Source organism: Xiphophorus hellerii, chromosome 19 (genome assembly GCF_003331165.1).
Source record: "Xiphophorus hellerii strain 12219 chromosome 19, Xiphophorus_hellerii-4.1, whole genome shotgun sequence".
Lineage (NCBI taxonomy): Eukaryota > Metazoa > Chordata > Actinopteri > Cyprinodontiformes > Poeciliidae > Xiphophorus > Xiphophorus hellerii.
In genome coordinates this window covers 2,899,796-2,971,884 of record NC_045690.1, presented here as the reverse complement: position 1 = coordinate 2,971,884, position 72,089 = coordinate 2,899,796, and positions in this window count along the sequence as shown.

The window sequence follows — 72,089 nt, the reverse complement described above, 5'->3', positions numbered from 1 at the left end:
AGCAACAAATGACCTCCTTTCTTTTCGTGAGTATGTGAGATATCCGTGGTTTGGAGAAAGGTAATTCACTTTGTCCCTCCAAGTGAAGCATTTCGAAGTTAATGTTAATAGTTCTGCACTGCACATTCAATAAAAACAGAGATTAAGTCATTGTGCATCTTTATACACATGTAAATGCATCTTCCACAGCAAATTTACATGATAAATAGTTCAAAGAATCTCTGAAAGACTTATGATCCCTGTTGTTGCACTATGTAATGGGACTTTAATGGCTCTGATAGCCTAAACACATGTTGCAGCTTCGCAGCAGTGTGCTGCTGCAGGCTTGGTCAGCAGAACCGATGCACACATGTTATCCATCGTCTGTATTCAGAGTCAAAAACCTTCTTTCTTTCTCATCTATTGTCCAATCACTGTCTCTCTCTGATGAAGTTCTGCATCATTTTCACTCTGTTTCCTTTAGTCTCTGCCATTTTCTGATAGAAATAGACTGATGCACTGTTTTTGTTGCTAGTTTTGATAGTAAAAAGACGAGACCATCCGAGCCTTTGGGGACTCCACAGCCACAAGTGTCTGCAGGGCTGTCTACGCTGAAGTCTGTTTTCTTAACGTCTGAGAGAGAGAAAGACCTCATGGTTTTTGGAATCCTTTGAAATGATGTTTTTCTGATCGATTCGCAGACCGATTCTGTAAACCCAGAGGAGCAGAGCCCGGCCCACATGCTCCAGGGAAGACCAGGGTTTTTGAAGCTGATGGTATTTGTGTTTTATGCAGGCAAACTGTGAAACAGTTTGATTTGTCCAGGGTATCAATCGCTCCACAGGCTTTGCGATGAAAATGTTTACCCACTGTGAACTCCTTGCCAGCTTTTCCCACTGAGGAACAATCTCCTTTTTTTTACTTTAGTCTCTCCTTTGCTCCTCCCATCTACTTTCCATTATTTTCCCACTTTCTTCATAGTTCTTGAACACACCAAGAGAAGTGGATCTTACATATATTCATCAGAGCTGACACTAAGAAGAAACTTCTTCTTTTCTCTGAATGCTTCATGCTTTTTGCTGCCTTATCGGTGCAGATGGCTGTCAGATCCTGCAGTCCCCTCTCCAGTTTCAATGGGGATGTATCTTTGAACTCTTCTGACATACAGTAATGGCTTGTTTTTGTCTGCAGAGATCTTGGTTAGCGATGTCAAACACGGATTACTCAAGGGCATGTGCCGTTTCTGCATAACTTTGAGTTTAAGTACTGAAGGAAAGAACAGAGACCTGGTGTTATCAAGCATTTGATGATTCAGATAGAAATAAGCATGGTTATTCACATCTGGGATTAAATCCAATCTGAGTGATGAAATCATAGTGAGGCATTAAAATCACTCATATAGTTTAACTTGATTATATGTTATCATCTGAAAACATTTAATTACATTTGATTTTACATTTAATTTAGTTTTCATTCCTGTTTGACACAGTTCCCTCTAATGCAATATGACAAAAAGTTTCACTCCTATTAGTAGATAATATCCATTGATGTCAAAAAACTGTCGCAAGATTAGCAAAGAGTCTAGCAAGGAGCAACCGACAATGAGGAGCTTAAGAGCTGAGGCCGGGGTGGGAAATGGATAAACTACAGAACAGATGTGGTGCAGCTGTGGCAGGAGGAAAGCAGGGAAACTGAGGAAAACACTAATTAACACAGAGAGAGTTGAACTATAACTCAAAAAGGAAGTACAAACCAAGGGAAAAGACTAACACAGATAGAAAAAAATAAAATCGATCCAAATGTACAAAGAACTGAACACAAAAACCAACTAAAATAAGAAACTAAGCATGAAGGAATGAACTAATAATGGGTTGATGAAGGGCATTGTAACAATAATGAACACAGAAAACGTAACAGAAAAAATTTAGACTGTATCAAATATCAGGAAGAAAATGATCAAAATACAAAAGAAAACCCAAACACCAAAGGATAATGACAAAAATAGAAAAATACAAGATACAATCAAAATACAATCAAAGTGGGAATGAAACTGTTTCATAGTGGGTTCAGTTTAACTCATGGTCATGATTGATGGCAAACAACCAGAACTACAAAAGCTCAAATCAATGTCTCCTTACACCTTCATTATCCTGCTTACTGCTGCCTTGTAGTGATTGGTCGTTTCCCATGAAGAGAGACTTTCTGTGATTTACATGAGTCACTGCACAAAGCACTGACCTGAGGACACAACCAGGTTCAAAACAGATCAACATAAACTGCCTACTGCAGAGAAAACTCGCTCACACACTGGGCTCTGATATCTACTGATCAATCATCCCAACGTCAAACAAGGAGTTTATTTTTAACCAGGAGACATGAAGGTAGCTCTGCTGCGTGAGGGGAGTCAGGTCAGGTCAGTGGGTGGTCCTATCATGTACAGACCACCAAACTAAAGCAGATAAACGTGTTTCAGACCACCTGCACTGGAGCGCTGAACACACCTCTGTCTGGAAACAATGGCCTGCTTGTATCGCTGAACCCTACTTCCATTTTGAACCCATAAACAAACCATTTCTTGACCATGTAGAACCAAGAAAATTTAGACAGATTTAGATTTAAAATTTAGTCAAGGAGTTTCCCATTAGAGCTTTGGCATGTTTCTTTTTGCATTTTGATGATTTATTATCTTAAAGACTGGAAAGCCTCCTGGCCATCACCCTAATCTTTAACCACGTTAGTCTTAAACTATGGAAATGATAAAGAAATGTTGAAACTTCACAGAAGTATAGTTCTTTTAGTTGCTTTTGTGGGTGAAGTTCACAAAATGTTGACTCATCATCTTAAGTAAATACCCACAGTATGTTCTTACAAAAAAAACAAAGTTCATATTTTTCAAAAAATATGCTATTTCAATATGTAAATGTCAAATACCCATGTAGTTTTTTCAACAAGTGTTGTTTGTATTAATAATATCTTATTTCCAATATGACTAAGATATTAGTCATATTACTAATATACCTTTCCACAAACACAAAATGAAAGGAAAAAGTAAAACTGTAGAGGAAAAAAGTAGAGTTGCTTGAGTTGCTTTGGCAGAAACAAAGATTTTCTTCTGCACAATTAAATATAACAGCTAAGTCAACGCAGTAACGGTAAACAACACTAAACTATAAACATTAACCAAAGAGCAACAACATGTAGAAATCAGGGAACGCATCGCGACGCGTGACAAAAACAAACGGTGAGCGATGAGAATGCACTCTGTGCTCAAACATTCAGCCCTTCCTTCTACTTTATTTATTCGCCAATTAAATAAATGTATTTTTTAATTAAATAGAATAATAAGAGCTACTGCAGTGTGTGCAGAGCATTAGAAGCAAGCGGAGTTGTAAAAAACAAAGAACGGTTCCAGAGTACAGAGCCATTCAAAAGGAGCAGATTGTTCGTGAGCCTCACATCACTGGTTGTATTGATCCCAATCAGTTCTCAATATTGATAAAGAGAAAGTCAAGGAAAGTGTGGCATTTTGTCCCTATCCTCCGATCATCATACTTCTTTCTTATAATCATCTCAGAGGAGGGTTAGCTGGTAGACCTTACAGGCTGAAAGAGGTCGCAGAGGTCATCCTCTTGCCCCCCCTCCTCCGGCCTTCCCCCCTCCTCAGCACCAATATGAGCTGATCCTGCTGGGTGTGGTGAAAATAACAAATAACTCATGTTCAGTTATTTTTCCATGAAGGGAGCACAGAGACAGCTGACAGGGACATGTTTAGACAGTTGCACACAGGCAGGGCATTCCTCGCTCTCAAATAATGCACACACACACAAACACAAACACACACTCTTATCCAAGTGCTGTGCTCTGGATGCCATCACAAATGTAGGCAAATAAACATGCAGAAAACACTGGGCAGGGCTTTGACTCATCCCCCTGCCTCTAACAAACATGTGCACACACATACTGAGAAACATTCCACTTCCTCTGCCAACATGCCAAGGCTATCAGGCTCAGGCACATGTGCGTGTATTCTCCATCACGCTAAAAGTAACACGCAAACACATGCGAGCTTGATTAGAAAGCTGCGGCTGCTTGACAAATGGCACGGTGTTCATATTATGCCTGCGGTGTGGCGGCAGTAATGATTCCATAATTGTCCTGAGCGCTCAACACTCACTTCCAATCAGCATCCCAAACAGCGCTACAGCTGGCTGCTCACGCCTCTGGAAGCCATGAAGGCTCCGTTCCTCTGCACTGGCCGGCCTCAGATGCTGAGGTGCTGCTGCAGCGGCGATGAAGAGGAACCGGGAGGGGAACGCAGCTCCGCCGAGTTTACACCGGTCCTCTCCGGCCGGGGCATCTGCTGTGTGATCCTGGTAACAGCCAGAAAATTACTGCTTGAGCTTGTTGATCTCTATGAGATGCACTAAAAAAAAAAAACCCAGCTGTGTCACATTTCAATCTGTTGACTTAAAAAAACAAGAAGATTTCCATCTAAGTAATTGCAAACAAAGTCTTGGTTCCAAAACAGCAAAATTGTGAAAAGATGTTTGGATTTTCCACGACGCTGAAGCGTTACGACTGTTTTCCATTTGCATGTGTGCAAACATTGTAATCATTCCATTTTTTCTAGAAATTTGCTTTTAATGCATATTTTCTTCAGGGCCATTTATCAAATTGATCAAATGTTTACATTAAGTCAGAGACTCTTATGATATTGTTCTTGTGCCTAAATAAGTAAGACCTTCTCTGAAAAAAATCCTTGGTTAAATGGAAACACATGCTCCCTGTAAAAATCTTTATAACCAATTAGCAGTAATTGGGCTGTCATTAGAGAAGTTTCTCCTTTGAACTAATCACACATATCCAGTCAGCCATTCCTCGTCTTATTCTAACAGAGATAGTAAAAATAAGATATTTTTGTCAATCAGAGCTTTCTGCATTTAACTTCTTGTTGGGATTTTTCTTTTCCAAACTCAATTTGGAGATTCAAATTTAAATAATTAGTTTTTATTACATTGGATAACTGTACTACCTCATAAGGTTTTAACCAACAAAATCATTGTTCTTCCTCTGGGCTCAGCTAAGGTTTACATCTATCGACTTTGTACACATCTTTATAAGCTAACCTTAGCTTTAAGCATTCATGTATCAACCAATCAGAAGAGCCTAATGAAGCTATAGCAGCTGTAGCACAGTGCAGCCTGACGGCCCATTTATTCCCACTGTCTGGATATTTGAATATAAAGATTTTCTGGGATCTTTTTCTGATCATGAACTGGAGATGAAATCCATATCTTCTCTGTTTTAAGTTGATAAATTTGTTAAACTACTTGCATAAACTTTTACATCTTCACCTCTAGTTTTTTTAAGCCATTTCATGATGATAACCTGTTGATAACTAACATATTAAATTAATAATAAAATGATCCAGTACAAGTCTTTCACATTCACTTCCTAACACACTGTTGGGATCAAATAAGCTCATTTAGAGATAACTGCATATAAATTCTGCTTGCTGTTTTCTATTTTTGCAGAACTACAGCCTCTGAGAACCAGAAGTATAAAACTTTTTCATATCTGCTGCTTATGTTCACCATTTATGACACATATAAATTCACATATCTGGGTCACAGTGTGAGAACTTGAGCAGAATAGCTCTGACTTCTCTTCCATATCACTTAGAAGAAACAAAATATTCAACAAAGTGCTCCCCTTGCCTTCATATCACCCACTGCCTTACATGGAAAATATCTTGTCCAAATCAGAGGACTGTTAGTTAGGATACTTGAGTCTGAGACTCACTGAGAAAGATTTATCCTTGTACCGCATGTAGACTTTAATTAGTGATGAATTAAGCCTCTGCTCTCAGCTTGCTAGAACACGGTCTCTCTTGAAGGTTAGCTCTGCTCGAATATTTTACCACTGACCTCTCAGAGAGGCTGCCAAGAATGTCAGATATCCAAGCTGCGTGGGAGTGCCTGTGTGAGCTCCTCCTGGGCCTGCTGGCTGCCTCCTTCGCTCTGCGTTTCATCTGTTCGCAGTGCCCTCTGCAGGATGCCGGGACAGCATGTGATGATGTAAGCACATTTCTCCTGTGCTGTGCAACTGCCTGTGGCTATGAAGCGATGCGGGGCAGACTCTCTTCTTCTTCTTCAGTTTGCTGCAAATTTCAGATTTTGCATTTTATCAAATTCCATGAGAAACGTTTTGTTGTTCTCTATTGGATGCTGTGAAACATGCAACATATGCTGTTTGGTAAACAACGTCACAGACTGTAAATACATCCACTATCTTTGTGTGATTGTGAATCGAGCGATCCAAACCCCTCCAGCTCACTGAATTCATCCTAAATGAACAGATTTATGCTTGTGAGATCCGTGAACTCTGAGTGTGTCTCTCACACTGACAGAGACGGAGATGCTAAGCTAGTCTATTGGTTTGCTTGGGATAGCCTTCAAGGTCCGCTTGTTCTGGAGAAGGTCTATATTAGACGTCAGCTGCAGGCCTTTAGGGGCCTTGTTGTTAATGAACTAATTACTTTGGTAATTTGACAGTTTGATGTGCCTCCCTGCCCCATGGCTGCTTCTTCTTCATCTACTTTAGAGCCTTAGCAGCCCAATATGGAAGAAATGTAGATTCATACAACTTCTTTTACACAATGGATACTTATCCTGTGCAATTATGTATGATTTTTTTATTTTATATTTGCCAGCAAAAATTTTACCTACAAAAATTCATATTCAACAATTTCATTACAGAAATTCGCCTGGAACAATTCACCAACAAATACGGTGACCTTGTTAAGCCAAAGTAATCGGCACTAGATCAAGTTCAGCAGCTTTTAGCCAATCAAAATGTTTTCCTCTGATCACATGACACCAGTGTGCTGAGTCTCTTAAAGGGGAAGTATTACCGTATTTTGCAGGCACATGGTGTCATTATATGTACTACAATCAAGTATCTATCAGTTGATTTGAAAACGCTGTAAATATCAAAAACAATCATTGTAGCCATATCTGTCACCTTGAATTAGGCTCCCGTCTCTTTAAGAACCTCCCTCTCCAACACGCCCCGTCAGCACGTCTTCAGATGAGTTTTTCTTCATGGCGTCCATTGATGTCGATAACAAGCGTTCTTATGAGCGTTGGACTGAGAAGTAGTTTTTGCAGCAGATGCAGTTCCACCAGGTGTTTGCTAGTTCCTGCTACAATACTAATAAACTACATTATTATGAGACAAAGGCATTTTCAAGGTGTTACATTGCAAGTTATTGCATGTTGTGTTTGATATATACAGCATTTTATAACTGAAGGTAGCATTGTTACTTGACTGTATTATTAGATGATGAAGATGAGTTTTTGAGTCATTCATTTGCCAATATAAACAAGGTGACTTAAAGGGACACTTGTATGTCTCATTTTGTTGTTTTCATTTTGAGTTTTAAGTTTTTTGTTCCATATTTCAGTATATTCCTGTAATGTGTTTCTTGTTTAGTTTTGTGCTTCTTCTTAGTTATTGTTTCCCTGTTTCTTGTTTCTCCTGCTGTGTTTATTCAGCTCTTAGCCCCCAGTTGTCTCTAGTTTCCTGCCTTCCAGTTGATTTCATTCTGTTAAACAGTCTGACCTGTAATCATCCTCCCATCATCTCATCAGATCCTCCGGCTAAACATTTCATTTCTTGCTGCCTTTTCCCTTCACACCATCTCCAGTTTGTAAGTTCATTCCTTTTTTAAATCTTTAAATATTTGTCCCAACTCATATAGTTATAGTATTTAGTTATGTTTATGTTTATCCATTTGTGAGACACTTTTATCCGAAGGGAAGGAGATGCTCTCCAGAGCTTCTTGAAGATTGACAGACATTCCTCTTCTAGTATCAAATGGACAGACTTTGGATTTTAGGTTCTGTTAGTTGACAATCATCTGACCACCAGAATCATGACATAAGCCTCTGTGAGTCATTCATGAAGTTCTTTGTAGGTTTATATGAGTGTCTTGAACTGCAATTTTGTTTCTGCTGATGATGTTTTCATGCAAAACATCAGGCTAGCACTAGCATGTTTGCTCTCTGTTTTGGTATGACCCGCTGATTTGGCTGAGAAAATATGCCCATGTGGTAAATCTGGTAAATCATTAAAATAGTTAATCTCCTGCTTTAGAAATGTAACATTTACCAACATATTTGATGTGTTTTTATGACTTTAACAAAATGCAATGTCTGTTTTCACAACTGTTGACTGTATGACATGTTTAAGATGTTATGTAAAGCACTTTGAACTGCCTTGTTGCTGAAATGTCCTATACAAATAAACTTGATAGCTTCATTATAAACTGAGTAATTTGCTTTAACATTATAACATTTAATGACAGCTGTTTCAGCTGCTTTCTATGCTGTGTTGTTCTACATGAACAGCAATCAGAGCAGGTCAGAGTGAAAACCACAGCAACCAATTATTGTTTAATAAATGTATTTAGCATCAAAACTTCAGTTCAAAATGTTTTTACCTCTAATTCAAGAGTTTTTATTGGTAACAGGTGTAGATTGGAGTGGAAGCTGATTATCTGTGTGTGTATTGCTTTAAATCTTCCTCCACTTGAACCTCAATTTATTTCCATTACCTTCTTCCTCCTCATCTCTTCCTCACATCCTCTGTTTATTTATTCAGCTTTCTCTCCTTCCCGTATTCTAAACCTCTTCCCACTTTTCCGTCTTTCTCACTTTCCCCTCCTTTTTATTTTCAGTTTTTTCTTCTCCTCCCACCGTCCTGTGGATCGGGGAGCTGCACGTTGGGTGACAGCAGCAGCTGCAGAAGGAGCAGCTGCTCTATGTGTGTTTCTGGATATGCACAGAGTGCGTGTGGGCGTGTGTGTGTGTGGGGGGGTGCGCGTGTGTGTGTATACATGCCACAGCTTGTCCCCTCCACCAGGCTGCTTGGGCAGGGTTGGTCCCAGCAGGGTATCACAACCTTGCCAACAACTCGTCACCCAACCAGGGGCTTGTGTTGGGACACAAAAACACACACTTGCATAAACACTTCTCTTTGACTTAACAGCAACATGCAAAGCATAATTTCACACAAATCTTCCCGTTCAAATACACTCGTAGTCACAGAGAAAGCCAGTGAATCATTCAGTTATGAGCGAAAATATATGGAAATAAACCCTCAGAACTTCCATGATTCATCCATCTCCTTATGGAGTTTGTGACAGACAGAATGCAATTTTAAAATGTTGCGAGTACAATGTAAGGAGATGAAGAATGAGGCAGGTGTTTTATACGTCAAAAAGAGAGAGAGGAAGAGAGAGAGGCACGCCTGATTATGAGCACACACTCTGAAGTCTTCACACAGCAGAATCCAAGGTTTAGTGCCCAGGGCAATGTTAAGCTGAACTCTCCCAGTGTCAGAGGGTGAAGCAGGATCATCACATTTCATAGTCAATGGATCGTCCTCCGAGGCTTTCATCCTGTACAGAGGCGATTTCCATCCACTCTCCCTGCACGAGTGCACAAAGCCCCACCTCACACCCTCCCACACACACCAACACACACCCCATCATCAAATTAGAAGCATTTTCGAACCATTCTCAAGTTGCCATTGTCCTTCTTTGGCTACTCTAATGAGAAAAGGGCCTGGAGCCGTGATTTATCACAGGTATACAAAACAAACCTTTAGCTTCTATGCACCACAAATCTGCAATAAACTTCCAGAAACATTGAGGTCCTTTAAATCAAGTCTAAAAGCTCACCTGTTTGGATCTGCCTCTATCAGCATTAATCAGAACTGCTCAACATATTTGATGTATTTGCTTGATAATTTTGATGACATCTGACAAAATGTAATGTTTGTTTAATGATGTTTTTTAATGATGATGTTTTTATGATGTGAAACACTTTGAACTGCCTTGTTGTTGAAATGTGAAATACATATAAACTTGTCTTGGAAGCTTCCCAGGCTGATGTTGGTTCAGTTTCTTATGAAAATAATTCAGAACACTTGAAATCAGACAAAACTGACTTGCAAGGAACATCTCAGCAAAATGTAGATGTTTGTTTTAGGTTAATAATTCCTTCATAAATTTTAGTTCCACTGCAGATTATTTCACTTATTACAAGACATTTTTCCCATGCTATAAGTCAAATAATCTGCCAATGGAACTAAAACTTTTTATCAATATTAAGGAATTATTAACCTAAAACAAACTTGTATATCTTACTGAAAAGTTACTTGGAAAGTAGTACTGTCTTATTATATTTGCTGCAGAAACTAGATTTTGTGTTTTTAGAGTGTACGCTGTCGCCTCATGAAACCACCAGAAAGAAAAAAAAAGCAGCATAGTGGGAAGGAAAGAGAGAAAATAAATGATAGCAGGACAGATTCAGGCTGGAGGAACGGAGCGATTGGAGCTATCATCCAGTTAGCGGCGGGAGCTGAGGGAATTCTGTCCTGTCATCGGCGCCAGCCACACAGAAGGCGAAGCTCTTCTGTTCCACCTTCATGTCTGTCTGGTTCGGTGCAACATCGCCGTGACAACGCTCTCATCATCTGACTGTACACCTGCACCTCTTTTCATTTCACCCTCATTTATCTCTCTTCACCGACTCTTCATCTACAGATGCACCAAGCCGATATATTAATATCTGTATCGGTCCCAATATTGAAAAATATTCTAGATCGGTTATTGGTAAAAATGTGCCTGAATGTGCCTGATCCATAAGAGCAGATCTATTCAGTCTATTTCTATGCTTGGTGCTCTGAACCATTTGAAAGAAGATTTGTTTACATGTTTGACCAACATGTCAGCGTATTTCTGTATTATTTATTTTAAGTTAAGTTTAGGTTTATATCAAACCTTCACAAGAACAAAACAATCAGATGGAAAGACAATGAAGCAGAATTGGCTAAATCAATAACATAAATGAATAAATCTTTGAGATATCCCTTCTGCCTGTTTTTCATCAGTTCCTTTTTTGAAAAGGATAATAAAAATAATCACTAATAAAATCTCACTTCTTTTCCATTTTAGCTTTTTTCCTTTACTTAAACAAAATGCCAGTTAAAACGATAACAATAGCCAACCAATGAATCAAATTGCAAATTAAATAACTGTACACAATTTTTCTATTTAATATTTAAATCTTGTCCTCATTCTTATTTTGATTAAAACCATAACTTTAAACTGCATAACTTTAAACTGTTTTAATTCTGCACATTTACTGTTCTACTCCTAATTGCACCGACTGAACATTTTAAAGTGTTTTTTTATATATATATTTGACCAATCTTGTGAAGCTATTTGTGTAATAAAGTGTGCTGTATTTGTAATCCAGAACATTTATGTTTGGGTTTCAAAGAAATAAACATTTTAAGTCAATTCAGCTGTTTTTCTGTATCGGATCGGTGTCAGCCGATACTAAACCTCAGATATCTGTATCATATCGGAAGTGTAAACGTGAATCGGTGTATCTTCATCTTCATTTATATTTCCTTCTCCTCTAACGCCTCACGCAGCCTGACATGAGTTCATCTGGCCGGCCCTTCCTTCTCCCTCCTTCTTGTCATGCTCCAGCGCTCATGTGGGAACTCCGGCTCTATGCCTGCCGCGTTGCAGCTTTGCCCCGCGGGGGTCAATTCTCCTGCCCAGAGGGGCGCTGGTCGCCCTGCCTCTGCGAACCAGAGGTTGTGGACAATGCTGCGGACTGGAAGGACGAACAGCTGGAGGGTTGGAGGCCACAGGGGCCACGGAGGTCACCGCTATTGAAAACCTTGGCTCCTGGCTGAAAGGTATCAGGGTGAAAGAGGATCATGCTTGTGGAGAAGAAAAGCAGCTCTTGTGTCTGTATGGCGCACAAAGGAGCCAGCTATGCAGCGAGCCGAGCCGGCTAGCCCAACAACACCCTGGCTGCTCTCTTGTCATGTGATTATGTTTCTCTATTTCTATTCACAGCAACAGGAATTATTACATTTGTGCTGCAGCACAGAGATAATATATGTTGTTTATTTTTAATAAACCAGCTGTGTCTTGTACACATATCTGGAACTGTGCAAGTGATATATAATACTTGGCTGTAGCGTGTTCATCTTTTACATTTATGATGCTCATATTGGAAGGGGAAAGAAGTCAATAACTTCAAGGCCCGACTGCAGAGCCACTAAGCCCTTCCCTCTTCTTATGGTATTGAAAAAGCAACTTTTTTTGATTAGCAAACAGCAAAGCATGCCCTTCAGGGGACTTCTCAGGACCAGCAGGGATCTAAAGGTTAATCTTCAGTTTATTGCCAGCAGCAGTCAGACAGATAGCATGTTTTAAAATTCCTTGTCAGGAGTCATTGATCCGCTGACGTCAGATGTCCCTGAACATGACATTTCTGTTTCCGATGGGAGACCATCAAATTATTGGCCTTGTTCAGGAAGACGCCTTCATCAACTTTGTTAAAGATATCACGGTTTTTTCTTTTTTCTGTCCCAAATTCACAGAAACAATAAACACACAGCTGGGTAATGAATTACTGTTTCCCACTGCAAGTTTTTAAAGATGCAACAACTCTGAAGAAATAAACAGCTGCTTCTCCTGTGAGTTCGGGTTGATGACATCACAAGAGGCACATGAACTTCCCTGATAGGACTAGTTGCTGTCTGGACCTTTACTACTTTAGCCAAACAGAATTTCTCTATGAAAATGCAGAGCAGCTGAAATGACGCTGCCACAGGCTGCACTGTGGAGTCTGCCTCCAGAACATTTTCTGTGGAAGTCACGCAGCAGTTGTGCAGAAAACATTGTCACAATATTAAAGAAACCAAATAGTGAAATTATTGTCAAAGTTTCTTGAAATCCATATAATGTACTCAAATGTTTCATAAAGTAAACTCTTTAAATGAGGAATTGGAAACAAAAGGAAAAATACATGGATGTACTTAAAAGAACAATGATCTTATGCCTCATGTGATGTCAGAGAAGTAATGCACACTTGGAAGATGTTTCCTAAGAGGGAACATTTTGTCTTGATAAAATTCAGATTTGCAATAAAATAACAAAATAAACCACATTGTTTATAGGTTGCTTACTATATCTGAAGTGGGTTTGATTGATTTTCCTGTAACGTCTGCCTGGCAGCTTTAAATCTGCCTGGCCTCTAATCCACCCAGTTTGGGTTTTCAGCTCCAGCGATGTCAGCTTAATTTGTTGGTTTACAAATAATTTGACTTGGAATAATTCTCCCTGTTAGAAAGCAAGAGTTGGCAGCTGAGAAAATGGAATGATGAGCTTCTCCTTCCCTCTCCACAATGAGCCATCGCAGTGCGTTATTGGGCCTATTAATCTGAGTATGTATTTTATTTGAGGAGGACAATGGGGCGAGCGATCCGACCGGGGAATGAGCCGCTGCTCCACTTCCCTCCTCTCCTCCCTGTGTCTTCTTTAGATGCTGGCCCGTGATGGGAAATCTATATGGTGCGAGAGGCCAATTTAAGTTGCTCCAACAGTGTGGGCTTGAAAAGCGAGCAGGCAGAGTAAATAACGGTAAATAACGGCCGCCGCACCCTAAATGAATTTCAACAGCAGGAGATGTGAGGGGATGGGGTTTTTTCCAGCCTGGCTGATGGAGAGAAGAGGACAGCTCTGGGCAGTTTTCCTCCGGTGCTTAGAGTTGCTTGTTTTCCTTAAGCTATTCAGCTAACCATGCACTCTCACCTGCATGTCAGAGAGTGTCAGCGCCTGAATGTATATCCCAGTCGTTGCTTCTCCAGAGTCTGTCTGGTGAACAAAAAGATTCTTAATGTGGTGGACAGAAGCATTTTGTATTTGACCTTTTTATCCCACAACAACTGTTGTTTCAGACTTTAGATCGACTCAACATAAACTGAAGTGGTCGCAATAAAAGTCTGCATCAGGTTTTACATTATCTTTATCTTCTTCATTACAATGTTTGACAGATTCCAGTTTTTTAGGAGTGTAATGATACTTGATTCAGGACGTTTTCAGAAAAAGCGTACTGTATTTTTATGTATTTTCTACTGTTTGTGATTTTTTTGTGTTGCATTTGTTGCTGCTTCTTGGCCAGGACTCCCTTAAAAAATCTGTTTTTATCATTTATTGGTATAAATGAATGTTTGGGAAGCTTTTTTGTGTCTCTAAAGTGAGAATCCACTCACTAACCCAGTAACTGGACCAGAACTGGCAGCCATCTTGCTTTTCATGTCAGTAATTCCTTACTCAGTTAATTTGAGAGACAGAACAACACACCTGTACTGGGTAAGGTCCTCTCTCCTTCCTGCTGTGTAGCTTCTGCTGCTGAAAGCTGATATTTCCTGGTGGTCCAGAGACTTTGAATGCCATTTATTTTCTTCTTTTGGGTTAAAGTAAGTCAGAATTAGGTTATAAGTCTATTTTCCTCAGACTTCTGGGCGCTAAAAAATGATGCTTTTAACTCAGCTGAAAATGGCTTCACCAGTGTTTGTTTTATGATAGGATACTTTTTAAATACAACTTGTTTCAGATTTTCCTCCTGTCTATCCTGAAACACGTCTGACCCAACACCTCATTGCTGTTAAGATATGGTGTGTTAGGCCTAGTGGGTTGCAATTAATTCGCTGCCTCCAGGGCCTCTCTGGCTTTGTATGCGGGGGTCAGACTGGGTCAGGCATGATTTTTCTCTAAGAGTAAGCAGCACAGGGTTTGTGTTGGATCAGATGAGACTTGGCTAATTCTCTCCAGCAGCTGGTCCTTTTCACTCTCTGTTTACCCTGTGATGCAAAATCTGCCGCTTTGCCCTGCCTGCCTATAAAGAAATCTCTTTACACTTCAACTGACCAAATTTAACAATCCTCTTAATTAAAAGCGGAGCCAAATCTGCCCTTTTTTCAGGGTGTATTGATTTAGTCGGGGCATTCAGTCTGCAGTAAGCAAAAGCTCCAGATTGGACTGTGCTGAATCTAAACTGAGCCATGTCATGTATCCTCAAGCCAACCACTTCTTTGGTTTCTAAGCCCGTCATTATCTCTGGTGTCCCTTGTTTTGCCTCCCCTTTGCTGCCAGATTTAGCAGAAGCTGAGGAGCTTCTCTGGTTATTTGGTTACATGCTCAGTGGGTCACCCAGTTCCCTGTGGCCTCCACCTCTGCAATTGGGAGTTGTTTGCTGAATGCTGTGTCATCGGAGATTTGCTTTCTTGCCCCAAAGCAAGCTGGGTCTAAACACTGCACTTTGTGGCTGAAAGGCCATCTGTCACAGGAGGGAATCCGGCCTATCCTCCAAAAAGCATAAACAGGGGCGGGCTTAAAGCCGCGCCGCAGCTCTCTGTCATGGAAATGCTCCATCTGAGCAAAGCTAAGGCCCTAATCCCACACACTCCCACTCCTGCAGCTGCTTTTTAGGGCTCTGCGGCGGCCCTGCACTCTGAGAAAAGGGTCATCTGAGTGATATTCAATCAGAGATGAATGTGATGTCAGCTTGATAGGTAGCTGGTTTTTACAGCATGTCACTGCACATGCCCTGAGATGACTTATCCACAAAAAGATAATAATGCATCTAAATGTTTCTATGTATGTTTGGGGATTTATTTGGTTATATTCCCAGACAGGATCATTATTATGTTTTTGTTGTTGTTTTTACACGTATGGCCACCAAATTTAAAGCCCTCTATGTTGGGTGCTACATGTAAACATCTTTCATTTTTTTACATTTTACAAGAACTACAAGAAATGGAATCATTAGCAATTCAAAAATATACTAAGTTTTATCAAAGCTGCAGTATGAAGATCTTATAAAAAATGTTTTTACATATTTGTTGCCACTATGTTCTGACATTATGCTATGAGACAGATAATCTGTGAAAAAAATGAGATCATCTGCCTTCTCCTAGAACCAACCAATCAGATCCAGGAGGCGGGTCTTAGCGCTGTCAATCATGCCTATTTGCATGCCACTCATCCCCCGTTGGGTTCCGCGTTTCTCCCCGTTAGCAAAGCCTGTTGTGAATGTTAAGGCTAGCTAGACGTATAAGTGGTTTTAATGTAACAGTGAGTCATTTCCCCAATTTAGCAACACGTTCACAAGGATGATTGGCAGCGCTAAGACCCTACTCCTGGCTCTGATTTTGGTTGGGAGCAGAATGAGGTGGAGAAGCTCAATCTTTTCACAGATTATCTGTCTCATATTATGTTGTTACAATATGGTGACAGTGTGAACAAACATGTAAAAAACATAATGTTTTTAGGAAACATTCATATTGAAGCTGTAAGGGAAAAGTTTTACAGCTTCATGGCATCTTCAGCTTGTTACAGATATCTGACAAGCAACGTGTCTATGAACACAAGCTGGGCAATCAGCCGCCAAAAAGGAGACATCTGTGATAAACAAACAACATTAATATGCAACATTCTATAAAATTTAAGCACATATGAATGCATAAAATCACAAAAGTCAAACAAAATAGTTCAACACCAATTCTTCATGAAGTCCTTTAGGGCTTACTTTTTTTAAAGAATGGATGCGAAATGCTTCCCTCTGTATCAGGCACCACAGAAATCAACTTCTTTACATTTAAAACTGAATCTTTGTGAACGCCCTGAAGCTCCAGATGAAGAGGCAGAAGATACACATATTTTATATGCGATTGCAAAGATTTATGTGAGGTAATTATCGGGGCTGCTCTCTGCCAACCCAGAGAGGATCAATTCTTCCAATCAATTCCACTTTTAAGAGGATAGGCCGTCTTACCAGAGCCGAGGGCCGGTGAGGACCAGGGGCCCATAATGCTCTTAATAGGTCACTGAAATGTGTGCTAAAACCTCTGGTTGTGGCCAACGGTGGATTCCTCTGAGATCAGACATTTTGCCCTCCATTTCTAGCCTGCAGTGGTTTTGACCTTCTTTTCTGCTTTTCCCACCAAAATGAATGATTTTCTGAAGCTGTTTGGGAACTTCTAAGAGAAATATTTGTTTTCAGTCCATTTACCAGCACCTTCTAAACACTACTGGGTTGGAAAAAGCTCAATGTAGTTCATTTTGCTAACCCAGCCGGAGTTAAAACATGGACCGGCTTGAGCCTGGTGTGTTTTAACACAACAGAAATGAGACATTTACTGTAAAAAGTCATAACCTGGATGACAAAATAGAAGATATTTAGATTTAGTTCAATTTTGCACTAAAATGATCAGAGAAAATAAAACCTTCAACATTCAACTGTAGCAGTTGATAAGCCATAAAACATTATTTTAATATTTGCCGGACGTTAAGTGTTTAGTTATATAATAAATAGCAGAAGTTGCTGAACACCGGCAAAAGGTCAACAACAGGGGGCAGCGTAGCGTAAACACAGGTCCAGATGTAAAGATGGCATCCATATTGCTTCATTTGAAAGGCAGCATGAAGAAAATATTAATACTGATGTCAGGAAACATGAGGCTGTGCAGCCATTAATGTATGAGCCACAACAACAACAACGAGTTCAAGCTGTGGCAGCTGAGATTTATAGTTTGTGATGCATTTTTAATAATTGGGGTTATTATGTTTGACTCTTTTTGAGTTGTTGAACAGATAAATATATTATCTGTCATTGCTTTATGTTTTAACACTTAAATTTGATTCCTTATTGATCATTTATGTTCCTGTAAACAAAAGGCATGGAGTGGCCCATAGGGGGCGTCACAGTGGTGGCATGAAGGCAAATCAAAAAAGGACAGAGAATATTTATTGCCCTTAAATGTTTACTGGACAAAATTTCTGTAGACAAATTTACTGTATGGCAAATTAGTCACTTCATCACTTAATACATAATTTTTTAATTTTCACTTCAAGGAAATCAGAAAATTTAATATCTGATAAATGTTTTTCTCTTACTCTCCTCAAATTTCTCCTTGGCACTGATTGGCTGTCACCCCAAAAGCAGAGTGGACGTTAGTGTTTACGGTAGTGCCAAAACTGTTTCCACCGTACATATTAGTATATACTGTATATAGGTAAATTAATGTATATTTGGTGTTTGAACTATTAAAATAGGCAGTTCTGAGCTTTTCTCAGAGGGTTTCAAGTATTCATGGACTTTAGCTGTTTGCAGGTAGCTGTGGTCGCTAACCAAATAAACGAGTTCACGACTTTGACCCAGTGTTCAGCTGAGATATCTAACAGATGTCCCAAAAGGTGAAACCCAGCAATAAGGTTAAAGATATAATGGATCAGGTGTTTTTTTCTCTGAGCATGAATATTTCAAGCACTCTATGAATCTTTTAAAGTTTATCTTAAATAATTCACAGTCCAAATAAATTGATGGCCAAAGCCTGACAGTAAAGCGAAGCATAATAAATGAAAGAGAAAACATTTCCTTACTGAAAGTTACTGTAGGCTCTATCAGTAAATGAAAATAACACCAGCTTTCCTCAGATATGGTTTGCACCAAAGATGTTCCAAAATGATTAGAGTAAATGAATATTTCTGGGGTTTTGTGGAGCCATTTAACAAGAAGGGATGTGTGTAAATGGTGGGGATTCCTTACATAGGCCAGCCTGTGTGGTTAACATCAGATAAGCTGTGGAATCAGTGACAAGATAGATGAGAGAGCCAACTTTAGCTTAGCCACTGTTTATTTAGACATAGCACAGGGCTGGAGAGTCAACAGTCTGAGGAACAACAAATGCACAGCAACTCTGAAGAAACTTGAGCTCCATAGTGGTGTCAGACGTCTCAGGGAAGCACTTCTGGCAAGACATTTGTTTTCCATGTCACTGGGCTGCAAGTTAAAGTGCAAGAAATCTATAAAACAACGGGCCGGTTTGAGACCCGCAGCTTTTCCTCTGCGCGCGCTGGAGATGTGATAAACACAGACCCGGACTGAGGAAGCCTGCTTTGTGTTACTTGAATAGTTCTGTCGAGAGTGGAAACAATAATTCAGCTCAAGCCCTGAAGAAGCCGGAGAATGAAAACAAAATCCCACAATTTAACAGATGAACACTATCTTCTACCATCAAGCAGATCTTAACATGTCTGTATTCATGCAGGCTTTTAACAGATGAGCCGCTGCCATCAACAACGTCTATATCGGTATAATCATACAGGCTTTAGTCGCCTTGGGAATACGCTGGTTAACCTCTTTAAGTGTCGAGCTCAGACTAAACTGTATTTGTGCAGCTTTCTTTGATATTCTGGGTGTTGTAGGTATTTACTGTTAAAATCAGTATTAGTGTCTGAACTCATTAGCTCATAGTGCTTTGGATGCACAAAACAAGGAGCCATAATTATGTGTGGGAACTCTGTGTAAACGCAAAATGAGCATTTCATTCATCTCACTGAAGCATTTAGTGCCTGCAGGCCTTTACAGTTCCACCATACAATTAACTGGTCCAGGATTTAGTGTCGGGCCGAGATGCTGGCCAGAGCACTTCCTTTAACAGTGATTATACTTTCAGACATGTTAATCACGGATCCTGATGACTCTGCCATACATTTCTTAAGGGACTTCTGTCTGGATTTTGCATTGAATGGCCATAAATAACTTGTGATTTTTGTGGAAAGTTCCTGTGATCATGGAGGCGCTGCCTGTCACTTATTCTGCCCAGAGGGAACCACCTTAAAGTCGGCACCTCATGTGTATTTTAGTATCTATAAGGTTGGCAGCAGTGCATTGCAAAAGCATCCCAAAACAGCCACAATCTTCACTGAACAGGATTTTAAATTATATGAAGTAGTGTAAATAAAATATGTTTCCCAAACATTTTCTGAAATAAAATCTGTACTTGTTTCTCATTTTTCTTTGCAGAAAAGCTCCACCAAACTCAGATTTGAGTACGTGGGGACATCAGTTGTCAAGCTTTGCAACAGAATCTTTTGTTGTATTAAGGTTTGGCCTTTGACTAGGCCCGTTTAACACATAAATATGATTTTAACTAAACCAGGAGTGTCCAAAGTGCGGCCATTTTGCCCTAAAGGTTTTTTGTACAGGCACTTCCAGTGGTCACATTTTTAAAACATTTAACAAGCCTTTAACAAAACATGCAGACAAATTAAAATTCCCTCCTCTGATAAATACTTTTCTTGTGTGGCTTTTCAGTACAGCTAGACCTCCATGTCTTTGCCATGTCTTTGTTTTAAGTTTGACTTAAACGCAGGTAAAATGGCTGCAGTCTCATTTTAAGGTGATTAATAACAAAAAGTAACAAACCTGGAGGAGAAAACTCAGAGTGGACATCACAACTGGCAGAGGACACATAAGGACAACACAACGATCTGACAAAGAGTAACTACAAATTGGAAGATGCCACAAAGGTGATTATTACATTTCTTTTTATTTTTTTCTATTTTTAGTTTATTTAAAACAGGGACAATGTGCAAACAACATGAACAAAAGTCTCTTTGCACCAGATTTAGCTTAAGCTAGTTTCTATCTGCAGCGCCTGAGCAGGTGAGTTAATAAAACTGTCAAATATTATAAAACATATGTTGAAAGTCTCCACATACCCTATATACACTTACTGTAAAGGTCATAAAATTACAACAATATAAATAGTACTAAATGCCAATCTTCTGCTCTATAATCACTAACGCCAAGATTACAGTTATTACTGGCATAAGTCGAGTTAATTGAATATACAGGACAAACAATAAGGACAGAATAAGACAACACCGCAAGAAAAGAGCAAAGAAAAATAACTTTACAGGAAAATGTTGCACAAAAAACAACAGGTGATAAATGAGTTAAATATAGAAAACTAAATATGAATTTAATGTCTTAGGATGTAACCCTGCACAACTTCCTTCTCGCTGGGTTCGTTGGTCCTTTAAGAGAAACTGAAAATAACTTTTCAGATTGTCATTTGGAAAACAAAACCATGTTAGTTATGAACTAATTTGAGTTGATCTGTCCCATAAAATCCCAATAAAATATACTTTTTTACACAAAATGTGAAATATTCAAAGAGCCATGAATATTCGTCCAACACACTGTATTTAAGGAGGGATTTTTCCACAGTAATAGTTGAATATGAATGATGTTAGTCACCCATACATGAGCATTTTATTCATTGCTTATTCCTTATTTTTAATTTTCACCTCTTCCCTGCTACTCTGCTCTCTCTGGCACATACCTCTGAGACATCTGCAGAAAGGTTGGCATTAGCATGTGAAAGGGTTCATTCAGACAATGCTATGCATTATGTATTCCCTGCATTTGTATGAAATCAAGCTGCTGTCATTTTTTGCCAGCCTGTAATCTTCTGGCAATATTTCAGACAAAGTAGGAAGAACAATCTGAGGAAGGCACACAGGCTACTCCTACGTCTGCTATACCATACGATGCATACTTGAAAAACTCACCATGTCCTCGAACCCGAGAAACATCAAATGTGAGGAAGTGTCACATCTGTCAGGATTGGCTGAGTAACTGTCTGCCAGAGAGACGGTGTGTTAATAAGGAGGGGGGTTGTTTTTCTTCTCACCCAGAGGCAACACAGGCAGCCAGTAAACACAGCATTTGATCCCAGAGACTTGTGTGTAGTTGTCACTTTTTTAAATCCAGCTCCTCTTCTTTCACCACCAGAGTGCATAAATCGTGGATTGTTGGGAAATGATAGTGACTGTGATGGTTTGATAAAGTGATGGTGGATAAACTGCCTCACTGGGGCAAACAGACGAACAGTTAGAGCAGCTGGTTAGCATTCAAATGTTACTTTGATCAAACACTTTATGAGTCTGCAGGAACGGAAACTTATGTGTCAGTAATTAAAACCACAGACTTAAAGCTGCAGCGTGTAGCTTTCTAAAAAATAATGATTCTTTAACATGTTAGTTAAAACTGTCACCATGTTGGGATGGTTTGGTATGAGACAGATAATCTGTAAAAACCTTTTCATTTCCTCTGAGGGCTAATATTGCTTGTCTGCAAAGGAATGCACCACTCCCGTCAAAAACAACCAGTCAGAGCAAGGGGGAGGGTCTTAGCGCTGTCAATTATCCTTGTGTACGAGCTGCTAAATGTGCTAAATGGTGGAGAAACAACTTACCGTTCATAATGCTAACAAGGAGCTGCAGAGATGCAAACTTTCTGTCCTGACTGCTGATTGAATGCAGCTACTGCAGACAGACCCAGACTTCAGCGGTAAAATCAGACAAAAAGTGAAAATAAATTCCATGCAGCATAAAATCAGACAAAAAGTGAAACTAAACTCCATGCAGCGTGTCCCCAGCTGGAGCTGCAGTGTGTTTATAATCAGGCAGAAGCTCAGTGGGGCTCCGGGTTTCAGACGCGCTCTCACTGAGAGTAAATACACGCGACTGATGTTGAGTTTTTGGAGGTTGAATGTTCAGTTTCTCAGACTTTCAATCCAGAAGCCGAAGTTCCCAACAGAACTTTGACTTTTTTAAAACATGATCAATGCTCGTCACTTCAAACTCCCCAGGCTTTTTGCCTCAGTTTCTGATTAAATCGTTGATTAAAAAGCTTATTTAGCTCTTCCCTTGTGAGAATATTATGACATATCTCAGACACAAACTTAAGCTATACTATATAAACATATTATACTAAGATATTCTTTTGCTTTTATATTGAAATCTAAAATAACTTTTCATAAAGCACATCACTGAAAAGTCTTTTAACTACTATTTTACTTGTAAAACATCCATTTTGCACTTTATTCACATAAATATGTTACAGTGAACTGTAAGCTCAGTAATCAATTCCGTACTTTTTTCTTCCCATTTTATGGTTTTATGCTGACCACAACGATATGTTTGGATGATTAAGAGGCTAAATGTCATGATCAAAAGTTATTTCATCTGCAGAAAGACTCCAAAAATAAAAATCAGCCCTTTTATTTGACCAGATTCCCTTTCATGAGATCCAAAACACATTTTGCACAGTTTGGACATTTTTTTACTAAATGCCATTTTTCACTAAAACTTTTGTGGAACAAATTTGCTTCACTTGATTCGGTCCTGATTTGCTGAATTTGTAGTAAAGTCGTAGATTTAATACTCTACGCTATTTTTGTGTTTTGACAAGGATTTTTGAAGTGTTTTGCAATGTTTATTTGGAAAAAGATAAGCTTGCCAACTCGCAAAAGTTTTTACATTTATTATGATTTATCACTAATAAACAGGAGTGCACAGATTTATTGGTGCGGATTTCCTTAATTTCAGGAGATTACAATCGGCCGATACTTACATGTGAAGCCGATCTTAAGCAAAAGTCTAAGAAAGTCCTCTGTCCTCTTCCTCTCCAAGGTTTGACTGACACAAAAAATCATATTGACTAAAATCTGAATCAGCAGGTCAGGCTTTTTAAAGATCAGTAATCAGGTTTGGCTGAAAAACTTCAATCGGTGCACCCCTACTAATAAATAAGGCCGGGTAACAGCTGTAAGACCACTGGCACTAGAAAACCATTCTGTGATTATGAAGTACCAAAGGAGTAGTTGCAGTTTGATCTGATAAGTTCTTGATTTATTTGATGTATTTCTCAGGCAGAAATTACCTGTAAAGCCCCTGAGGCTGAACAGGTTGACGTTCCTCCGCTGGCTGTCATCAGGCCGCCACGTCTCAGAGTAAACTTAGACCTCAGTGGTGGCCATCAGGGGCCTTAAGGGCCACGGCTGCGGCTCCAGCCCAGCAGCAGCAGCGTTTACTCAGACGTTCAGTGGTATAGGGAGGGCCTTCTCCAAAGCCCACACCGCAGCTTCATTCTGCGCTTCATCCCGTTCTGCGACGCGCTCCCAATTTATCTGTTGCACCAGGTCCAAATAAATCTGTCAGCCCTTTAGAGCCGCTCCTTTCACTGCGTCTGTATCATTGTGTCTTTTCAGCTGCAGCTTTCTGCTGCTGGTGTGCAGCAGCATGAAGCGTTTGCTTTCAGGATCCAGTGATGAACGTCTTCGTGTCCCTGGATTTTTGTGTCGCTTGCATGGCTATTAGAGAGGCCCAGGCAGGGGTGAGCTGCACACCCTGCTGACCTCTGCACTGCAAAAACACTAAAACCTACCAAGTATTTTGGTCTAGTTTCTGCTGTACATATCTTAGTATAAAACTAACCAACAAATAACTTTTTAGCATGTTTTAATATTAGTTAGTTTTAATACTGATGAGAAAGTGCTTGTTACACTGGCAGATTATTTTAATTAAAACATGGAAAAATGATCAGTGAAACAATCTACCAATGGAACTAAAATGTTTTCATAATATTAAGGAATTATTGACTTAAAACAAGTTCCTTTAACTTACTGTAAAGTTACTTAACAAGAAATTTGCACTAAAATCTGGACCACAGTCAGTGTTAGTGTTGGATTTCTCCCAAACACACATTTCCATAATCTGTTGAAAAGATGTTGTGTTTCTGACAACTTTCCTTTCCTGCATTCAACTTGTGTTTACAGCAAACCAAAAAACTAAATGAGACGCATCATCAAGTCAAAGCTGTAACTTTGAGTTGATTTTAATTTAAAAGGTTTATTGTGGTTCTGAGTGGAGGGAGGATGCAGGAACATGGAGGTTTTCACAGGTCCTGCGTCTCCCAGGACTTCTCCTCCCTCATTACAGCAGAGCTGCTTAATGACAACGTCAATATTGATCACAGCTAAGTGAAGCTCTGGAGCACGCTGTGGCCACTGGACCTAACACAGGGGAAGACATCCAATGATTTTCTTTTATTTAAACTTCCCTTGTGCATCCTGAGTGAAGCTAAGAGTCAGCATATTCTCCTCTTACCTTCATCTTTATTTCCCTTTTCATTCCTCTCCAGTTGTTTTCTTTTCCTCTTTTTTTGCCATATTTACCGGCTGTCGAGGTTTAGTTTGACCGGCTGATTTTTACTGGACTGGATGTGATTCATTGTGATCTATACAGAAGGCAGACACCAAGGAAAAATGTCTGGAAAATGTTGAAAAATTACCTTACATGTAAGATTTTGGAAAAAATAAGGTGATTTTGTTGTTTTTTGCAGCAATTAGCAATGAACTGTAATTCCACAGTAACTTTAACTAGGCCGTTGCAAAACGTAGTTTTTCCATGAATGTCTTGCTGCGTAACTGAAGTACAATTGAACTAATTCTCATTTCCCCTCCAGAAGAAATTACATTTAAATCATGCTTTTGTTATTTAGGACGAATCGTCCAGATCCTAAAAAAGCCCAAAGCATCACACTGCCACCACCGTGTTTGACTGCTGGCATCATGTTGGTTTTATGATTTATAGTTTTACATCAGATGAAACTAAACCCAAACCTTACAAAAATTATACATAATATTTTTTGCGGCCTTTGTTTTGCAGTTGGAAGGTTGTAGGTTGAATTCTGGTTTCCTCCTGTCACGTGTCGTTGTGCCCCTGGGCAGGGCATTTAAACACAATTTGTCTATCGATCTGCATAGTGATGTAAAAACGTGAGTGTGAATGATGAATTTGAGGGAGGAGCTGTCATGAAGTGCGGTGTGGAAGGCGGTGAGGCAAACGCTGTAGACCCAGGTTCAAATGAAAATGAAGGTTTATTGTAGAGAATAGTCCACAAACAGTCCAACAACCAGGCAGCACGGCAGAGCAGAAAGCCAGGGCTCAGCACCGGTAGCAACTGGAGGCAACGAATGGACAAACAACACTGACTAGATGCATTGACAAGGACCCGACGACGAACAAGGAACACAGGTGGGGCTAAATACACAGAGGGCAATCAAGGAAACGAGACACACCAGGGAGCAATCAAGGGGTAAGACAGGACAACAGGGAGACTCAGAGACAGAAACTCAAAATAAATACACAGAAGAAAAACACAGATCACAACAGGAGCAGATATGTTTTCACAAAGAGGACATTTTTGTCAGAGGATAATTTGTGCAAAGAAATGATTTCCTTTTGGGATAAATACAGTCGACTTAAACCACAACAATCACTGAACTGTTGAACTAAATTATAGTTTTAAGCACAATTCAGTAGAGACTAAAGCTAAGATACTTTAGGAGATGATTATGCAGTCATTTTGATTTCATGAGCAAAGGAAGGTAATTTTTAGTTCATAACAAACTGCACATAGAAGCAGGAAGTAAAGCTGAGTACATTAACTCCCGATTTGCTCTGCTGTACGCAGGCTGTTATCTTCAGTCCACAAAAGTCCTCAAACATACTTCTCCTCACGCCGACGATGCTGCACCTGGGTGTTGAACAACAATTATTGATTATCTCTCTTCCTAATTGGGCCCAAGTTAATTACTAGCAATTAAAATCATGAATGATGCATTAGCGGGGACACAATACACACTGCAGAGCAGCATGCACACACTCACATGTAAACATGCATGCATTCCACCTCAACTACACAGCTCATTAAAAACACACTCACACAGGCAGACATAATTAAATTTTAAGTCCCTGACATTGCAACGCTGAACATTGTAAACTGCCATTGGCAGTCAGATCATTTGATTTATCACTTTCAGGAAGAGCTGCTTCAGTTGAGGTTAAGTAACAATGACAAAGAGATAAAAAGAAAAAGTTGACTTTACTTTCTTCTGTGGGAACGCAGGTTTTACCTGAAGCTACAGGGTTCCTGGGATCTTCTCCTGCAAAGCCTCACATTTGGCCTGATAAGCTCCGCTGCGTCTCCAAACCTGGGTCGCATTCTTTTTGATCAGGCCTGAAGTTCAGCCGAGCGTGCTTTTCACCTTTTAGCCCTTCTGCTCTTAAGCTGGTCTGTGGTGCCTCTTCTGCCAAATCCGCAACAACAGAAGGAAATGAAGGAAGTTTTGTCGACTGGCATCTTATCTGGTCAGGGTCAGTGCAGTGATCCCTGCAAATTAGCCTCTGATCACACCCAGCGTGGGTGTGTGGGGGTGTGCGTGTGTGTGTGTGTGTATCTGCTTCCATTTTATCCTATACTGACATACAAACTAGGCTTTTTATTGATTAGGTCCAATTTTGAATGGGAGGAAAAGCAGAAACTATCAAAGTTAGAACATTACATGAACAGATAAGAAACTTGTATAGTGGATTTTTAGAAAATGTCTTGTTTTATAACTCAAGATATTTCTGTTTCGCTGCATTTATGTAATCAGGGCTACTACAAAAAAACAAAACGAAAAGAATTATGACTTTAATCTTCTGAGAAAAAAGTCTAAATTCTCAGAAAGAAGTCAGACACTATTAATGAATTACATAAAATAAACATAATAGGCACACTGTAATATTTTAGACCATTGTATCAGAGAATATATCGGGCTGGACAATAAATCAATAACAGTTTATATCACAACAGATTTGTGATCAGCATCAATAGATAAAACGTCTGATTCGATATTCAATAATTCCACTGAACTCCAATTCAGAACCGAACTGCATTCTGGGGGATGTAGGCAGAGGAAAAGGCTTTAGCTACTCCACCTCTTAGGGCCTAGCTAAGCTAGCTTGGTGGAATCGATTAACTCACTCACTCTGGTTACCTAGCAACAACCTGTTAACTCACGCAGCAGCAGTTTCAGGTTTCTCCGCTTTGCCTCATAACTGTTCATAATGAGTTGATAAAACAGTGACGATAACGCCACCAATTTGGTAATATTTCAGATATTTAATACAAAAAAAATAATCAATAATTATCTATATCGACTGATATGAAATGCTTATATCAGTTTTTCAGCCAAGTCAACCAGCCTTAGAATAAATTCAGAAAATATTTTTACTCAAGTAAAAATGTTAGTGTGGTACATTTGTCTGTTTATTTGTATTTTTACTTAAGTACAGTGTTTGTGTACTTTCTCCACCTCTGGTAAGATGTGAGGACAGGTTGGGGGCAGGATGGGGGCAGGTTGGGGGCAGGATGAGGGCAGGTAGTGTTGTCGAAGGGAAGGCACTGAATTACTCAAAGCTGTAACCCTACATCTCCCCCCCCAATAGCTTAATTATCATGTGCAGCCTAGTGGAGATGAAATAACGGAGACTCTCACACGAACACCCACACACCCACACAGGGAGTCTTAGTAGACTCCTCAAGCACACACACACACACACCCACACACACCCACACACCCCGACACACACACACGCCGACACACACAAATGTACAAATACGAGGAGAGAGACAACATGGTCTGCTTTTAATCTAAGCTAATCGGTTAGGAAAATAAACAAGCTGGCATGGCAGACATCTATCTCTGGCTGAGGCTGAAGCTGCTAGATAAGGAGAAACAGACCTCTCAAACATGTGTTCTTCTCCTTAAAACACAGCCTGCTTCTCGTTGGCAGGCTTAGGCTGTAATATGGGCCCTTTGGAGGAAGCGTTTCCAAGGTGAAAAGGTGAAATTATGGGGTGGATTTCGTCAAGACGCATCAATCATTCTTAACTCGGATCTATTTGTCAGGGTTGGAGTTACCCATCTTAACGGCTGTTTGAGAATTCACTAAGAGCTCAGAAAGACATTTTTCAGATTGTCTGTAACTGATCTGTGTAAGTTGCCACATCACTTTACATGAATCTTTAATTAAGATAGAAAAGCCTGGAGAAAAGCTGAATGTTAGGTTCTTTTCTTAGCACTTGTTTTCCACATTCCCTCTGCGCAGACACTGATCAAAAACATTCTTACTCTTTAAATAGCTCAAGTCTTTGGGGGAGAGGAAAACAGCCACACCATCCATCCTGCATCAGTGGCAAATGGAAACACACAGGCGGGGATAAGTGGTCAGCGGGAACAAGCAAAGATGTGCAACAACAGTTTAATGAGGGCTTTTCTTAATGGAATATTAGCACAGCGCCTGTGAGAAAATGGCTAATTAAGCCTGGATGTATGTAAAGATTCAGCAAACTATAAGGTCAAATTCAGTTTAACACAAAACAGTCTACAGATCAGTAATTATCAGCAGGAGGCTTTTGGTCCATATTCCACCTGTAAGATCATCCTGACTACTGTGAATATGATAAATTCATAACTTCTCTGCTCATAATCAGAGGTGACCAGAGAAAAACTGTGATGATTGAATTTGCTGCTGAAAGCTTTGTAAAGCTGCTGCCACATCTTTTCCTACCTACTCATGCTGCATTCCAGTAACCTGGGAAATGGGAAATAAATTTGACGTCAGCAGTTCCAGTTAAGAAGTCTGAATTTCAACATAAACTCTATTTTTAAAAAACACTGTATGTTCAACCTTGAAACAGGTGAATAGAGAACAACACCTGAATTTCCTGACTCCATTTTCTAAAAATGAATCTGAGTGTTTCTCCAGGAGCCGCTATGGTGTCATTTTTTTACCGGTTTACTCGAATAAGTCATTGATTTATTTAAAAGAATGCAATATGATGTCATTGTAACACATTAAAGAAATGTATTGGAGTAGAAAGTACAGACACTTCATGTAAAATGTAGTAAAGATTCACCGATCCGATATTAATATCTGTATCGGTCCCAATATTGAAATAACTCTAGATTGGTTATCAGTGACAATATGCCTGATCCATAAGAGCAGATCTATTGAGTCTAATTCTATGCTCTGTGCTCTGAGCAATATCATGTTTTGTTATTTATTTTACATTATATTTAGAAATCCTAATTGAATTTTCTGAACCATTTGAAAGAAAGTTAATTGTTTATTTTTACATATTTGACCAAGGTAGTTTTTGTCAGTTTTTCTTGCTGTGCTCTTAATTGAACTTACAAATAAATTAAAATGTGTATCGTATTTCTATTGTGATGTTTTTCATATTTGACCAAGATGGGGAATTATTAGTGTATTTAAGTGTGCTGTAGTGGTGCAGAGTTATCAAATAAATTTGTAATTCAGTACATTTATATCAGTGTTTAAAAAAAAGAAACATTTTAAGTCAGTTCAGCTGTTTTTCTGTATCAGAACAGTATCGGTCGATACAAATCCTCACGTATCGGTATCGGTATCGGTATCGGAAGTGAAAAAAGTGGATAATGCATCTCTAAAAGTCAAAAGTACTCACAAAGAGATCTACTTAGCTAAAGTACAGATACATAAAACATACTTATTGTACCTCACTTCATCCCAGCACTGCGTCTTACCCTCTCTCTCCCCTCCTGCCCCCGGCCACCTCCCCCCTGCCCCATTCCCTCCTCACCTCAGCGCCAATCCCACCTCAGGCTGTGGGAATTTTCTTTAGTCACACTCGGCTTGCCAGGTAAACAAGCCTGAATAGGGAGACGCGAGCAGAGTCCATGGGAGCAAATAAAACAGGGGAGGGTGTAAATGGATTTATCACCGAGCCGCCTCACCCGCCTGCTACGCTGTCACCCCTCACATCCTCCACTCGCGCTCTTTCCTCCTGACTGAGGTGCCACTATGCTAACTTGGCAGTCTCTTCGACAAACTCCAATCCAGAACTCTGGAACTTAAGTGCTTAGGGAGCTCAGAATCAGCGAAGTGGGGACTTTTTGTCCAGCACTTTTACTCTCTTGTCCGCACAGGATTTTTCCCCCTCCCTCACTGCTTCTCTCTGTCTGTTCCCATCCCTCTCTGCAGAAACTGAAGAGGTAATTCCAAGAGGCAGCTGTGTCAACTTTGTCTCCAGTTGGACTGTGAACGATAGCAGCGCACTACCTGTAAGCCCCTTAGCAGAAGCAGACGCGCATTCCCTGTTCCTCTCCTCCCTAAACGATCTGCCGCTAATCCAGATCAGAAAGTTAAAAACCAGGTCAAGCGTGAAAGCCTTATGCTGAGTAATGAGAGAGAGAACCATGTTGGGACATCTATATTTGCACGTATGTGCATGTTTGAATCCATGCGTGTGCGGGGGTGTGTGTGTGTGTGGTGTGTGGGGTGGGGGGTGTGTGGGTGTGTGTGTGTGTGTGGGTGTGAGACAGAGGATTTGAGGACACACAGAACACTTGGAGGATAAAATCCCAAAAGCCATCCGAGGCCTCGTTTTCAAAGGAGTCCTTCAATCCGAGGGCCGGAAGACTGGACTTAGAGCTGGAGCACCGTAAACAGAAGCAGAGATGTTATTTTAATAAGTTTCTCTGCCAAAAGCAGCTTCCACGGTTTGCTAAGAGGAGGAAAGACGGAAAGAAACGGCGTAATGTTGGGGTAAACGAGGGAAACTGACGCGACGCTCGCACACGGAGCTGAAACCTGCAGCCTGTAAGAACGTTCAGGGATTCAACGCTTTTGCTTTTTTGTCATATTTGCATATTTCAGTTGATCTGATTGCTGTCAGACCTGCAAAATCAAGAGAACATTGAAGGTGTATTTGGTGCTGAACTATTGAAACAGACAGTTCTTTGCATTTTTATGAGGGCGTCTCTGTAAACTTTGTGGGAGTTTGGATATGGTCTAAGTATTTTTTCAAGTCAATGTAGCCATAACTCACATTATTGCAGTTAGTTTTCCTCTTCCTAGCAACTCCAGTGCAACATCTTTGTACTGCAGGTCAAGTACTGCTGGTCTAATTTTGAGTCTCAAAGTCCTACTGCACAGCAATTCCCCCCAATTCAATGTATTTATCATTTCCTTACTATGAAATCAATTTGTCAGTAGTTCAATACATAACAAATGACACTGTGGGTATTAATGACAACCTGGGATTAGGACGGATAATGCTGCTTCAAAGACGTATCGATCAGCAGCGTCCTTTGTTGCGACGCGTTGCGTTCACTGAACACTGAGTGTGCAGTGAACCATCTAGCTCTGCACATCTAACCTCGCCTCCTTCTAACAATTGAAACCATAAGAACCTTTCATCCTGCACCGCACAATCTCTTTAGGAGCCTGAAAAAGATTTGCCCAAGTGCCAAGATGAGAGAGCAGGCTAATGCTGAAATGTCAGAGCATGTTAATTAACACGGGGAGCAATAACTGTGATCAAGGCTCCCTTGAGGAATGGAAGCAACGGGCAACCCAATCTTCCTAGGCTCTGCCTCTCTGGATTGATTGGAAGAGATTCCCAGCTTTCAGATGCATCTGAATGGAGTCAGCATGAGGATATAAATTTGAGTTTATGTAGACCTTTCACACAGTCACTTCTAAGGTTGAACTGATCTGCCTTTGCTACACTTCAGTGTGTAAGTTTCAAGCCTCAGTGGAGGACAGAGTTTGATCAACCAAAATCTAAGACAGCGGGTAAACCCAAGGTGAACAAGGAACCCAGAAGACAGGTCAGGGATAAATCTGTGGAGAAGTTTAAAGCAGAGTGAAGTTCAACTATACGGTGTGTTTAACTCCGTTCACACGTCTAGAGGAGCTGCAGAGATTCACATCTGAAAGCTGACGACAAAACAGCTTACAATGAACTCCACAAATCTGGAAATTATGGAAGCAGAAGAGAGCAGGAGAAAACTTGTTAGTGGTCTACATCACTATGAATACACAATCACCATTGGTGAAGCACGGTGATGGCACCATCATGCTGTAGAGAGGCATTTCCTCAGTGGGGAAAAGATAGAGCTGGTTTGCTGGTCTGCTTTCATTGTTCTGCTATAAAAATCTGATTAAGGTCATGAACTGATGGCTGGATTTTTCCAGGTAGAGAGCAGAAGTCATGGTTCCACTCATCACAGTAAGTTACTGACGTACTGAGGAAGAAACGCAGCCCCAGACATCACACATCCACCACCATGCTCGAGTGTTCTTTAATTGAGACACTAAGAAGGAGGACAGACACCTTCCAAAAAGTTTAGCTTTTAGAGGATCAGCATGTCAAAGACCAAATGACAAACCTTTGAGGTATTTTTAGTGAGCTGTGGTTTTGGTCTGGGAACTGACCTTTTCTGGACTTTCTTTCTCATCTTCTATTGAATTTCTTTAGATTAGGAGATGATGTGTTAGTTCATGTTGACGGTCTTCCTTATCTCTGTTTTTGGGGGACCAGCAAATCAGTGCCAAGGAAGAAAAAATGCCACTCCTGGATTTACAGTTTTGCATATTTCAGCTGATAGAGTATCAGGTAGCATCGCGCCTCTATCTACTGAAGCTTCTCATGCTGCATTTTCTTTTGAATATTTTACTTGAGCTCTACAAACAGTCAAATGTCTCCAGAATAACTCAGAATCCCGTTCCACAGAAAAATCCACCAGTAGGTGAACAAGGTCCGTTGTGTTTCCAGATCTGTTGTTACATGGAGAATGAATTAGTCTCGCTCACTGTTGCAGGAGAAAACCAACATGTAGAATAATGGATCTAAAAAAACCATTTTCAACAGATAAACGTCCAGATAAACGTTTACAAATGTCAACATTTGTTCAAAATCTGAACATATGCTTAAAGTGAATATTGTAAAAAAAAATGCAGCCTGTCCCTGGCTTTAATGCAGGGTTTCATATACTGCGGTAAAAGGTTTGTGTATTTGATGTGTGTCGCTGCGCTGACCCGTTCCTGAGCGGTTTGGTTTGGTTCTGATGGACCGCAGCCTCCTCCCACAGGGAGGAGCGGCTCACGCGGTTTACATGCATGACAGGCGGGATCAGCCACAACGTCTGTCTACTCCCACAAAGTGGTGAAAAAATCTTACTGAGATGATCTAGAAATAAAAATCTGACCAGATTTATTATTCATGCTACTTTTTTTTGGGTTCTTCAAAAGAAAATCAAATGCGTCTAGTTGCCATCATATAATTAGTAAATGTCTGTACATTAGAGACAAAGAATCGCAGCAAACTTAAAGCATGTTAGACCCAAAAACATCCTAAGCTTTGAAAATATCACACCTTTCTGTTCAATCCATCATATGAACATGGAAGGACGACCAAATGAAAACCCACCAAGACATGAACTGTCAACCTGAACCAACGGCCAAAAAAGGAGAAGATCGGTCAGAGGAGCTGCAGAGAGCCACAGCTCAGGTGCAAAATCTGCTGCTGGGACGAAATTCACTGCACTGATCATGAAGAAAACCACTGATGGAAGAAACAACCAGTAAGTCCTGTTTGCAGTTTTCCTCAGGCCCAGTAGGGGGCCACAGCAGAGGAAGGAGCTCCGCTCAGATTAGACCAAACTTTGTCTGGACACTGACTGATTTATCTACCTTTATACCCTTTATGCTTTCAGAGTTTGCTTTTCATATTTTATATTTATATATATGTATATATATTTATATATACACACCAAAAAACTAAATCTTACCAAGTATGTTGGTCTATTTTATTGTGTGAATATCTTACTTCACTTGAAATAAGACAAAACTGACAAGTAAGTTTTCAGTAAGATATAGGAGCTTGTTTTAATTAATAATTCTTTAATATTGATGAAAAAGTTCTAGTTCCAGTGGCAGATTATTTTATTTATGACATGGAAAAAATGCCGTGTTATAAGTGAAATAATCTGCCAGTAGAGGAAAAACTTTTTCATCAATTTTGAAGAATTATTGACTTAAAATAAGCACCTATCTTGACAAAAGGTAATTTTTAAAATAGTTTTGCTTTATTTCAGGTATACTAATGCATTTGGACTAGAAACTAGACCAGAAATACTTTGTAATATTTTGTGTTTTTGCAGTGAAATCACTGCAACAGTTTCCTTGACAAAATGTTTTTCTGTGAAATCTTTTGAAAGTCATTCACCCTTTCTTCCACTGTTATAAAGAACATTGTGTTGGTTTGACTCTTGTAAGATAATTTCTTCCTCTTTACAAACTCCAACATGTGTTGACGCTAACATACTGACTGCTGATAAGCACTTTGCAGAATCCCACTTCAAACATTGACAGTTTTCCTGTGAAGAATGCAGAATGGAAATCAAAAGCTTTTAATGTTTGGAAAGAAAATCAGAACATGACTTAGATCAACTCTTAACCATTCATAATCAGGGAATAATTGTCACATTTGAGTGATATTGCTTTCTGACTCCTGCCTCCTCTGTAGGCATGACTCCATGATGATATTCCTTAGTGAAAATCCAACATTTGTTATGCTGAAGCTGCAGCAGCATGCCGGTCAGGGTGCCAAATGCATTAGGGCTCAGAACAGAACGAGTGGAAAACAGACACAGTTTCAGACTCTGCCAGGAGCTTCGGCGTTGCCAGCCATGCCTGTTTCCTCTCTCCTAACAGCCACTGACATGCCGGATGGAGGAAAGCACGCTTCCTTTTTTCAGAGGTGTGCTGGATTATGTACTAAATCTCAGCTTCAATAAGATAACTGTACAGTGTGGCAAACAGTGCATGTTTAGAGTAAACAGCTTGAAATGTCTGGAATTTGACTCTGTTGTTTTCTGTGTCTGTGTAAGTGTGGAAAAATACAATTCAGGGTGAAAAAGAGCAGAATTTTCCTTCCATGCATTAAAGGTTAATTAAAATCCTCAAATGTTTAGTAAATTAAGTTGGTTTTACATTTAAATCACATGCTCTATCTATGCTATGAGTCACTGGTTTTAACATTACTAATTCAAACACCAAAATAAGACATTTTTTTCTGAATTTCCTTTGAATAGGCCGTTAGTAAACTGGTGAATTATCGCCATCTGTTGACTGGAGGATAAACTGCAGGCTCACAATAAGCTTAAGGTATGATATTTATAATCGGGCACACAGAAACTAAATGATCAAACATTTTAGCTCACCTGCCTTCACACGCATTCACCCAGCTGCAGAATTATTCACAGAATTAAAATAATCTTTTAATTTTGTCAACATGTTTTGTTTCTGAATGGAAGGCTTCAGAGTCCTGATTAGAATCTGATAAGCTGAAGATTAGGGTGATGGTAAGGAGGCTTTCCAAATTCTAAAACATGCTCCGTTATTAAACGAATGTTTATATGTTATCATTAATTATTATGAATAATTTTCAACATGAAAATTATATCAAATTTAAAATAAAAACTTTACATTTTCAGTGTTTTTTGAGATAACTAAATGTTTCTTAGTCTTTAGATTTCCAGGTTTTCTGGTTCTAGAATCTGATGTTTGGTTTTATTTATTAAAATTAGAAGGTCAGTGCAATAACCAGCAGAATCCGAAAGTTGTTGTTGAATTGTTCTTCTATCTTCGGCTTTATCAAAACGCTTTACCTATTTTCATCAGTGTTTTATGTAAATATAGTTTAATAAAAGTGCTGCTTGTGTTCTTATGGATCTGTAAACTCACACTGTGACTTTATGAATCAGTTTTTTTTAAGTAGCCTCGAATGTTTTTGTAAGCATCGTAAATCAGACGTTTGCTGTTAACAGATTACATTTCAGCCTGGAAACAGAGAAAAGTTGTGAATAATATCAGCTTTAATCTAAGTTTGTCCATATTCACAAACTGAAGCACAGACAAAGAACAGATCCAAAGAACTGTATGATGAAGAATTATAACCATTCACCAGCATTAAACAAGTTATTTTAGAAACTTTAACTTGAGAGTAGATGATGGCTGTTTTCCTCAGTGTAAACTCAGAAGCAGGATGAACTCTGAGGAAATTATCCTCAGAGTTGTTTGATATTCAGGGAAAATCTGTAATTTAGAAGTAAATCTGTAACTTGCTCCTAAATTGTTTTTTATTTTCTTTTGCACGTATAATTAAATCTGTCATATGACTTCATCTATTTCCCTAAGAAACCTCATATTTTGAACTTCTAAGGCCCACTTAGCCTTTGAGCTGCAGAAAAGGCAGGAAAAAACAGTAAATCACTTCTTGGTGAAGTCAGTGGTGGGTGTAAAGCAGTGGGTCACAGTTTTTGTGCAAACTGCACAGAGTGGTTAGTAGGTTCACCGAGGTTTTCTCTTCCTCTCCTGCCTACCTGTCCGCTGCCTCGCTCCCTCTCTCATCCCCAGATGAAGGTTTTTCAATCAGCTCCAACCGGCCCGCCTCAGGCAAACCAAACATGGCCATTCTGTTCATTATTATTCTCTTTGTTTGCTCCACATTAGAGGCCTGAATGTCCGCCGGTGTCCTCACATGCCCTGACATTCTCTCCTGACATCCAGCAGCAGAGGAAGAACAGAATCACTGCGGCAGCCCGGAGCCTTTAATGCAGGCTTTATGAGTTTACACAGGTGGAGGTCCTGGACTGCAGCTTTTCTGCTCAGCGTGTGAAATATTTACAGCAGTTTGGACTTTCTTGTCTTGGAAAAATGTTGCTCACAAATATGTTTAGTGAGGAAAGATTAACGTAGAAAACCGCCATCAGTAAGCTATTCCATAAGCTGTTCTTTAGTAAAAAGTAAAAATCTCAAGTGTGGCTTTGCACAAAAAAGTGAAAGTTCAAAAATATTCCAGTCTCCATTTTAGTTAAGATGCTGCTTTTCTTCCATCTAGAAAGCTGTTTGAATAAATATCAGCGTTTGTTGCTTTTTTAAGGCCCTGATTTGGATCGAGATCCAACTCGTAGATCAAGTTTCTGTCTTGTTTTCAAATTACTTTTAGAAAAATATTCAGTTTTTTGTGATGCTAGCTCAGCCATGGTATGTTTGTAATGGTGTGTTTTCTTGAACCCTTCTCCTGACTGATACCTTTATTTAGTCAGATTCTTTTGTTCCTTTGTAGTCTCTCAACTAACTATAGTAGCTTTAGCTAAATACAGTGAATGTGAAAACATGAACATCTTCCTAGCTAAATAAGTCAGATTCTCTATACCTGATGTACCATAGAAAACTAAACCCTGAAATAAAATCAAAAGCAGCTTCAGCCAAGTTTTACTGTAAGGGTGTGCAAGTGTATGCAACCAGGTTATTACAAATTTTCTTAGATTGTAACAGTTTTTTTTTCTGTTGCAAATTATATGTGGAAATGTTTCATGTTTTCTGTTATAAAAACCTGCTGGCATTTTAAGAGGGATGTGTAGAGTCACAGTATACATCCTGGATTATAATAAATCTCTGTTGCACAAAGTTATCAATTCACTTCTTAGTGAGGGTTTCTCTTTATGTTTCTTATAGACTGAGTGGGTGTTTTTCCATATTTCATCTTTATTCTGCTGTGTTTGTTGGGTTTTTTCTTCCATCTTCTCTCTCTGTCTCCTTCATTCTGCTGTATGGATCCTCACACATTAGCATGTTCGCTTTGCATCCTCTTTTGATTGCTTTCCTCGGCTGCTTCTCTCCATTTCTTTTCCTCGCCACATATATTCCCTCTCACAAGCTTTTTATGTATATCTTCTGGGCTTGCCAGAGATGCAAATGACACAAGAAAGTGATAAAAGTTGCATGTTGGCACCAATATAATTAAATATTAAAGGCTGGTTTTTTTCCTCTCTCTTTCCTTGAGATGCCTGTGGATATTGCTTTCACATTTCAGAGAAAAGACAAAGAGAAATCTACGAGGGACTTGATTTGCTCCCAAGCCTCCATAATGTGTTTTTTTTTACTGCATCACAAAGGATGACAAAAAAGCTGTTTATGGGAAAGCTTTGTTAATTGTAAAAAAAAAAAAACTTGATAAAGTGGTAGAGTGTACTCTCATTCTTCTGCAGAACGTCAAACATCTCAGCAGGTGGGAAATCATGGGAGAAGTTTCTCAGTGTTGCAGAACAAGTTCTTCAATGTTTTTAAACTGACGTCAGGCTTTAAGTTTGATTCTTTTATTTCTGCAAACATTTTTTCAGTTACAGTTGTGCTGTTACATCATTGTTGCATTCATGATTGTAATGCAAAGTTTGACCCACTTTCTGTCTTTCTTTCCTGGCATTGTTCCTCAGCTCCGAGGATCTTCTTCCCTCTCCCGCTCCTTTTCGCACACACTCCGTGTATTTACACGTCGGTGTGTGTTTGCATCATCTGTCGACTTGGTGTTGCTCTGCACCGTTCCAGTAAGGGTGTGTGTGTCATGGCTGCATCCCTGCATGGGGTGTCGGCCTTTCTGCTGTGCTCATCCAGGCACAGCTAAAAAAAGAGATGAGGAGGAAGAGAAGGAGGAGGAGGAGTAGGAGGAAGAAAAGTGGGCTTGTTGCTTTTAATTGAATTGTAAATGCAAGCGGAGGGGGAATGAGCCGCTCCTAGCTGGGACAGACAACAGATGGAAGGCAGGGCCTGCCCTTCAGGGTGTGAGGGGCTGACGGACGGACTGACGGACGGAAAAGGGAAAAACGACTGTGCAGTCTATGATTTCTCTGTTTTCTCTTCCATTTCTGCTCATTAGGAAAAAAAGAAGTCCTGCTTTCAAAATGGAGAAGCTAATATCTGAAAGGAATCGATAATGTTTGGAGTAGAGTTGAATCCATTGAGCTGCTCAGTGGATTCTCCCTGTTTGACAAAACTATGGATTAAACTCTGATCCACACTGTAAAACCTAATCAGCTCTACTTACTTAAAAAATACATGCTCAAAATGTTTTAGTTTTCATTAAATTAGCTGATTGAGTAATATTAACTTGTGCAATATAAGTGATAGCTTAATAAATCTGAGTTTGTTGTAATTACTTAGGCTTAATTTTTTAATTTAGAAAAGAGTTTCCTAAAGACTCTTTTTAAACAGATTACACACAATTAAATCTACTCAAATTAAAGTCTTCCTGAATTTAATTTGTTTCTTTACTCATACAAACTGAAAATAGTGATAGTTTCTCCACTTTTTTAATCTTATGCATTAAACATACAATTCACTCACGGGTCAGTTTTATGTATACAAATTTAAATAAAATCTGTAGTACTTCTCTGAAAGTAGATTCATTCCTGGTTAACCGACTGCTAAATAAAGCTCCACCTTAAACATCCTGAAACTAATTTTTGTGACAAATAAAAAAGTGGTGTAGTTAGTTGTTGCTGCTGCTGCTGGCGGCACAATGCATTGTGGGATAATTTGCTTGCGAATCCCCACTGTCACATATCGTTTCACATTGCTTCAAATTATGTTTCAAATTTTAAAATGTTTTTACTTCAAAAGGTCCTCAACTTATATCAAGTGCATAGGATACTTAAAAATAGAAAAAGACAAAGCCACTGAATTTATTTGATTAAAATCAAGATTGTAATTCACTATAAACCCAAATATTCACTGGTAGACCGAGTCAAGTTATATTCTTTCTCCATTAAATAGTTGAACTCTGGTGCGGTGAGAAAAACAGATCTATAGGAAGTCAAATATTATCTCTCCTCTTGTTTTCCCTGAAAAAGAGGAAAATTACCCCAGTCTGCCCCCTTCAGGTGATCCTGTCACTGCAGTTCAGAGACTCACACACACACACACACACACACACACACACACACGCAGCACCACTAGGTCAATACAGGCTTTACCCCCTGACTAGATTAAGAGTATTTAGGTTGTTTGTGCATTTGCTGTGATAATAACTCCACATGGGGTCCTTCTTCACTTTATTGACCTGATCAGCAAATCTGGGTTGATTTGTTCTCAACCAGTTTAGAAATTCAGTAAAGTGTTGAATATTTTTTGTTTGTGTAAAACCACTTTAAAAGTTTTCACGCCACATGGATGTTGAGGCGTTTAGAGCTGGAATCTGGAGGCCGGTGGGTGTGAATACTTTTATTTGGGTTACTCTGCAGGTCAACACGGGGTCAACATGTGATGCTTGAAGTTGGCTCTCAGTGTGGCAGCTGACTGATATACAACAAGGTCAGAGCTGAACACACACACACACGAAGCTGACTCACACACTCACACTAAGGCACAGAACGCATGAAGAACATACCAATGAGAACGATTGATTGATTAATTATAATATGTCAATAATTAGCTAACTGGGACAGTAACATATTGTGTCGTCATATGAACTAACGTTGGGATTTTGTTGACTTGTCATTGCACTAAACATGTTTTCGCTGTAAAATCGTTTCCTCTTCGCTGCTGAACTGAGTCTGTGTGTGAGCATTGATGGCCATTCCCCAACAACACAGAGAAAAACAAGTCTGGGATCCTCCTCACCTAAACGAATATGCAAAGTCTTTTAAGACACAACATAACATTAAAACCAGAAACAATGTTTTTATTAGGATTTTATGTAACTGACATGTGCGCTTAGTTCACACGGCAGAATTTTGATGCTGATTTTCGCCTTCCACCAATCGGAATGACTCCTCAGATAATCTGAAGCCTGCCGTGTGTTAGGACTGAAGGACATCAGAACCGCTCCGATCTAAAATCAGAAACGTTCAACATGTTGGATGGTCTTGGCCTGATATCGCAGGTGTTTTTCCCTGAGTGCAAACGAGGACGCAGCCTGTTGAATGTGACGCGTAACCAATCAAAAAGAGAGTCTACAAAAACACCAGGAATCTGAAATATAAAAGAAAAAAGTCGGCTTTGAATCGTGTTTTCTCTGTTACATCGTCCAGAAACAATCACCGTTGCGTCTTCCCAGTCGGCCATGTTTGTTTGGTGAGATTTCCCGTTTGACATCTGGATGTTTGTGAGTGAAATCGGTCAGTGGGGAAGTGTTTCTGTGCCGTGTGGATCAACAACACACACTGTACCACCAAACCTGAATAGCTAAGATTTTTATTGTCATGTGTGGTTTCAGGTTTTGAAACTCTGACGACAATTTTAAAATGTAATCATGTGAAGCAGGCATAAGTTCACATAAGTAGAGGGAAATGTTTGTTACAAATAATAATGTGAAAAGTATGGCGTCCATTTCTTTTCAGCCATCTGAGTTAATACTTTGTTGATCTGTCTTTTGCTGCAGGCCTTTTGGGGAATGTCTCCACCAGCGTTTCACATCTGGAGAGCAAAACCTTTGACCATTTAAAAAAACAAAATGTTTCTGGACATCAACTTCAACATGTGATCAGTGTAATTTATGCTTTTACAGGGTTTTCTTGCAGAATTATTTAGCATCACCCAGCAGTTTTTCTGATACTGCTGAAGAAAAGCATCCCCACAGCATGATACTGCCACTTCTATGTTTAATCTCTATACATATACATATAACATTTGCCTTCAATTTCACATAAATCTTAGGCTTTCTCTTTGTCTGCCACATAATTGCCTTTTTGTCTGTCTGTGAGTGATCCTCCTGTCGTCATGATCCCACCGGGCTGCCGTAGTTCATATCTCTCCTCTCAGACAGCAAACTGTCAGCCTTGGGCCAGGCCTGCTCCTGCATCCATCTGAAACCAACAAACCGCCCGTCATTCCTCACCGTCCTCCACTGGACTCACCTTCCCTCTCAACAGTTAAACCTCACCGAACTCCAACTGCTGCATTTTTATTCCGTTATTAATCTGTAGATGCGTCTGCCAAATAATTAACCTGGCTGAGTTATTTATTCCCTGGATAATATTTTGCTGCGTTTAGGAGGCAGAAGGAGAAGGATGCCATTGAAATGTCCTCCTGCAGTTGAAGGAGAGTGAGGTCGGCTGTGCTGCATGTGAGAAACCACAGCTCCAGAGTTTACACCTCAGCATGCAGGGTACAGATGATTCATGTGGGGGTATTTTAAATGCACCTGTAACCTTTTCAGCTAATGAAAGTGAGGATGTGGCAATAAAAAGGGAAAAAGCTGCGTATGACTCATGCACGGGTTTAAGTGTAATTCCCGGCGCAGTTCTATTGATAATCTCATAGGTGCAATTAGTTTTAACAGATATTCGGTTGCAAACAGTCCTTCTTATACAAACACGAGTTTTTGCCAGGGCAGGTCTAATAATGCCCAAAGTGTAAATAGAAACAGACGCTTGCTCCTGGGTTTGTGTTGTGGTGAAGCCCATCCTGGTTGGCTGTGATTATTTCTAGGAGACGTAATGCTTTGTGCCTGAGGTGAGAGGCGGTAGATGGAGGAGCCGTGAATGCTTTGGCCTTGAATTTCATCCAGCGCTGCCTCCCCATCTCCCAGCACCCATTTCTCACTGCTGGAGAGTGTACCACAGGCTGCAGGCGTGGAGGGGCCTGGCACAGCTGCTGGAGCGTTTCAGCTTCTCAACTTCTCACTGAAACAATCATTAAAAGTACAGAGAGGCCAGAAAGGAAGCATCACAACCACAGCAGTGTTTCAGGAGCAAGGAGGTTGGCCTGATGGTAAAGAAAAACATTTTTTTTAATAATTAGACATATGCTGGGGTTGTATTTTTATTTTGATTGTATTTTTACTCAGGTACAATTAAAGTAATCCAAAGCAAACACAAATAGGATATTGCCCATCTGAGTGTAATTTAGGCTGTTTTCCCATTTTAATGTCCGGTAGACTCAGTTTGATTTGGAACCAAAGTTTCAACATTTGTTCCATTTCCAGTTGCTGTGGTTCTGTTCCCCTCCTAGCCTGTGGGGGCGCTGCAGCAAGAACCATTAAATAAACTAAACAAAGATCTCAGAAGACACTGAACGCAGCCTCCTTTTCACAAAATGTAAACAAAATGGAGTGGTGTCAGATTTTAGCGGTTGGAGGATTTCTCTTTTGTGTTTTGCAAAAAGCCATGAGTCATTTCTCCCGCTAATGCTAGGCTAACACATTTGTTTTGGTAGCATTTACCCACAATGCCCTGCGTTGTAGTGGTCTCTGGTTCACTTGGCGTTCACATAAGCACTCGAACGGCACCAGAGTTCAATTCAACCAAATCCAGACTGAGGTTTGTAAGCAGACCAGAGTTCGATTAGCATTCACACCTCACCAAACGGGCCAGGAATGGAATAAAGTCTATTCTCGTTTTACCTGTAGCTCAAAGAATAAACTTTAAAATATTTCTGTTAGTTTATAAATCAGATCCAGACATGGATATGCAGCAACCAGCTACTATGCTCCTCTAATCTGGAACAAACTTCCAGAAAACTGCAAAAAAAAGAGTTCTTATAAAAGACGAAAAAGCCCACTTATTGAGAGTTGCATTTGAGTAGCAGTAAGTAAAACAAAATGTAAAATATTTTATGTATATTTTCCTGATGTTTCTTGGTGTTTCATAATTTTTTACTTTGTATGTTTTCATGATGCAAAGCACTTTGATCTGCCTTGTTGCTGAAATGTACAATACAAACAAACTGGACTTGTGGTAGAAAATTCAGGTAAAACACATAAAGCTTCGTGGCATCGTAAATATATATCAAAACTATATGTTTTCACACATGTTCTCTCCCCTCATCGTATCCGTGACGACGAGTGTGACCCTCTCTACGGAGCGCGCCCCAGAGTTAAGTCATGATAGTGAAAGAGGCCTCCATGTGCGATCAAATGACAGCATGAAAAACGTTGCGTGTGATGTGTTTTTTTACATGCAGCCAAGTCGAGACAGGAGAAGGAAAAATAGCTGGTAACAACTGTGCAGCTGTTGAAGCCCGTCGACCTTGAACGTCAGGCTAAGTGTAATTATTTTTCACGCATGCCATGTTGACCAGATACAAGCTGCTTGGGTTCTATTCATCAGGCTTCCTGTGTGGGACGTGGAGAGACGGCGCTCACATGTAACGTGACATGCAGCAACTGTGGATTTGACCCCTTTAATAATTGAAAATCACATATGATCCTACCTTTATTTATACATAAATAAAGGTAATCATTACCTTTATTTATGCATAAAGCACTTATTCTTCTCTGCAAACGTCCATTTTCTTCCATTTGAAAATATCTGCCAGCTTGAATGGAGATGAATGTATTTCAACTGAAGTTTTTGTAGTTTTTTGATTATTTTCAGTCTTTTAAATGCATAGAACAAGAGAGCTCTGCACTGCCCCCTATCTTTGAGACGCGGTACTTTCTGATTCACCCTGCACATTTATACAAGATCAGAAAGACTAAATATGTTACTGACATTTATTAAATATATTAGACTGTGGAATGTAACATGACATGTACATGAACAAGTATACTGGCTTTCTTGGTGCTGTGTGTCGTGTTTTAAACGCATCACAAGCTGCATCTCCATTACAAATGTAAGCAAAACTTTGTCGATATTCTGCTAACATAAAAAAACACAATTTTGCAACACAATTAAAATCACAAGTGAATAAGTTTGTTCATGCAATAAGTCTTAAAAAACATGCTGAGCCATCACCTTGTTCCCACTTCCTGTCGTTTTCTTTGTCTTTCCCACCAGTAGTAATATCCAATTATTAATCATGTGACTCGTGATCCAGTTTTGCAAAATGTACTAATTTTGCTACAGCCGAAAAACCACCACATCCTAGCGCAAAAAAGGTTTTATCGGAAAAACAACATTTTTCAAATGTGGCAGGTTTCCATTAAGCAAATTTATTTTTATAATTCCAATTTCCACAATTTTCTTGTTAATGGAAACGTAACTATAGGAACCTAAACCTGAACCTGATCCTGACCCGACCGTCAACCAAATCATTTTGGTCCGACCCGGCCTGAATTTTACCAGGCACCATCTGCCTGCTACATTCACTATGTGTGACACAGCGCCCCCATAGGTGAGACACAGAACTGCACTTCATCACCCCACAGACAATGCATAAATTCATAGATTTTGACCATAAAAATGTTGATATTACCAATGAAAATAATCATTGTTAGCATCTGTTTTAGTTGTCCGGATTACAGTTAAGGCACTTCCTCCCCTGACTGCACATCACTGACCTGTGAGCCGGATTCCTTGGCTCTGCTGTGGACAGATAAACGTCTGAGTGAGAATCACCTGGAGATTGGTTCAGATCTGATGTGGATTTGGAATGTGACTGAATAATTTCAATCTGAAGCAGAGGAAATGACTCCCCTTATTTTCCTTATCAGTCTGAAGGCTTTGTGCCAACATGATCGTCTCCATCCTGCTTTCATTGGCTGGTTTATGAGGTGACACAGTCAGTCTCTGCGCTTGCCATCTCCTACATCTGTCCGCCCGTCAACCCATGTGATACAGCAAGGTATCCCGCCACGGGTCCCTAAACGCCAGTCAAAGAGACAGCAGCGATATGAAAGAGAGTTCAATTAAAATGGAAAGAAGTGGGTCATGTTGGGTCAGACCTCACGATGGAGGAGGTCTTTTTTTTTCTCTCCGTCTCTCCGCTCTCCCTCGCTCGGCCTCCTGTCACCCCGAACACAGCCTGACATTCAGCGGAGGACACCCCTGGCTGCCGGTTAAAAGAAGTGAAATTAATGTGAGAGCTGAAGCTGTGGGGCAGCGGTGGTGAGTGACTGACACAGTTTTTGATGGAGAGCAGACATGGCTGACTCACCCTCCTCTTCTCTATCTCTCCATCTCCATCTCCTGCCCGTTCGCCAGGGTCGCCCCCCCGGCCCACCTCTCCCATCCTCCCTGGCCTTATTGTTTTACATCTCTTCATTCAGGTTTTTATGGCTGCTTCGTCCTCGTGCAAACCCATCTCACCGCCGGATGATGGGTTCCTCCCCCAGTTATCGCGGCTATTTATTATCAGCGCCGACCCACATCACATTTCTCTGACTTTGGGAAGATGGTTTTCACATTGGGCCGCTTTACTGACTCGCCATATAACAAATCCATTGATGGGACGCGCACAAACACACACAGACACACACAGAGAGGAAACCTCACATCACTATATTACACTGCAGATTTACAAGGTGCTAAAATGCTACGTGGAGTTTTAATGCCTCATAGTGGAATACTTTGACAGCTTTTCCAGATTCCTTTTAGTGGGAAAAAATGCTTAATGCTTTTTTTTCTGCTGCTGTCTTTGATAGCTGCGTGACTGCTGGCTCAGCCATGATTTAATGTGACTGAAGCTCAGGCCTCTTACACTTGCTGAGACACGATTTGTCTGTTTGGGAAAATCATATTTTGGAGGAAAAGGCGTCAGTCCATCTTGATTACGTCATGTGATTTCCAGGAGTAAAAGGGATTTTGAGGTAAACAGAGTCTCTTCAGGTTCTGATCTTCCAAGTGGATCATCTCATTTTAGAGCCAAAAAAATCTTAAAGCATTATATAAATAATGCTTTCAATGTTTAGTTTAGAGTTTAGAGATTTTTTTATTGTCAGGGAACAAATGAAAATCTTATCATGGAAAATGTTAGGTACAACAAACTATTTTTATTTCTCCACATGTTTGCTTAATTCAAACACATCTCTTTAATGCTTAATGCATTTAATGTATTCTCTTTTTGTTCATTTAAGAACAAAAAATAGAGTCAACAGTGATGCACATGATGTATTTATATATTTATTCTGTACTAACAGATGGAAAACACAGTCAGTACTTCAGCTGCAGTGCTGCTGAAGTACTGACTGTGTTTCATGTTGGAAGAATTATGTCCGTTCAGCATATCTTGTCATTTTAGGCCCAAACTTTTCCTCTTTCACACATTATCAACACCACTGTGACTGAATTCATCAGTGGTTTGAGATCAGAAACTCAAATAGTTTTTGCACATAATAAGGTATTCTGGTAAAACAAGGGGTTAGTAATTAAGATGTCATAAAACATGTTAGAGTTGATTAGTTTATTAAGAAAAGAAACTTACAAGATTAAAGTTACTGTTTGTGAGTATGAAGCTTATCAGCTAAGGAAAATGTCTTTTCACAGCTTTTCTTATTTCTTGTATGTTTTCTGTTGATACAAAACTAAAATAATAAAACACCTTTATCTCCCAGAAAGGAGTATTTCTGATTTTCCCTCATGTCTGAACTAAGTGAAGGAAAAAGTGCCTGACTACAACTCCAGTTTGATTTAGGTCAGAGTTTTAGCTTCCCTTCTGTCCACATGTGTAGCATTAGCTTGAAGGAACTAGATAAGGCCAAACAGATCAATGCTTTAAAAGATTCATTTCTGTAGAGTAGTTCAATCCTCACAATGACATTTTACAACCACTCACTTACCATTGATAATAATGGGACTGCTAGCAGAAGTCATTGTATATTAAAGTAACAGTGCCGGTCAGAAACGGAGCAGAAATTACAACTTTCATCTGAATTATTTACAAATGTTGATTCTCTGTTTTGGTAAATTGCAGGAAGATTTGACCCTGTGCTTTATTTCCCTGCGTATTTGTCAATTTTAATCATGAAAATGAATATAATTTTCGATCGTGAGAAGCTTGAACACAGCTAAGAAGGAAAAGTTTAGATATTTTTCCAATAAGCACTTTGAAGTCTTCAGGGAGAAGAAACGAAATTAGTTAAGGAATTATGAAAAACAACATTTGCTGCGGTTGATAATATTTCCAGATAAAATGTTTCTGTCTTGTTTTTGCAAAATTAAGATCTTAGAAAATCATCCCTTTATTTATTTCTTCCTTCCTGCTGCAAACGACTGAGTCTCTTTCTGAAAGGTAACTAGAAATCTATTGGCACCACACGTCTGTAAGTCGTGTTTTAAAGGCGAACATGTTTTAGCACTTAACCTCCACAACGAGAGCAGCTGTGGGGCCCAGGGGGGATGTGTGTGTGTGTGTGTGGGTGTGGGGGTGTGTGTGTGTGTGTGCAGACTGGATGCCTAATTAACCAGGCTAGCTTGATGACACAATAGCATCTTTTGAAATATCCAGTACGATTCTGGAGAAGAGGAGGGGCTTTCTGTGATGAGGAAGATCAAGATAAAGGGTCAGAAAGCAAATATTGACCCACAAAAGCAGATAAGCACATACACTAAACTCTATTCAGGCCTCTGGAGCGAATCCACTCTAGAATTACATTTCTTTGCAATTAGAGCTGCAAGTGTTTTGGGGTTTGACTCGACCAGCTTCAGACTGAAACATATTTTTAAGACTTTTTGGAAAATAGCTGCAGCTCAAATGGAAAGCATCTGTGAACATCAGATCTGAAGTCTTGCAATGATCTGTACTTTGACTAGGCCATTCTAATACATGAATATGCGTTAATCGAAACCTCCGTTGTCTTCCAGGATTGATTTATTCATCTCCATCCATCTTCACATCAACTCTGACCAGCTTCCCTGTTTCTGCTAAAGAAAATAGTTCATTCCTGAATCAAGTCTTCATGGTGATGTGCAGCATGATTTTTAATTAGCTTCAAATACGAATTTGTCATTCTACATATTCCAGATCATTAGGCTGAAATCACTAGTTTAGTATATCATCTATCCGTTGTTATCGGTTCCAGCCACGTTTCACCAGTTTAGGTCTCAGTGTCGATGCTCTCAGGGCCTCGTTGGCCAGTTTACTTGGACGTCCATGTTGTGTTTGGTCTGCAGTTTGTCCATCCTCTCTCCATGTCCAGATGATTGATGGATCAGAGCTCTGGGAGAAGTTAAAGACTTAGGATGCTGTTTTAAAACATTGTTTTAAACTTTCGCACAGCTTCCTCCCTGACCCGACTGCTGAATTCAACCAATCAATCAAGTTTATTTGTAAAGCACTTTTCAGCAACAAGGCAGTTCAAAGTGCTTTACCTCATAAAAACACAAAAGTATAGAGTCATCAAAGCCAGTAAACATCACTTTTTGCCATTGTTACACATCAAAATGTTTCATTTATTGTGGTTCCACAGCAGATTTAGCCTTGATTTAAAGGGACTCAGCGTTTCAGCTGTTTTGCAGTTTTCTGGAAGTTTGTTCCAGACTTGTGGTGCATAGAAGCTGAATGCTGAGTTCTTCAGGAAGTTGTTTCTCCACTAATGTTCTCTACCAAACCTCTGAGGCCAGAAACAGAACAGCTGTATTTATCGAGACCTTAAATTATGTGCAGATGGATTTTTAAAAGATTCTGGGCTTTATGAAGAAAAATGGCTGCACAGCATCTTTTTTAAGAGTGAAGAGGACTAAACATAGAAACAGGCCGCACTTTTACAAGTGTGGCCTCTTCCATGTCAGTTAATTACAATGTTGGGTTGATCTATTACAAAAGTTTGCATGGCAATGTAGCTTTTGTTGCAGAAACATATCTGGCTGGAAAATATTAGTAGCTGTGTTTCCATTACAAATGTGCACTAAAAAATTGCAGTGTTTCCACAAAATAAGAAAAGCAATTAAAATCACACTAAGCTTGTTCACATGCTTAGTCTCTGAAACATTGTGGCAGATGTAAACATATGAGAGATAATATTTCACTGTCTTATGCAGGCGATTGGAGCAACGAGCCCCTTATTGGGAGAGGATTCTTTGTTGTTTCCGTCAGTAGTAACATCCTCTTGATCATGTGACTCGTTTGATGCTACAAAAAGTTTTTCCATTGCAGGTTTGCAACATACATCTATTTTGATGTGGCTAAAAAAAAAACATCATAGGCGCAAAAACTTTTCATCAGTTTTTTCAGAACTGACACATTTCCACTAAGCAAATTAATTTTTTTAATTCTCTTATTAATGGAAATGCAAGCTGGTGACAAAATGTTCAATGCATTTTTCTGCTCATTCCAAAAAGTATTGAGATAATTTCAGAACCTGTAAAACATTTGCAAAAATGATGTTGTGACTTTGGATTCTCAGGGGTAAAACATCATTTTTTTTTCTCAAATCTTAGCTGGTTTACAGAGTAATGGGAACAGTTCAGTCTAAACTCCCACATTTCAATCGGTTAAAGGGTGAACACTTTAAATATATCTATACCACATTTCTAAAGGACAAAAACCTCTCTTAATGGTGAAATCAGCTGGAAAAACATGCTTTCCAGGGATTTATTTATTTATCTCTAGATAAATATACTTTAGTGGGTCGATGTAACGTGGGAATGAAGTGCAGCTGGTGTATTTGCTGGATTTGAGGCTGCTGAGAACAGATACGTGTTGAGTGGAACCCCAGCTAGAGCTCCACTCATTACGGATCGATCCCTCCGTCTCCTGTGTCAAGTCCTCTGCAGGCCTGATTGAAGTGTTTTCCGCCATCTTCACCAAACTGTACGAAAAGAAAACATTTCCCTGCCTCCTATTGATTTCAAAATGTCAAAACCTGAACCTTAAGAGGAGCGGAACATACTCCAAAAAGCTTCCAGACGGGCTTAATGGCTGCCAAATGAAAGCTGTTGGGAAAGTTTTCACCCACTTTATTCTGTGTGTAACAACTTGGCTTTGTCTCTCTCATCAGGATGGATTTTCTGAGGAGAAACGGCAGGTGAAGCGCATCACCCAGTCGTAACAAGGCACAAACTGTCAGCCGGGCTAACATCCCGGCTGCTTCCTGCAGGATTAGGCTGGTTGGGGAATGTTGCAAATTAATCCGGAGTGTAAGACCTCACGCTGCAGCCTCATGCTGGATTAGTATTAGCTTTTGTTTGATTCATTGTGAAATAAGCAACATAATCCACCTGGTGTCAGACACAATAAAAACACACCAACTGGCACAGAAACAGGATTAGGCTTAGAGAGGACCAGCCGGCCTGACTGGCATCAGTCAGGGGAAACGCCAAAGAGTCTCCATCCTACTGACCTAAGCAGTTCAAAAACATCATTAAAATGAAGTTTATATATAATATTCTTTAACTTGATCATTAAAGGTTCAAAGTCTGATAACTAGATAAGGTCAAAGGTCATGAAAACTGCTGCTGAGCCAAACTCTTTTACAATTAAACATAAAAACAACCCACTTTACTTCTGCAGGTGTTGTCCAGGTGTTTTCATCGGACAATAAAGCTACAGAAAAAGTTTCACTAAATTAGTAAATTAATTACATCAGAGTTTAATCTTTAAGTGTTTCTGCCATAAAAAAAAAAAACAAAGCACATATCATATTAAACAAAAACATTTGCAAAACAATACTTTATTAACGTTTGTAAATTTGAATTTTACTCTGTTTTATTGCTGCTACATTGTCTGTCACACTTTGATTATGTTACTACTCAACACTCACCAATTATCATATTAGTTCTTTCAATTTCTGGAAGAGTGAGTGCTTTTTGCTCTCTGTACTTTATAACGTTATTATACGTATAATAACTATGACTTATTTCTGAAGGAAATACGATTTTGAAATTGCTTCAGTATGCTCACATCTCACTCTGCTGAGGATCTTTGCATGAGATGATTAAAGAGATGCTAAGCTAACTTTAGCTTGATTCTGCTGTTTTGATATGGCTTGTTGATGTTCGCCTCCAACATTTTTACATTGCAGCTCCAAAGTCTCACAGAAAACCCAACAGAAAGCTGTTCTCTGCTTCATAATAACGTTTTTATTAGACTGTCATTTCTAATGACTAATATCATTAATAGTAGAAAAAGCAGCAGGGCTGTTTTACTGTAAATACTGATGCTAGTAAACCGAATATTATTTTATGCTTCATGCGTTTACATTTCTGCAAATCCATCCATAAATCATAATCAAGATCCAGGATGGACTCCAAATTGTGAAAGGTACTGCTGAATATCTCTCATTTTAAAAACAGGCAAATACTTGTTTAAAAAATGAGATTTTAGCAAACATCTTTGTTTTACTTTATTACTGTTTGGTAAATCTAGAGAGGCAGTGTTGAATATTGCTGTTTCCTGTTCCGCCCTGCGGAAACAGATTGGCTGCTCTTGCGTAGCAGTAGCTGTGTCATCATTCCCCTGGCTGAGCATCAGATCCTGCAGTGGAGGAGGCAGACATGCTGGGATCACCTGCTGGGTTCCCTGCCTCTGCTTTTCTGCTCGCTTCAGTCTCCCCTCCCTCTTCCTCGCGCCTATCGGCTCAATCTGTCACTGCCGTTTCTTTCATCTGCATTAATGCCCTTTCTTTCCCTCCGTCTCTCCTCTCTGGCTGGCATCCCTCCATCGCTGCTTCCTTCCTCTCATTTCCAGCTCAGTCACATGTTAGAGGAGTGGAAGTCCACCTTCAGCACATTGTGGTAAAACAACACGACTTGTTTACGCTGTTGCCACAACTACAGCTCACATGTAAAAGTTTTTATTTTTAATCAGTGCACGCAATCAGAGTTATAACACATACTACATACTACGTTGTCAGAAAATCTGAATAGTGTGGTGTGCATCTATATTTAGCCATTTTGAGTCGCCTTCCCTGCAGCTTTCCACTTAATTATTTACCATTCTTATTGCAGAATAGCTCAAGTTCAGTCAGATTTGATGGGAAGCATTAATGAAGCATTAATAAATAAGACAATGTATGATTTTTTAAGGTCATAGATTGTCAACTTCGATTGAGGTCTGGACTTTAACTAGGCCTTTCTAACAATTGGATGCTTTTATATCTAAACCATTTAATTGCAGCTCATCCAATAAAACATTTTGCATTTAATAAGGTTATATTTGTGTGATTCTAACGTGTCTGATGATCTAAAAAACAGACACTGAGAAAAGAGAACAGTGGATCCAACGTAAAGAAAATTTAGTTCATTTCTTACAAGTAATCACATTAAGTTTATCTGAGTAAATATATGAAGCTTATTAAATTTTCAAGTCAAAGAAATGTAAATAAATCAAATTTGACAAATTTAATTTGAAATGATTTAATTTTAAGTTGGAGGGCCATTCTCCTTGTTCAGCTTTACGGTGCATGTAAAAAGTATTCACCCCATTGGATGTTTTACCCATTGCTTTTACAAATCAATCATTATCAACAAAATAAAAAATCATTTTAAAATAATTTCAAAAGCCCCAAACTAATAAAAAATAAATAAAAAACATGTAACTGCATAAATATTCACCTCTTTTAAAGTGATTAACCTAATTTAATGGAGGTTCAACCAATTAGTGTTTGTGGTCACAGTGTGTGGAATGGAAATCCCCTGAGTGCAGTGAGTGTGTCAAGTAGCAACTGTTGTAAACGATTGTTTAGTAATCACATAAAAAAATTCAGTAAAATATTGGTAAGTACTGCCATAACTGCAGTATTAATACTGGATATCAACATCAGTCCGATTTTTCATATTTGTGCATCCCTAACAATTACATTTCTGTAATTTAGAAAATGCAACATCAGACACCAAACACACCATCGTGTATGTGACAAAAAAACACAAAAACGGAAAAAATCTGTGGATGCTAACGTCTTTTCACTGGAGCTGATTCATATAGCAAATAAAACAAGTGTTAGGAACTTACTGCATTTGCAGACAGAAAGTCATGCTTGTTTTCTTAAAATATCCCAGCAGGCGGTGTGTTCTCCTCCGCTAGTCTCTGACTGAGGTGACTGATCTGCTGGGTCAAAGTCTGCAGCTCACAGCACTCAGGCTGAGGCCTCTCAAAGCCCAATCACTCAAACTTGTAGTGTCAGCAGAATGACGGATACGTGGAGCTGGTTCCACTATCATCATGTTTAGACAGCCACGATATGCTATGCACCCTCTGATGCCGTGTGCGTGTGCAAAATGGTCGACAACATGTATGTGTTGTAGACAGGAAGTAGATGCATCAGTCACAAAGGACGCATGAAGGATGACTGGCTGTCTGCCCGCATGTTCCAAAACGGGAAACTGTCAGATTTCCCAATTGATTGCACGTCCAAACATCCAGCTTGTAATCACACAGAGGCATATTCAAGCTGCAGACCTGATCGTTCAACCCAGTTTTATGATCCATTTATGCAAATTGAATGTGGAAGAGATGCTTTCTAAAATGTGGGAGATCACTTGAACCAGGAGCTCAAATCACTAATAATTGATGAAGATAATGACACACACACGGCTTCGCTCTGTTCTCCGGAGCTCGGTGGAAGTGTACGTCTCCCTCTGCATGTCAGATCCAGACTTCACAAAGACTCCCTGATTTCATTTTGTCAGTTAACAAAAGGCAAGTTTATTTCTATGGCAGCTTTCATAGAAAAGGTAAATCAGAATAAATGTAAAGAAATCACAAGAACAAAATATGTATTAAAAGTTGAGGTGGGATTCTTTTATCAAGTAAATTACTTTAGTTTATTAATCACATTTTAATTGAAAACTATATTTTCAAGATAAGCCATATTTCAATTTAGAAACCTTTCAGGCTGCTGAAATTATTCAATAAATACACAAATAAACTCATCAAAAATATTGATTGTTTTTAATCTCTTATTTTGGTTATATAACTGTCATATTGGTGCAAAGTTTAGCTTAGTGTTTCAGGAAGTCCTGATTATTCATGGAACTGCTTTAGAAATGTAGACACTAACATTAGCATTAGCATTAGAGACACTGGAATTGCTGCTACATGTTTAGCATTGAGATGCTATTTTAGGTTTGAACTGTTTCGCTGATAGGCTAATTCCGTTTAGCATAGCATGAACACAACAGTAGCATTTTCCAATCAGATTGTTTTTGTTTTCTTTAAGTTCTTGAACTGTTTCTAAAAGCAGCAGAAATCAAAATGGAAGAACAAAAATCTGCAAAAAGGAAATTTTTCATAGTAGGTCATTTAAGGTCTGTATTCACAAAAGCTGTTAGTTTTCTGACATGTTTTTCAATGAATAACTTTATGGGGCTTTTAGGGCCTGAGAAGGAGAGACCTGATTGACATGTACAGTTTGGACTATAAGGGTTAGTGGCAATATTTGAGGTGCAGGACGTTAAAACAGCTTTATAAAAATAACCTGTGAGCAGCGTGTCAAGGCTGCAGGTCGTGGACATCAACACTGTAAACTGCTTGATGTCTCAGACTTTATCAGTGATGGAAGAAAGAGGATATTAGAAGATATTTTGCATTCAGCTAAATATAACAAATAGTTCAATAGTAATAAAAAAAAAAGATTTTTCAAAAGTGTGCTGATGTGTGACTAGGCGGAAACGTTAAAATTCAGCGCGGTCAGTCAGTCAGACTGTCAACATGTCCTCCCGTCTCATAGTTTGCACTCAGGACAGGATAACGTCAGGCACAACATCCTTCTCTGACCCGTCCTGGATGTTCTTCACAAGCGGAGCGAGGCAGGTTGCCAGGAGCTTTTAGGGCTGCAGGAATAAAACGTCTCGCCGGGTCTTGTTTTATTTCCCTGAAGTAGCATTCAACAGCTCCCCATCACATTTGCTCAGACAACCTCCCATTACCATCCGATTCCAATCTAACATCTCCTTTCAGTCACTGTAAAAGGGCATCCAGAAACAGGTCATTATTTTCCTCGCTCTCCTCTCTCAACTCAAAGCCCAAACAGGAGTGATTACAGAGAGTCGGCTCGGCTCTGAACATGCTTCCATTCTGCTCTTTCTCTTTGGTTCCTGTACAAACAGCACAAAGATGCTGCAGCTCTGGATTCGCCGCAGCAGGAGGACGAGAGCGTCAGGCGTTCTTCTGTACCTGCAGACACTAAAGGTCCTGACCAGAACTTCAGATCCAAAGAACCAAGATTATTTCCGGATCCTCTCCTCTTTAAATTATGGATCCTGTTTGTAAAGTTACACAGTTAAAACATCAACAGCAAGATTTTGGTTTATTGAGTCTGTAATAGATTTTAAAGAAATGTGGGATATTCATTTGTCAAAATCAGAGTTTGACCACGTTGTTCATAGTTGGAAACTAAAGATTTGATTCACAAGTTAAATATTTAGTTTACAAATTAAGTAATTCATTTATAATTAAATATTCAGTTAGGAAGCTAAATATTTAGTTTTCAAGCTCAATACTTTGTTTACAAACAAAATATAACTAAATATTTAGTTCAAAATTAAATATTTAATTTTCAAACTAAACTATTTTATCACCAAACCAAATATATTGCTGTTTTTTTATTCTGCATGTATTAAATGCTGTTCTTTTTCGTTTGGTCTCCAAGAAATGGCAAATTTCACCGTAAACACGCCTCTACTGTAGCTTCACCTGTTAAACTATTGAACTTTTGACATAATGTATCTTATTTCAAGTGTACTGAGATATTTGCACTAGAAACGAGACAAAAATACTTGGTGAGATTCTGTGTTTCTGCAGCATTCCTACACTTGTATGCAGTGATCTTCAGGTTGCTGATTGAACATAAATCTCCAGAAATATTCCAGGCTGAGCTTCGCTGTTTCTGCTGAACCGGCTCCTCTCAGCTTTACCTCGGCAGGAGAACCGGGTCACGTCAGCCGAGCACAGGAAGGCCCGCCGCTGAAGGAACAAGGTGCTAACCATTAGCGAATTTACGTCAGCCGGAGCTCAGAGGTCAGCGGGGTCAGGCAGACCACCCAGCAGCTGGTCATCAAGGACAAAGAGCAGGGAGGAAAGGATTCTGGCTATTCTACTGAGACGACAAGCTTTAAGGTTCCTCATTTCAAATGCGAGTCTTTATCTGACCCTATGAGGCTTCCATAGAAGCCCGACCACCTCAGGGAGAAGCATTCTTGAAAAGCGAAGCCTGATTGTTGTCCTTGTGTTGTTGATGACAGCGACCCGTCAGAACCAGCAGCGGTGGCACCACAGGCACATTTCCAGCTTCAGACTTTCAACAAGCGGCGCTCGCTTTATTTGGGTCATCGTGACATGATGGAGTAATTGGTTTGTGCAGATCACTGTGTATTTGACAAGCTGCCCCATTTACTGTCTGAGTGCTGCAGTCAAGATGCTTATAAATCTTTCACTGACTTGATTAATTGTCTCACAAGAGCTTCTTTAGCAGATAAATAAATAATAAGAGAAGGGATGATTTCTGTTGTTTAGTCAGCGGGTTGACCTGCCAAGAGGTCAACTCCTAAAAATATACGAGCCGGTCTGCAGAGGACACGTTTTGTTGTGAGCAGGAAGAATTAACGCTGCTTATGAACATCTGGTCACGTTACAGATAGCAAAAAAGGTTTTTAATTCTTTTTTACATGATGTACATTTAAATTCAGCCCCTTTATTCTGATTCCCCTAAATAAGGGCAAGTGCAAATGGTTATCTTCAGAAGTCGTTAATTAGTGAAACTCTAATCTAATCAGTTGACAGAACAACTACCAGTAAAACTCCAGAGTAGAAGGAGACCAGAGCTGCTTAAAGAAAACCATAAAACCTGCAGAAATAAGCAACAAGCACACACTACTCCCTGTGGGAAGCATGGCCAGCAGGGGGCAGAGGTGCATGTTAGCGTGCCTGATTTTTTTTTTTTTTTTGTGGTTTTATCGCTTCTCCAGTCCTCCCTTAATGACATCAGAGAAGAGACAGGCAGAGCATACCGAGCAGGAAGACTCTCCTCCCTCATACTGTGTCTCCTTGGGTAGAACAGCTCAATATTAGGTGTTCTGTTTGGCCTGGCTGGGTTTTAATAAAAGCTGACAAGGATTTATCACCTGTTCATGGCTCTGTGTGCTGCCACTTTGTGAGATGGAGGCTGCGCTGGCGGAGACGGGAGCCCTGGCATGCAGCAGTCATATTCACCTCATATTAATGTGTTTGCTGCTGAACTTGCCTAGAGGAAGAAGGCAACCAGGCCGGCTGATGAAATGAATACATTAAGGAGAAGGCCATCGCTTTCCTTCAGTCGGTTGTGTGTGAACATCCTTCAAAAATCCACGCTGATTGAGATGCATTCAATTTCTATGCATATTGCTACAGCTCATCATGTGCTGTAATGACAAGGATAAAACCTCAGCTTTAAATGCCATTAAACCCAGACATTAGCATACACTGTACAAAACTGACCCTTTTTTCTTATGTTTTGACTGAAAGGCAGAGTAAACTGTCTCCATCCTCCCCAAACCATCAAATTAAACTAAATTTCAGTCAAGCGTTTGCGCAACAAAATTTTCTTATGTGCTGTCATCTTTTATTTTTTTCCAAAGAGTTTTTGCGGCGCTAGTGGCTCGTATTTTTGCAACAGTTAGGCAGACAGGAAAAAGGGCGGAGGACATGCGGCAAAGGTCGCCGGGATCGGGAGACGAAAACGCGACGTCCGTGTCGAGGACTAAGGCCTCCAAACGTGGGGCGTTCTAACCCCCTGAACCACCACAGCACGCCCCATGCCGTTATCATTTACAAAATATGACTAAATATTTCTAGAGGTCATTAAACCACAGGTAGATTATCTACCACTGCTATTAGCCAAGCTAACACAGCGGTGGTTGATTAGTTAATTTAAACTCCTGCTTTACTGATGATCTGTCAGTTTGTTTAAGACGTCTTTTATTTAACTGAACTGAAACACACTGAATTCCACATCACGTCTCCATGTTACAGTTTTCAAAGTCAAGCTAGCATAACCGAGCTTCTTCCCTCTCCCTCGCTGTTCTTCTTTAAATTAAATAACTTCGCTGACTTGTGAATTGTGATACCCTTGTACCTTGTTATCGAGTTGTTGTAGTGTTGACAATCAGTAATAAAGCACTGAGTCACTTTTTCTTTTACATATTATTCATACATTTAAGCCTTAGCGCTTTATGTTGACAGCTAAAACCAATGTGAGCGCCTGTCTAGATTATCCTAACCTGTTCAAGGAAGCATAACAGGTCATCTTTAAAATCATACACATTTTCAGTAAAGATGGAAGCACAAGCACCTGTGGAAACGTAGGACAGGTGTATAAATACGGCTGAATCTTCCCTCTGAAAGTGTCTGTCTCACATGGAAACACCCTCTGGAGTGGTTTCATTATCCTCTTTCCATTCCCTCCACCTCCTATTTTTCATCATTCGCTCCCTCCTCCAGCTCCATCATACCTCTCTCCACTCCACTGCCGTTTCTCCTCACCAAGCATCCCCATCGAGGACTTCCTCTGCACAGTTGCTAGGTGATGGGACCCTGATTAACGAAGGAGCGAGTGGGGAAGAAAAGCAGGGAGTCTACGTGTGTGTGTGCGTGTGGGGGTGTGTGTGTGTTTCTCAGCAGTTATCGCTAATTGACAGCTGCCGGCCCTCAGGGCTGTATTCTAACCCCAAGCCCCCTGTATAATCGGAGGGCAGGGCTCTGTCGCCTGCCTCCCCCCCCCAGGAGAGCGGGACGGTTTGGGGAGAAGGAGGGCGCCGCGCTCCGTTGGCTCCGGCCTCGTACGTTGGGCCAACATGCTGTAAGAGTTGTTTGGATAAGCAAAACGATGTGGCAGGGAAGGAGGGGGGCGGAGGAGGTGAGAGGTTGGAAATGAGATGGTGAGCAAGAGACGGGGGATCAAAAAGGGCAACGAGGGGCGAGAATGGAGAGACTGAGGGAGGAGGAAGAGAATATGGCGGAGTGAGACAGAGGGAGAGGGCACGTCTGGGGGAAGCGGTCCCCGGTTTTCCCTCCATGCCAGCCGGCTCGCCGACACCATCTGGAAGTATTCTCAACGTTGGCCAACCCGCCGGTCTCCAAGTAGGACAATGTGATTATTCACCCCCCCTCCTCCTCCTCCTTTTGCAATATAACTCAAATTAAAATGAGATTATTGTGATCAGATTTCAGGCTCTGAGGCTGATAATGAGTTAGGGGCACATGTGATTGTGGCTGTATATGAGGTCTGTGCAATATACACAGCAAATGTTTGCCAACTTTGGTTTGGAGCTTGCTTTAGTCTGGAAAGGCTTTTAAATATTTGCTCGGGGCGCTTTGAGTCAAAATATATATATATATATAAAAAAAGAAAGAAAAAAAAAACTGTCAAAGCCAGAAATGAAATCTTTCAAACTACTCTAATAAGAAACCATCAGTGATGATTAAACAAAGTCTTTCATAAAATAAATATTTAACATTTATTCAGTAACACTATAATTATTCTCTTATCACATTGTTGAAGGCTGACTGAAATAAGTAGCAGTTTTTTCATTATTCTGTGGTTATTACAAAGAGGCAGCATAAATCAAACAGCAGATGTCTTATGTGCAGAGCAAATTTTAAATGAGTTTCTTCCTCTTCAGAGGAAAGCAATTAAAGGGACTCTTGCTTTGTCAAATATTAACTGCACTTAAAATGTATAGTGTGATGCAGGAGAGTGCAGTACATCCTCACATATCTGAAATAATTAGCACAAAGCTATTAATTCATGTGTTCCAGTCTCATCATAACCTCTCTGGTGGAAGCACCCCAGACAGCCACAGCCTAATTGATACGCAAAGAAATTATTTATGCTGAAGCCTCAAACTCAGTTTAGGACTCTTATTTTTAATCCTTGTATTTCATACAGAAGAAGAATTACAATTAAAATGACTTATTATTTTTACAGGAAGCGTAACTGAGTTATTCTGCAGGGCGTGTTTGTCTGATGACAGAGCCGGATAATCATTTAAATATGACTGTAATTATTTAAAAGTGAGGAAAAAGGATTGTTGTGATGCGGCTGCAGCTGCCTGTCACATGCAGCCTGCCTCCACGTCTTCATGCAGGCTTGACATTGCCAAGCAATCAATAGATCTCCAGCACAGCGAATGCATCTCACCCTGATTATAATGAAGATAGCCGGTCATTTAAAATGCTAATGGACAATTTCACCTAATAAGAGACATTCAGCCCGGCACTTCATTAAAATTTAGAGGTGGAAAAGTCTATTCCAATTAGGTTTCTGCCCCTTTCCGCCAGCGCCGGAGCCATTAGGGTTTTTAAGAAATGTCAAAATGTCTCATCTTGCGATCTTAACGCTGCGTTCAGGTCCGAAGCGTTGGGTGAAAGTGTGGCAGGAACAAAAGCAGCATTCAGGAGCGTCAGCGGCATATGACCTCATCCGCCATGTTTAACATCACATCCTGCCTCTGCTCTCTCCATTTGTTTGTTCATTCTTTAATTCTGTCCTTTAAAAAGCCATTTCAGATATTACGTCTCATTAATGTACTTAGTGTGCAGGTGGAGGCTGTTTGTTTAACTGCAAAGCCTTAAAGGTGGAAATGATGAAGCCCAATAAACATCTCCAGCATTCACAATATTTATATTAGGTGCATTCTGTTTTATACTCCTGCAGATGCTTCTTCAGTCACTTTTTAACAAGTAATGGATTGAAATGAGGGTTTGATCAAAATGAAACTTTTAATCATGCGTTCAGCTGCAGAGGGAGAGACTGTTTAGGCTGCTGCAGACTTTTGTTTGTTATTGTTTGTTCTACTTATGTTTCAGTTCATTTTTAGTCGGTTTAGATAGTTTGTGTGGTGACGTATTTTCATATGTCTTTTTGTAATGTTTGAAGCAGTTGATTTGAATTTTGTGTTTAATTTAATTTTGTTTGTGTCTTGAAGAATACCTTTATGTCTTTTTAGGAATGTTTGGAAAGGATTCCATGAAATTTGGACCCCATGAAGAATATTCTCTACTACGGCAGAGACTTAAATGAATAAATAAACTTCTTCTTAAAGCGGCTTTTAAAAAGCATCAGATTTTGAGTCAGTTTTACTCAATCGGTGTTCGGGACAAGAAATCCTCATTATCACAAAGTTATCAACATACTGGCAAACATTGATAACAACAACTTAAGGATGTTTCAGTTTAGTTTAAATATATGTGTGGATACATTTCACACTTTGAGTTTGCGATGTACCTGGAAAAAACAACAAACAAAAAAAAAAGTCATTCCTGTTCAATATGGATTAATAATACGGAGGTTTGACATGAGAACCAGGTGAGATAATCAGGACAGCGCTGAACAGCCGGAAGAGAGGACTGATCAGGGAATAAAACATGGCAGGTGAACTATAACTGAACTATAATGAAAAAAACTCAAAAGAATGTTAAACTTAAGTTATTCATATTTTAGAAGAAAACACAACCTTGCACTGTTTTAACAGCATAATAACCATTTTACATACTTACTAGTTAATATATTTTCTTTTGGTCGTGACTGATTCATACCTCACTATGCATTTATTACTTAGTTACTGAGTTTTTTTTTATCTGAAATGAGAAAAACATTTATTTTTAACCTTCCCATATTATAAAGTCTTATCACAGAAATCTTCTTTATGGAGGGTTGATCATCTCCTATTTTATCCAAATATGTCCACAATGTTATTCTCTTAGTTTCGTCCTTGATCTTTGCTGATGAGATATGACATGAGACAAACACAAAGCAATAAATTAAACAGAAAATAACCTTGAGTTGGGTGTTTGTTTTTCTTGTAGTATTGATCCTGGTGCATTTAAAAGTACAAAGGAATGTTCTGTTAATGTTGTTTTCTTTTAATAAAGGTCAAGCTGCATGTGCAGCAACCAGATCAGATAGCAGCATGGAAGCAAAACAGAGCAGATCTCTGGGAGTCATGCACACAATTGATTTATATTGAGTGAAATGTGTATGCATATGTTCTTCATTCCCTTTCTTTGGAAAAGATATTCATCTTGCATCTCCGTGGCGACCGCGTTGGCGATGTTGAATGTACTTTGCCTGTCGCTCCGCTGCTCATTCATAGAGATGAATTCTTTCTGCAGACTAAAAATCATTTCTTACAGGTTGTTTTTCATGCATTTTTGTATTTATGTGATATTTTCTAGTTATGTTTGTATATATTGTTTGTGTATTTTTTCCTCAGCGCACAACGTTGAAGGTTGTATTTTATTTCTGTGGAAACAGTTTCTTATTTCTTCAACATATTTCTCCTTTGCTTAAGTACAGGGATAAAATGAGTTTTGTTTTTGTTTTATTTGAGGCAAAAAATTAACAAAAGCAGGGAAAACACATAAGTTGAAAAATGTATTTTAGATAAGTTATGATTTCTGACTTCCAAGAAGATAAAATCAAAAACTTGCAGAAGTCAAATGGCTTTAAAATGGTTATAAAATATGGTGACAACAGCAGGAATGCATAAGACTTCAGCTTTTCTAATTGTTTCTAAGACTTTACAGCAGTGACACAAACAGTCCAAATATTCAACAGTGTGATTCCGAATTGGAAAGTGGAGCCGGTTGCATGTAGTTTTTTATCTTTTAGCTCAACAGGAGCAACAAATAGGTGTAGCTGTGCAGCAAGCAGCAACATTTCTAGCTGCAAAATAATGCAAACTCCAAAACACAAAAACACTGAAAAATGCTTCACACTAAGAATGCTGCAATCACAGAAAATAGAATTAAAAACTAAAGAGCCGTTTATCATTATAAACCTGTTTCAGTAACCGGGATCTTCTTTCTGCAGTCCTGCAGCACCGACTGCCACTCCATGCAGCCAACAGAGACATTCTCACCATAAAAATGAGTCTGGATAATTACTCCTGGTTGAAGAGCAGGTTATGGTTCAACTATGCAGAAAACTCAGACACTTTAGGAAACCTGTTCTGACAAAGCAGGCAGATATTGATCAGACCAACCTGGACAAGCCTCCCTGTTCTTTATTATATATACAGTATATATACAGTATATACTGTATATATATATACAGTACAGACCAAAGGTTTGGACACACCTTCTAATTAAAATGGGTTTTCTTTATTTTCATGACTATTTATAAGGCAATAAATCCCACTTATTAACCTGACAGGGCAGGTTGACCTATGAAGTGAAAACCATTTCAGGTGACTACCTCTTGAAGCTCATCAAGAAAATGCAGAGTGTGTGCAAAGCAGTAATCACAGCAAAAGGTTGCTACTTTGAAGAAACTAGAATATAAGGGCTATTTTCAGTTGTTTTACACTTTTTTGTTTAGTGCATATTTCCACATGTGTTATTCATAGTTTTGATGCCTTCAGTGTGAATCTACAATGTCAATAGTCATGAAAATAAAGGAAACTCATTGAATTAAAAGGTGAATCCAAACTTTTGGTCTGTACTGTATCTATATATATATATTTATATATATATATAGAATTTGCAACATCAGTTTTGCTTGAAATTTTATTAAAACTTTATCACAAACATGTAGGAGGTATTTATCTGAGCAGGAGACAAAACTGGGTCTCCAATCCTTAAATCCTGCAGGATACACTTTATTTAAAACCAGTCAACTCTTTTCTATGTGGGATCTTCATAAAAATGCCATGAGAATTTATTCCTACATCTAATTATTTTCTCATACATGAAGTGTGGAGTCGTGCCCTGAGGCATGAACCGGTGGAGTTCTGTGGGAACAGGTGAGACGCATCTAACGGAAAACTCGTCTGTTTTAGCATAAAACCGAATCAGGGAAGCAAAATATGTTCAAGAGAGTTCAAAGTGAAAAATAAATTAACGAAAATGATGAGGCAAGGATTTGAAACTTTGACAGCATGATGTGCGTTCTGTCAGGATCTGTGTTTTTCTGTGTTTAGTTAGAGTTTTCTGTGTCCTTAAGTCTCTTCGTTGTCCTGTCCTCCCCTTGATTGTTCCCAGGTGTGTCTCGTCTCTGTGATTACCCTCCCATGTATTTAACTCCACCTGTGTTCCTTGTTCCTCGTCGGGTCCTCGTCAATTTTTCGTCAATGTCCAGTCTAGTCGTCGTCAATGTTAGCTTCTGTGTCGTCAGTGTTTCCGTGTGCCTGCTGCTCGTTGTTTGGACTAGGTTTCATCATTAAAAAACATCATTTTTCATCATACCTGGGTCCGCTGCGTCTGCCTCACCACTCTCACCACCCGCACTTCATGACAGTAGGACCCGACCAGACCGAAAGGTGAGGCTGCTATGATGGACCCAGCTGGAGTGAGGTTACCGCCTAAAGGGCAGAGCGGCCCGTGGCAGAGGTCCGGCAGGGAGGACAGGGAGCTGGCGGAGGCTCTCGCCGACTTGCAGCGGGAGCTTTTCCGGGGGACGAGACTGGTGTTGGCACCCCCCGGATACGGCCCCCGTCGATTCCTCCGTCCGGGAGGTCAGCGACGTGAGCCGCCGGCAGATCCGGCCCCTCGTCGCCTTCCGGAGCCGCCACCTCCACGGTCAGCCCGGAGACAGCGACGTGAGCCGCCGGCAGACCCGGCCCCTCGTCGCTTTCCGGAGCCGCCACCTCCACGGTCAGCCCGGAGACAGCGACGTGAGCCGCCGGTGGACCCGGCCCCTCGTCGCCTTCCGGAGCTGTCACCCCCGCAGCCGGTTCCAAGGCTTCGCTGCGGCTCGCCCCCGCGGCCGGTTCCAAGGCTTCGCTGCGGCTCGCCCCCGCGGCCGGTTCCAAGGCTTCGCTGCGGCTCGCCCCCGCGGCCGGTTCCAAGGCTTCGCTGCGGCTCGCCCCCGCGGCCGGTTCCAAGGCTTCGCTGCGGCTCGCCCCCGCGGCCGGTTCCAAGGCTTCGCTGCGGCTCGCCCCCGCGGCCGGTTCCAAGGCTTCGCTGCGGCTCGCCTCCGCGGCCGGTTCCAAGGCTTCGCTGCGGCTCGCCTCCGCGGCCGGTTCCAAGGCTTCGCTGCGGCGCACCCGAGGCCGAGTCAGCCGGCGTTCCAGCCGGAACACCCGAGGCCGAGTCAGCCGGCGTTCCAGCCGGAACACCCGAGGCCGAGTCAGCCGGCGTTCCAGCCGGCGCACCCGAGGCCGAGTCAGCCGGCGTTCCAGCCGGCGTTCCTTCCGAGACTCCCAGTGTTCCTTCCGAGACTCCCAGTGTTCCTTCCGAGACCCAGACCCCCAGCGTTCCTTCCCAGACTCCCTGCGTTCCGACTCTGACTCCCTGCGTTCCGACTCTGACTCCCTGCGTTCCGACTCTGACTCCCTGCGTTCCGACTCTGACTCCCTGCGTTCCGACTCTGACTCCCTGCGTTCCTCCAGAGACTCCCTGCGTTCCGACCCTGACCTTCTGCGTTCCTCCTGAGACCGAGACCCCCAGTGTTCCTCCTGAGACCGAGACCCCCAGCGTTCCTCCTGAGACCCTGACCCTCTGCGTTCCCTCCGAGACACCGACTCCCGAGACCCTCTACGTTCCCTCCGAGACACCGACTCCCGAGACCCTCTACGTTCCTTCCGAGACCCCGACGACCAAGACCCCCTGCGTTCCTCATAAGACTCCCAGTGTTCCGACTCAGACTCCCAGCGTTCCCACTGAGACCCCCTGTGCTCCACCAGAGACCCTGCCTCGGGGGGCTCGTCATCGCCGTCTGTGGGCGGCCCCTGGGGCTCATCATCGCCACCTCCAGGGCCGCGGACGGCCGCTGGACCGCCTCCTGGGGTCCCGCTCCCGGGGTTCCCGCCTCCAGCGCCGCGGACGGCCGCCGGACCGCCTCCGTGGTTCCCGCCTCCGTGGTTCCCGCCTCCAGCGCCGCGGACGGCCGCCGGACCGCCTCCGTGGTTCCCGCCTCCAGCGCCACGGACGGCCGCCGGACCGGCTCCGTGGTTCCCGCCTCCAGCGCCGCGGACGGCCGCCGGACCGCCTCCGTGGTTCCCGCCTCTGGGGTTCCCGCCTCCAGCGCCCCGGACGGCCGCCGGACCGCCTCTGTGGTTCCCGCCTCCAGCGCCGCGGTCGACCGCCGGACCACCTCCGTGGTTCCCGCCGCCGCGGACGACCGCCAGACCACTTCCGTGGTTCCCGCCTCCTTTGCCTCCGCCCACCCTGTGGGTAGTTTTTCGTTGTTTTTGGACTCTTGGCCCTCCCTGTGTTTCCGCCCACAACGGTGGGTTGTTTTGTGTTATTTTGGACTCTGGCCCGCCGTCCGGCGCCCCTCCACCCACCCTTGTGTTTTTGTTTTGTGGGCGTCTGGTAGCCGCCCTTGAGGGGGGGGTACTGTCAGGATCTGTGTTTTTCTGTGTTTAGTTAGAGTTTTCTGTGTCCTTAAGTCTCTTCGTTGTCCTGTCCTCCCCTTGATTCTGTGCGTTTCATGTCAGTTAAAACATGAAAAAAATCTTTTTCACAGCAGATACCATGTACACAGTCACATTGATAATCTAATATTTCCTGGGTTCGTTGTCATGCGGTTTGTGTGCAGAATGTCAGAGCCGTGTGAGTGATCTGACTGAAGTCTTTATTAGCACAGAGAATTAAACAAAACTAAAGCTCTGCCAGTGGAGTAAACACCGGGAATTAAACCTCCTGCAGTTCACCGCCGGGTCAGGTCCAGGCTCAGTAGCATCTGTTTCCACGGTTATCATCTGCAGCTGAACACTTTCAGGACAAGTTCTCTAAACCAACAACAAGTAAAGTTGTCTCATGAAAACATTCTAATTCCTGCTAAAAAAAAATAAAAAAGAAAAGAGAGAAAAGTCTACAAGTAGCAAATGTCTGGTGGGAATTAAAGATGCAAGATGTTTCTTCTTCCAAAAACTAAATTTTTTCTTTGTAGGAAAAGTTGTTTCTGACCTTTTGGGTCAAAACAAGATCTGCTCCATGCTCACACAGCCAGAGAGCCACTGGCAGGCCTGTGGCTGGCAATTACGCCTCAAACCGTGCTCCTCTTTCTCTTCCCTCTCCAAGCTCACAGACATGCTGGGCATCCACCACCCACTGGACTCACTGAGAGCTTTCAAAGCCATCAGACCAAATAGAAAAAGAACATTTGCTGCATAGTTTGGCCATGGCTGCAGGAGATTCAGCAACTGTTTAAAGTGAGCAAGAATTCCTGCAGTTTACTTCTGCTTAATAAAACGTCTAAGAATAAAAGCTTTGCTCTCCCGACGGTCAGAGTTTGCATCTCCGTGTCCCTGATTAAAACATCAAGTTTGGGATTTTAGAAATGAAACCCAAGGCCAAAAAGTTGCTTTGAACTCAGTTTCTAAAGATGTAACTCTTTTTTTTAACAGAATGATAAATGAATTGCTTGAGAGGGAAGCTGGGAAAATAGTTTCAAAGATTTCCAACATCATCACAAGCTCAGATTTGGCTGATCTAACTGTGAACTTCCTCTACACTCAGTTATGTTCAATCTTCCTTCCTCTAATCGGACCCAGATAATCACAACCTGACGACGGTCAGCTGACAGCAGTGAAGTAATGCAGGAAAAATATCACATTTATTTTTCCTGTATTTCATTTGAAAATTAATTATTTTCTTTCTTAAAAAAATGTTTCAGGATCAGTAAAATAAAGTTGGAATTATCCGCAGACGTTTATCTTTGTGGTTCTGATCCTGGAAAGCGAAACGGCTTCAGGGTGAAACCAGGAACGAGCCAGAAAGTGATCCAGTTGTTTCCAGTGACTCAGCCTCTCAGGAGGATTCCTCCGTCTCACTGCAGCACACACCGAGCCAGCTAGTGACCTTTGACCTCATCACAGAAACACAGCAATGTGGGATCATATCAACTGACTGAAGCTAATACTTAACCAGAACATTCTGCTGAGGGAAAACACCTTTTGATACTAAATGAAGCATCACTACAGCTTCATGCAGTTTAATGCAACAATGTGTAAACGTGCAGATTTGTCAAGAATTTGAGAAAAGTTTTTTGATTTGAGTAGTTTACAGATGAAGGGTGTTAAATGTACAGCATTTCTCCTGTTTTAGAATACAAGTTATTTAATCATCTTGGGCTGAGAGTCCAATGCTCTGTTGTCTCAGACTGCTAGATAATTTATATAAGGTGTATTACTCAGAAAATAGGCCAGGCTGCCTGCTGTTGCAGCCACTCCATGCAACCAGCATGCCAAAATGAGTGAATCTTCATTGGTGCAGACAGATTGTTTCAAATATTTGAATCCACCGACTCCAAGTCACCTGGTAGATGACGGTTATCACCTTAACGTCCACTAGGGGCGCTGCAGCCTTTTACACTGGAACTAAAACTTTTCATCTGGTTCTCTCTTTTTTTAGGTTTGGACAAACTGAAACGCTTCAGTTGTAAACGACGAACCACATGGAGAGTCACTGTTGGGTAGGAGCCTCTTAAAGAGACAGAGGCTAATTTTTCACGATATAGATATTCGTTTTGGGGTTTTTTGGGGGTGTTTTTACATATGCAGCATTTTCATAACAGCTGAATTTAGTTGATTGGGCTGGAAAATGTTACTATGTGATTGGAAAATACATGGTATTTGGTGTTTGAACTATTAAAATACTCATTTTTAAGTGTTTTTAGAAAGTGTTTGTTGATTTGATTTTAGCTATTCATGGTCTGTAAACCCTGTGAATCCTGGGATCCACTATATTTAAAAGTCTAATATCCATTTGATTTGTAATTATGACAAAAATGCTCATAAATGATGAAATAAATACCACAGAAAAAATGCCTGCAAACACTGTCCGCCTTCTGGTCACTAGGTCAGAATAAAAGGTTTGAGGCTTTATAGATATAAAACCAAAACAGGTTCTTAAAAAATTGTTATATTTTATTTCAGAAATAAACCGTGTTAGTTGCATGAGGAAGATAACATAAAAGAGATGCAGCTTTAAGCTCTGCAGACTTGATGAACTGCAAATAAATCTGGTTTTGCTTGCTTTGCCCGTCATTTATAAAATTATTTTGGATCAAGCAGATGCTGTTTTGTTAGTATAATTGGAGCAGAAACAGCTCAATTACCCCAATCCAAAGTTTCATTTGTTCTGGCGAACACCTGTCCCCATGCACTCCGTCTTCCTGTTATTACAGGACATGGAGACGTCGTCTCGTCCATCAGGTCCGCGCCATTTCAAGGTAACCTTACAGGTCTGTCTCAGGCGGCGGGTTGCCGTGACAGCGCTGCTCTCTGAGCCATAACGCCGAGGTCAAAGGTGTAACAGGCGGTCCATCATCACCGGGAGACAAACAAGGCTCCCTGACTGCTGAACTGTTTAAACGCTTCTCATCATTTTTGCTGCAATATTTTCCCAGAAAGCATAATTGTATCTGGTACTGAAATTCTAATAAGTCTGAAAATTAAACGTTGAGATTTATTGCTGTGCTCATACGTACATCAAACTCTCCGTTTAAAAAGGACGAGGAGGGATGCAGTTTAACTAAATCTAATGGAGAAAAATATTAACTGTGCTCCGAATGCAGATTGTGCTGATTAAACATGAATATAAATAGAGGCAAATCAATCAGTAAGCTTCTGCTTTTCAGTTCATTTGAGTCATTCTGGTTTCCCAGATGGGAAACTTGGCGTCAGAAAACAACCTGATGTCACACAAATGCATCAAATGCAACACGTGACACAGTGGGGACACCTCCAGCGTAGAAATGATGTGGAGGGTGGAACCACCGAAACAGAAGGAATGAAGCAAAATCCACACTGCGGAAACACAACAAGGACACAGGAATCTGCTTCAGACAGAGGGGAATGATTATCCAGGGAACCAGAAACAAAACAGTCTGGCAGGAAATTTTAAAGCATTTTTAGATGCTGCGTTGAATCTGTTATTTGCTTTTTCTGCACTGAATACATGGAGACATAAAACCATCATGTCCAGCAGATGGGAGCAATTTGCATCCGTTTCTGGGTTTTGTTTGGAATGACAGTTTATCTGAACTTTAGTTTAAAGATAACAGGAGCTGAAGAGATCAAAGCGATACAAAGAAAAATGTTTTACTCTGTAATTATTATTTTAACAGATACGTCCAGCTCCTAACCTGACAAGGAAAAATGACTAAGAAACTTCAAATTTTTAAAGATTCTAAAATAAGAAACATTGATTATAGTTAAAATGCATCACATTTAACTTTATTGGAATAAACACACAGCATGCTGTTAATTTTACTTAATAGAAAATGACTCAGGCAGTACAAATGCCTCCTCTTCCTGTTCTGTTTTTGTTAACTTGCTGTTATTTCTTCTGTTTTCCTGAAAGAAAATCACCACCAGCTTTCAGCAGACGGTATTTTTACTCAGAATATACAAATGCAAAAACTCTGGTTAGTCAGAATTTTAAGATGTGTTTGGTGTGTTTACACACATTTAACACCTGATATGATATTTCTATGAATTTGCCCACAGCTGAACTTTATGGGGTGCCGACTGTAGAATGTGAATCCAAAATAAATTTTTGATATGTAGCTTACTTTACTTACATTTAATTCAAATTCATCACCACTTTTAAATGAGCTAAATGTGAGAAAAGTAAGCTAAATATTAAAAAAAAACCTATGTTTTGCATTCATATTTTATTCATGGCACTCCAGAGAGCAGTGAAGTAGCTCCAAAAAACTTTTCAATTTGAACCGAAAAAATCAAATCTGTCAAATCATTCTGACAAATTAAAATTGTATGAAATATATTCCCATTTGGTCATCCTAGTTGTGATATAAGTGCCTTGCAAAGGTTACATGATCACAGTATTAACTTTCTGTAATGCAATGCTTTTATTCTGTTGGTAAGACAAGCTGTTGTAAATTAACATAACCTAATATTTTAATAGTCAATAAGTAAAGCAAATTAAGCTGAATTATGTCAGGAGGAAAATGTTTGTTCCTACTCAACTTTGTACTTGCTGCAAGTAGAAAAACCGCAGCAGAAGATGGATCCAGGGTGGAATCTAGGAAGGGCCATTGGTGAGAGTAAACGGCTGTTTATCTCAGGACTCTGATTCTGTTCAGTTTATGGTGAATAATTCTTCCTGCCTTTCCTCTCCAGGAACGCACCCACCCACCCAGCCTCCATCTTGAAGGCTCAATCCAACAAAATACTGTTTTCCCCTTAGGCATGTTTTGCAATTCGTTTATATATAATATAAATCACGTCATTTTTTTTAATGGAAAAGAAATAAAACATAAAATATAATGACACCAAAGCTGAAAGCTGTCAGCTATTTGCACATCAGCTGTACGAAGCCACAACCTGCACACTGCCTCACCTTGTTGAAAATGCATTAGTTATCCCTAAATTTCCATTTCAGGGCTCAGGTCTCCGCTATAATTCAGCTGAGTTTTGATCACATGAATAAAGAGTGTTGAACAAGCAATTTGATTTGCATACACACTTGTCTAAAGTTTGCATTTATGCCATACCTGTGCACCACAAACTAATGAGGCAATTATTTAGACAGCAGGGCTGTGAGTGTGCCGGGG